Raw genomic sequence first — 53,982 nt, forward strand, 5'->3', positions numbered from 1 at the left:
GATTATTAGTTCAATACACATATATGTATCTTCAACATAAAAAAAATTGACGAAAATACCAATAACATTAACCGAAGCGCTGGTAAAAAAAATGTTTTAATATGATACCTCGTATCCCACAACAATGACGAAACAAAAATAGCAGTAACAAACGTTGAATTTAAAGCATCTATAAAATGCACATCATCTTTAACATTAATTTCCTTGTAGATGTAACAATCTTGAACAAAGAGGTAGCTATGGTACATAGTTTTATCCACTTGAAAATAAGCGACTGTATGCTTATAATATGAAATTATAATTATAGTTGTTAAATAAATAAAAGGAGATACATGGAAAGGTTGCATTTAAAACATCTATAAGATGCACGTCACTCTCACATCGTGTCTATCGGGAGTTTTATTGTATTTATACCAGTACTGAACAATATACAGAAGGAGTTTTGGTATGGATATCCACATAATGACTTAACGAACAATTTCCGATTTTTGATACTATTGTTGCATAAACATGGATAATTACAATAGCTTCTAATGGTGAAAGAAGTCATTATAAGATGTGAACTGAAGTGCAAATGCTACAATCTTTTGTTTTATGATGCAAATCCTTACGCAATGAAGTTTCATATTTGCCTTTACTGAGCTATACTCAGCTGTATGTGTAATGCATTCTGGAATCCTATGGTAAAAATAAAGCTACCGACGTATTTTTCAACATAGCTATGTCAGAAATTTGAATATACCCAAGTTTTTTGTATAGATATTGACATTTTTTATCAATACTTTTCACAAACGAATGATTGGCCGACAAACGCCATGCATTGACCATTTCTGTCGAGTTTCCTTTCACAGTGTTCAGTGGACCCTTTCCTGATATTCCAGACGACGTCTTTTTCCAAATTACATATTTAATTCTTTTTGTGAATGTAAGGTTCAAAAACTGGTATATATTTTTTGAGGTATCAACGGGTTTTGTTGTTAAAATTTCATACCGTATTCGAACAATACTTGAAGGATATAAGACTGTGAGAAGGTTTGACATCGAAATGTCATTTGAAATTCGAAAACACAGATTGGCTGCATAATCTGAAACAGAATCAAAATCGTTGATATAAATTTTCTGGGAAATTATCGTCGGTCGTGGATCGCGCACGAGATGTAATGTCTTTAAACGTTCTAATTGTGAGAATAGTCCTTGTACAAGAAATAAAGACGCACGGATTGTTTTTATTACAACAACTTTTGATTTGATGCATTCAAGTTGTAAGATCTGAATAGCAATTTTAAATTCCATTTGTTTCGAATATCTTGCTGATCGCTCAGATTTGAATTTTGTTAGAAATGTCTGCAGTTGGTACCCGTGCATATCAACAAACTTTCCATGCCAGAATTCTAAAGGTAGATTGATGAGCTGACAGGTAAAAATGCTACTGATGATGTTGTTGACAAGTACTGAATATTGGTAACTAGTTCTACAACATAAGAATAAAAAAAAATAGTACAAGATAATAGAATTAAGAATATAATACTGATTTCCTTTCGGAGCACCTGCGATCACCCCTAGTTTTTGTTGGGTTTCGTGTTGTTTATTGTTAAGGTTTCTATGTTGTGTCATGTGTACTATTGTTTTTCTGTTTGTCTTTTTCATTTTTAGCCATGGCGTTGTCAGTTTGTTTTAGATTTATGAGTTTGACTGTCCCTTTGGTATCTTTCGTCCCTCTTGTATACGTATAGTATGGTTAAATAAAGTAAGGGAAAATAATTTATTCTGAATTAAATGGGAAATCATATACTAAATAATAACTTACACATATACACAATAAAATAATATAAAACTCTCAATTTGCGATATTTCTTACAGTGAGCTTTGAGACGTTATTACTTAGTCTTATTTATGTATAAATGTGTTCCACTAATTTCTGTATTTGTGGAGCTATGCTTAATTGATTTTATATTCACCGGAATATAAGTGCAAAATGGGAGCTCTACACATCACTTGTCATCACTAAATTTTTATCATCGGTATAAGGACATCATTCGTAAATATAGCTCAACATTCAGACTTCTTATACGTTCAGGTATTTCACATCCAATATTTCATGGAAATATTCTTTATAAAGCACAAAAACGTCAGTAATCACCTCAGAAGCTAAAAAAACCTTTCAATCGACTTATTAAGAAGGGATAAAGTTACGATACTGTTGTCAGGTCATTAAAGATTGCCAATTTTGGCGTTAATATTGATTCACTTATAGGGTCTTTGCATCGGAACTAAACTCATTTATTTAAAAACCAATTGTTTGCATGACAGGGATTATTTTCTTCTCATGGATGTTATGATGGTATGATACTAAAACCCTCACGGGAAGGATTGTGCCTGATATTCATATGATAAAGACATAATCTTTCAATCAGTTTTATAATTGAAGTGGCATGTCAGTTAACTGCTAGTAGTCTGATGTTATTTATGTATTATTGGGCATTTTATTTATTTTCTTTGGTTACATCTTCTGATATCAGACTCGGACTTCTCTTGAAATGAATTTAAATGTGCCTATGGCTATGCGTTTACTTTTCTGCATTGGCTAGAGGTAAAGGGTGAGGGTTAATATCTCATAAACATGTTGAACCCCTCTGCATTTTTGCGCCTGTCCCAAGTCAGGAGCCTCTGGCCTTTGTAAGTCTTGTGTTATTTTTAATTTAAGTTTTTTGTGTACAATTGGGAGTTTAGTATGGCGTTCATAATCACTGAACTAGTGTATATATTTGTTTAGGGGCCAGCTGAATGACCCCTCCGGGTGCGGGAATTTCTCGCTGCATTGAAGATCTGTTCGTAACCTTCAGCTGTTGTCTGCTCTATGTTCGGGTTGTTATCTCTTTGACACATTCCCCATTTCCATTCTCAATTTTACAACATAAAAAACTTAACATCAATTCTCTGTAAGGATGACCCAAATTCAAAAAATAATGGCCAAACTAATTTTTTTAGAGTTATGTTTTTTTTGGTTTAAATTAAAGGAATGAACCATGAGTCCACTTTATTTGATTTAACCGACATTATGCAGTATTTTTTTTAATAAACGTACTCTATTTTTGACCATTTTGAGCATGTTATTTACTCCAAAAGCAGAATTTCCCAATTATATCATTATGAAAAATGAAATAAATGATGTTTTTTCATCAAATGTATCCAAAAATATGTTTGGGGCAATAACTCTGAAAGCCACATATACATAGATTTTATAGACCCTTACCCATATATTCAATGATTGCATTAGTTACACCATTTTCAAAATGATATTAAATATTCAAAATTTAAAGAAAATGAATCAGTTTAATTTTTTTTAAACAATTTAAAACCAATTAGAATTGCATATCTCCTTTGATATGTGTCTGCAGTAATAAAGTACAGACTAAAGCTCCTGGACTGCCTAGTGAGTTATGTCCCCTTTTTGGAACTCTTCGGTAATAAGAGAGAGAAGCTGTACACAAATGGCAGACACATTTTGTCAACAACTATTCCATATTTGATTTAACCATTGATTATGAGTGAATGTACTTTCTTTAAAAAATTTGTATCAACTAATTGTAATCCGGGAATACCATTTAATTTAAACAGTTTCAATCTACAGACTAAAACACAACTTTTTGCAGAGCTTAAAAGACTAAGCAACACAAACAATACCAAAAGAATCACAATGAAAAGGAGCTTCAAACTTCAATTTACGTTTCATTTGCAAATTAATTTTAAAATCAAACATACACAATTAATTTACACCATAAATTTCCTCTGTGTGAAAAAACTTCAACATAGATGTCAAGGTAAAGGCAATTGTAGTATACCGCTACTAAATATTCATAAATTGATTACGCAAAAACAAATCCGGATCACAAACTAAAACCGAGGGAAACATATCAATAATAAGAGGAAAACAACGGAACAACAAAAATACTGAATTAAAAAGCCGAACACCTACATACATAGATAAAGGCAACAGCAGTATGTTGCTGTTCGAAATTCGTAAATCGATCGATTGATAAAAAACAAAGCCGGGTTACAAACTAAAACTGTGGGAAACAAATGAAATATTAGAGGAGAATTACGACACAAAACCAAAATATAACACACACAGAAACGAACTATAATACACCAATGACCATTTTACTGACCTGGTGCAGCACATTTTAAGAAAAAAAATGGTGGATTGACCTGGTTTTGTGGCTAGACAAACCTCACTCTTTTTTACAAGATCCTCATGTCCTTTCTGTGCCTGCTCAACCGTGATGTAATACGTGGGAGCGACATGCAGGACTTTAAATTGAAACTCATTAAAGAATGTGAAGGAATAGTAAACTGAATACATCATTTTTTATTGTATTCTTACCGTGTAGTTCCATTAAAAAATGTCAACCTGTCTAAATGTATGTGATGATCTAAGAAATGTAATGGTTCAAACACATAAAATACTTCTTCTGCTTGTCGTATTATATCTCCTAGAAAGGAGGAGCCACTCCTAGCATACGTTAAAATAATAACAGGAGTAGGTCTTGCATCTTCAACTGAAATAAACCAAAACTATCTTCAACATGTTAAACAAATATAAACATTGATTTTAGTGATTTATGAATTAAGACTTCTAAATTCCTTTGTTAATTTGTTTTGGTCATGTGTTTGTCTGGTCTTTTCTATTGTTTCATTTTGTATATACCATGCATTTGCAATTTAGATGGGGTCTACAATTGTGGAGTAGCACCCTTTTATCTCTGAAGTTATAAAATCTTATTGTTTTACGTGCCACATATTTTTATTTTTCAATGATATAATAAGGCGAATAATCATCAGCTCGAAATCGAAAACATGGGCTTCTTTTGAAAAACAAATGAAATTTGACTCGATTTTGTTTATAGATTACATGCATGTAACCATTGTCTTGAATACTTGAAATGTTTTCATTAAACTTCAAACAAAATGAATTATATCACAATAAATTATCCACGAATTCATAACACAATTATGCAGAAAAAGATATTCTAAATATTTGTTTACAAAAAACCGCTATGTATACCTGATCCATCTGAAACCAAAAAGATAGGGTATGTCTGTCCGAATTAAACATTCGTCAAAGTTGTCAATCTACTACAGTCTGATGTTGTTTGATCAAAAACGTTTATTTAATCAATAACACTATGTACACATGCACAGTTATTAGGTAATTTCTTGATTATTTGAAAATTGGGCTGATTTTAAACGAATGTTATAAAATTATTACTAAATACAGGCAACAGAAATATACCGCTGTTCGAAATTCATTAATCGATAGAGAAAAAAACAAATCCTAGTTACAAACTAAAACAAAGGGAAATGCATCAAATATACGACACAACAGAAACACAACATTAAAAATTAAATGTTACACACACAGAAACAAACTATAATATAACAATGGCCATTTCCCTGATTTGGTACATGGCATTTTAAGAAAAAAATGGTGGGTTGGAACCTGATCATGTGGCATGCCAAACCTCCCGCTTCCATGGCAATAGTAATTTTAACACTAAAATGACAACATTACATGTCGGGACTACAATGCAAATAAAAAAAACCTTAAAACTATAAACAATTTCTGCACAGCAAGTACAAAAAGTTTTCATATAAAAAAGTATATAAACTTCTATATAGAATAAAAGTTAAATGATACGGTAACTCATCATATCTTACGGTCTTGAAGTTTAGTAGTAATGGTTGGATTCCTTGACGTTCGTTTTATATCTACAGAAAAAAGGACGATTTAGTTAGATAAAGTATTTTACCCATGTTTTTTTTTATACATTTAATATTTTTTCTTTGATAATTTCAGTAAAATTCAAACATATGATTTTACTTACATGTACAAATATAGATTCACACACGTTATTACGGGATGAATTGAAATCGCCTACCTTATACTTTTTTCAAACTTAAGTAAAAATCAAAAGATAAAACACAAATAATTAAATTCCTTAAAGAACATCAATTTACTTTTCAATGAAAGAAAGAAATTATTAATATTACTTTCGGTTACTAGGATTACTTATAATAATTGCTGGTTTCGTTTCCTGACTTGATACTGAGACAATTTCCTAAGCAGAAAAATAGTGGATTAAACCTAGTTTTAAGGCTAGCTACACCTGTCACTTGAACGACAGTGGCAAATTTCATTCTCTTGACAACGTTGTGTGAATAAAACAAACAGAAATAAAAGGTAAAAATGTCGAAAATAGGGGTACAGCAGTCAACATTGTATTATAATCTTAATCATACAAAACAAAATGTAACACACATACAAGAAACATATTCCAGCGCCAAATACCATGCCAAAATTAGTTGTCGAATTTCAACGTTTGAATTTTTATTTTTATATCGCTCTGTTATATGTTTAGTAATAAGTTCGCTTTTAGTTTAGAAGTATCGTATTACACTTCATAAAGTGGTATAATTTATACATCTTATTTTTTTCTCTATTAGAAAATATAAATTCAAAATCAAATGAATTTTTTGTATAACAGTAAACGCGGTTGATTCAAAAAAAATAATTCTCACCTATTTCATGCGACTTTAGGAAAAGTATTCCAGTCATAAATATCGACATAAGAATGAATAGTAATATTGCAAAATGTAGTTCCATCTTCATCTGCATCTTCTTTAGATATGTGGATGCCAGACATTTCTTGTCAGTTACACATGTTTAATTCATTTGGTAGGTACATTACTATTTCATTTGGCTCTTCAATAGACCATCTTCCAATTAATCCTTTTTCCTGAAAAATTCACACGTCTCGAAGCACATATTTTAAAGTCATCTAGTCCGATGACGTGTTTTCCCCGAAATGTACCCGAGTCAACCGAGTCAACTTTTTTAGACAAAGCCGTGTTTTGGTTAAAATATTAATCTTTGTATCCTTGATGAATTTATTGAATGCTTATTTATATTTCTAGTATAAGATAATTGAACTATAGACATTTCAATCAGTGTCAACGAAACATACTTTTCTATCAAATTAAATTTCTGTTTATTAGATACAAGCTGTTTCATCTGACATTGAAGAATATTGATACAGAGAAGATTTGATAATTTATTTATACACCCGCACGGCCGGTAGTTATAAACTTAAGATTAATGAAGCATGTTAAAAAATATATTTTCTTTCACTGCACGAATGAACAACACAGGCATTGTAAGTCCATTTTAACTTAGATATTGTACGACCTCTAGTATATAAATTGTAAATGATTACAACCTACTGTGTTAACTTATTTGTACTTTTAAAAATGATGGCAGCTAAGTACAGTATACATTTTAAGAATGTGTCGAATTCGTTTACTTGAATATATTGATATAAATACTAGTTATCTAAGTTGCATCAAAGTCTAAACCCTTAGTGATTTAAGGTGGTACCCAACACCTTGACTAAAATATTTTTGCTCTTTTAATTTTCATAAAATTTGGACAAAGTATTTACTTTGGCCCTCTGACTAAAATATAAAAGTTTCAAAAAATTTGAACAAACTGTTTTATCAGAAAGTAGTATATTAGACTGGTTACAATTACTATATATGCTACACAAGACATTTTTCAGCAATGTTTTAAATTTAACCCAAGTAGAGAAAATGTGAAATATTCTTATAAGTCGGACAGGCAAATCACACCGTGTTAATAAGGTCAGTTATACACGACTCGCTTCAATAACAATGCTTGTCATGTTTTGATTTTTTTTGTCAGATTTTCAGATTCCTCTAGTTTTATCTATATGAATGCCAACTAACTCCCATATTTCTTTTTATAAATCTTTAACATTTATAATTATAAGCCATCTGTAAAAGTCTTATAAAATCTTGTCAATGAATATGCTATGCAAAATCAAGAGAGAATATTTTCCCGCAAACATTTCAATGGTTAAAATCTCGAAAACAAGCACATTAACCTATACTTTATCATCGCTCTTTTGGTTCCCTTAATAATTCCCTATCAATATGCATGTGTTATGAAAAACTAATAACTTTCAAATTGAGTAGCACATTTCCTCAATGCAAATTATTATTCGTGATGTTACTGCCTCGCATTATTCAATTTATTTGTGTCCATGTATTTTTCTATTGTGTCTGCAGGAATAGCAAAATATTTGTATTTGTGGTAGACCCAAGTACACAAAATCAGGACATTTTATAGTTATCATATCATAATGCATTTTTGTATGAAACAGTTAGCAATGCATCAAAAGCTATAGATATGACTAGCATACTGGATGAGTCTGGGAGCTTTGCAACTCAAAAAGCTACTGTTAATAAGATCGTGTGTTTATCACACTGTTCACCATGTCTTTACACTAAGTTCGTTTGATGTGTACTGATTGATACTTTAGTCTAGCATTACTACATGATTAAATCAAGATGTAATTAGCTTTTTGTCTGTTGTCTGTTGTTTTTATGTTTTGTTTTGGACTATCAGAGGTCATCACTGCTTTTCGTTGGTTTGCATGCCGCTGAGTCTTTTTTTTTCCTGTGGCGTTGTGTAAATTGTCATTTATTTCCATTTTTTCCCCGAATTTATGGCATTGTAATTTATAATCGGAATTACTTTTGGTAACTTCCGCCTCTTTTTTACTAAGTCCTTAATAATTGTGGTTTCTCTAATGATTCATATCGGTACCGAAGAAGTAAGTAGTACTCTCATGATACTTTAGGGAACTAACAGTTTAACAGCGAAGGTATTGAATCAGTGTTAAATAACAAAATGAAACTTTACGAATATCGTTCCTCCAATGCAATAAATGACATACAGCTAAAAAACAAAACATTCACAGAGCAGTTGATTTTGCACCTACTTAATTCTTACAGAAAATATGTTTCATGTGAGATTTTTTTTATTGTTGATAAAGACGTGTTATATAAATGTGTCTAAAGATTAGTTTCGTACAACATTTGTACGTTAGAAAATGATCGATTAGTACATTTTTCAATATCTAAAGCTAAGAACACTTTTTGACATGTTCTGAAAGGATCCATATGTGTGTTGATATCGTAATGAGGTTTTTTTTAAAGTATGATTGATACATTAATCCATATATATCACAATGTTCTCATTTACTACGGTAGTCTTTGTGAGATGTCTGTATCAAATACCCGTCAGTTAACGCTAAAACTATTGCAAACAATAATCTAAGAAACGTAATACTAGAAACTATAGAATAGGCAACATGAACCAATCAGAAACTTGTAAAGTGGGACCTTTACTGTGATGTCTGATATTAAAGTTATAGTTTAATTTGTTGTCATATGGTACCTTATACATTTCACAACAAAATACAAAAAATAAGCAGGAACAATAACAGTTGTATTTATTGCATCTATAAGATGTGCGTCATTTTAAAAACATGTATAACATGATATTTTTTAATTCATATTACTGAACGATATTCAGTGGCAATTTTCATACGGAGATACATTAATATTTCGAAAGATGTACAAATGTTTTACTACCAATACACAATACTTGGTTATTCTTAGCATTGCATTATAACTTCATGACCATGATGAACCATGTTTATCTTTTAAATTTTATAGCTTAAATGCTAAAATCCACTCAGTATAGTCAGTATAATCGTGGTAATATCTACTCATTGTAATCAGTATAATCATGGTAATAGCTACTCATTGTAATCAGTATAACTATGATAATATCTACTCATTGTAAATAGCATGTGAAATAAAGTTTTCATTTAAATATCACACTGTTAGTTCTGATGTTTTATGATGAAAATCCTGAAACATTGGTGCTCCCACAATTGTTCGTAGGGGCCCGTATCCTGATATTCGTCCATTTCCTCCTGGATTTATGCGATGAAATAAAGGTATAGATGTATTATGTAACATAGCCGTGTTATTAATTTGAATATAACCAATTTTCTTGTATAAATATTGACATTGCTTATCAATACTTTCAACAAACGAATAATTGGCGGAATAACGCCATTTGGTGACCATTTCCGTTGAGTTACCTTTTACAGTAGTCAGAGGACCCTTTCCTGATTTTCCAGATGATGTCTTCATCAAAATCACATTTTGAATCTCGTCTGTAAAAGTTAAGTTCAAAAACTTATATATTCCTTTAGACATATCAATTGGATTTGTTGTTAAAATTTCATACCGTATTCGAACTATACTTAATGGATAGAAAACTGTGAGTAGATTAGACATCAAAATGTCATTTGAAATACGAAAACAAAGATTAGCAGCATAATCCGAAACAGAATCAATTTCTCTGATATGTTTTTTCTGGGAAATAATTGTCGGTCGTGGATCACGCACGAGATGTAATATCTTTAATTTTTTTAATTGTGAAAACAAGCCTTGAACAATGAACAATGGTACACGGATTGTTTTTATCACAACGACTTTTGATTTCTGACATTCCAGTTGTAGTTTTTCAACTGCGAATTGAAATTCCATTCGTTTCAAATATCTTACTAACCGCTCTGATTTAAATTTTGTATAAAATGTCTGTAATTGATACCCATGCATATCTTCAAAGCCGGCATTCCAAAATTCTAACGGTAGATTTATTAGCTGACACGTAATAAAGCTATTGATGACGTTGTTTGCCTCTGTAAGATACTGATAACTGTTTCTACAACATAATAATCCAAATATTTAATGCAAGGTACAAATACAATTCGCCTTTTCAGAATCTAATGCATCCTGGGTAATATTTTCAAAAGTGTACACCAAAACGTCCTGATTGGTTAAAAATGTCATAAACAATAGAAATGTAACCAATGACGTGACGTTATTTTCATTTTGGGGGTACGAACAATGAAATTACCCATGATGCTTTAGATTCTGAAACGGCCAATTAGAGTTTGGTATGTTTTTAATTTTATGAGTGTACTTAAATTTACTAAATTTGCGACCACATACATCACATGTATGTGGGTTTTTTTCACCTATATGTGTTTTCATGTGGTGCCTCAAAATAGTGTCCATACTGAATTGATTCCCACATTATTCCACACTTGTATGGTTTTTCATTGGTATGTACTAACATGTGTGTTTTAAATCACTACTTTGTCTAAACAACTACATAACCAGGTAATATCAGCACACCTGTCTTAATGATTCTGATTTATAAATGACTATGTTTTACCTGTTTCTGTATTGGTGCAGTCATTCTTGTTTTACATATAATTTTGAATAAAATCCGACAATCACCATCCACACATGATAGTATATCTTGGTGAACATTGCATTTAACTTACGCGTATCAATGATGAACTTATTTGCAACCAATGGGTCGATGCCACTCCTAGTGGAGATCTATTTCCCCGATGGTATCACCAGCCCATTAGTCTGGACTTATGTGTTGACTTGAGTTATCATTGATATATTCAATTATTAATTCATTGTTAACAAAACTTTGAATTTTGACAAACTAAGGTTTTTCTACCTCAGGAATAGATTACATTAACTGTATTTATCCAACTTGAAGGATTTTTTTTATCCTTTATGCTCTTCAACTTCGAACTTTATTTGGCCCGATAAACATTTTTTAATTCGAGCGTCACGGATGAGTCTTTTTAAGACGAAACGCGCGTCTGGAGTAAATATAAATTTTTAAATCTGGTTTCTATGATGAACTTATATACTAGATACAATAATAGTTCTGACTAGATATAGCAATACTACATAGTTGTTTTCATAAGTGAATATAGGTATATAAATACAATAAATAATGATCGGTGTAGATGCAATTTATACTAGCTTAATATGCAGCATGGGTGTTGCTCAATATTGAAGGCTGTACGGTGACCCCTAGTTCTTAACGTCTGCGCCATTTTGTATATGGTAAAGGGTTGTATAATTTGCAATCATTTCACATTTTCATATTACTATATAATGACTTAGATACTAGTCAAAGAAATTCGCTTTAAAGAGATGGCTTTTCATATCCATACACATGTCTTGTTGTTGTTTTTTTAAGTTGCTTATTTCGATATCTAAACTTATATGTACAATTCAATTAGTTATTTCATCCTAAATGAAAAGTCAGGGCTGAAAATCTTTCTTTGTCAAACCACCAGAAATAGGCTTCCCGCGGATTTTTTTCTGCAGCGACTGGCCATTGACATAAAAATATGTTCCCTTAAAGGGTACTAGCTACGAGATACCTACATTTGAATTATTTATGGTTGTTTAATTATTGCTGAAAGTGAAATAGTGAATTAATTCACTTTTAGCAAGCAGTATGGTTCAATTTTGTTAAAATAAACAAAGAAACATCGATGATGAATTATTCATTTGCAAGTGAATGACATCATTGAATCCGTATTCATATTAACCTCAATATAACCCCTAATCTAAAGATGGATTACATTTGATTGATGCGTGTTCGACCGGTTATTAAAAGAAAAGAATGTCGTCATAGAAAGTGAAAAAAAAGTAAATCATTTCATTGACTGATTCGATCCACAAAACAATCATTCTTATACTGGTAAAATCGAAAAATAACGTTTTTTTTTTTTTTACCTAAAACGTGAAATCAAATAGACATAGAAAAATCCATTTGCACGAGGACCATGTATATCTTTATTTATGTTTATGTTTGTTCGAACAGCGGTATATGACTGTAACCTTAATGCACTGCGTTATGTGACCGTCGGTGGTTTTCCGTGTCATCTCGATAGTTATTTAGATGACGTCTGGACTAAAAAGTAAAATCACAAAAATACTGAACTCAGAGGAAAATCAATTTGGAAAGTCCATAATCACATGGCAAAATCAAAAAACAAAACGCATCAAAAACGAATGGACAAGAACTGTCATATTCCTGACTTGGTACAGGCATTTTCAAATGTAGAAAATGGTGGATTAAACCTGGTTCTAAACTACTCAATAAATGCTGATATATATTTTCTATTATATGCACTGTCAACTGGTATTTAAAACCTGGTATGTTATAAATTAAAATATGAGAATGGGTTTGAAAGTCACTTTTGGTATATTTGCCTTTCTTTATTTCATGTTACTTAGTCTTTCCTGATTTTATTTTGTAGGACCATATTGTGAAACATGATTGTTTAACGTTGTGCAATACTTTAATTTATCCAGATCGGCAATGTTTTAAAAAAAGGGACAGTCAAACTCATAGATAAAAAATAAACTGACAACGCCATGGCCACAAAAGAAAAAGACAAACAGACAAATAATAGAAAACAAGACACAACGTTCACATAGAAAACTAAAGACTAAGAAACAAAAACTGAAGTGTATACCAAATATACAATGAATATTTTTCGATATAACTAAGTTTGATATGACCATTTCAACTTAACTTAATATGTGTTTGCAATTTGTGCTTAAAACCATAAATCATTTACTGTATATTTTAAATTGATAATTAGATTTTCTATAATTTCTTTTTCAATTAACAAATTGTAAAGTCAAATGCATTCCGTACATGTTTCAAAAAGTCCAAAAAAAATATGAAGTGAAGCATTATATACTTAGTATTTTATAGGCCGGATCGTGACTCAGAATAAATGGATACATACAAATCGTGAAATGTGTAATATTTCAGTACTATATGTAATAACTCATTATAATGATCTATTGGTTGATAGCTAGCTATATCACGGTGGGTATGGTTGTCCTGCGAGAGAACGTACTGTGCTGGTGATTTGGTCCTGACGGGTGCTGGTGGGTCCTGATTCTGTGCTGGTGGGTTTGTTTACATTGTATCAGAACGACAATAAAACGATTGTTTTGTTGCTTAATTTTTCTCTGATGTGTCATGCAAGTACCATGCAAAGTATATTACAACAATATTATATTGCAAAAGTCGTGCAAGTTCGTTAAACGGAATTGTCCTGACGCTGTGCTGGTGATAAGAAAAACGGTCCTGGTTCTGTGCTCCTATGTCCTGGTCCTGTGCTTTTATATTTTAGTTAAAAGTGGCATATATTCAAGATCATTGATGCTGTACTGTTATTGACTTATTAGCTGTTGTCTGCTTTCTTGAAATTGACATTGTTGTGAATCTGTTTACTGTTACGTTATTATGAGAGAAAAAAATACCCCTATTTTTTATTTTTTTTTAAACTAACTGTAATCTTGTTTATTGGCCTGTTAATGAAACCCTTCTTGCCCCCTTTTAAGATAAGAAAATATGTTTACGATTTTCGGAATTACGATCATTTTGCAAGATCACCAAAATACGTTGTAATTTATACAATACTTATATAAAGTAGATGATGTGGTATGTTTGTTGTCAATGGACAAATTTCCATAAGAAACCAAAGGAAGTATGTGTTAACAACCATACGTCATCGTACGACCTTCAACAATAACCCATAAAATAAAAAGGTAAAAGGTTTTGCATAAAAATGGAGAGCAAAAATATAGAACAAAGGACTTTCTGAGCGATTCAATCATGACTGTCTTTAGCAGCTTAAAACACATGTGTTTGTGAACAATTGAGTGCTGACTATAAGAATGACAATAGTATTGCGGGTTTGTTTGTTTTGTGGTGTTTTTTTTTGGGGGGGGGGGAGGGATGGGGATAAGTTAGAGCAAGGTTACAGTGAAAGCTTGGAATAGTTTCCCGTAAGATTTAAAAGTTGTATTGTAAAAGAAAAATGTATCTTATAGCTATTAAGAATCACTTGCTGTAAGATTTTTCCAACACATTTTTTTTTTGTCTAAACAGTTATCAGGTTTTTTTTTTCGAAAGTTCGATAGAGCACTAAAACAAAATCACTATTTTATGAAAGGGCAGGCTAGAATATGTCAGAGAATGAAGACGAGATAACCTAGAGAACACTAATAAAATTAAGATTTCTTAGCTTTTTTCATTTCAAAATAAATATTTTTGATAAAGAATTACGGGGGAGGAAGTGAACAATGTGTCCTTCTTTTCTATATATAAATATTTTTCATGAATAAAAAAAAAATGTGCCTTGATTATAATTCAAAATGAGTAAATGGAAAAAATACCCAACTAAAATACACTTTTATTTTAATATTGGTAATATCACTAAGCTTTTACGTTTTTTGTGTCAAACACACCATCTCTGTAGTAATGACTCCTTACTAAGATATTTCACTTCATTCATTTTTTTTTCTGCGTTTTTTTATATTGTGAATTCATAGAATTATTATATTAAAATGTAGCCTTAATTTATATTTAAAAAAAAATGAATCTAAAGCCAGATATATCAAACATTTTTGTTTCCCTCTATCCGTTTTCAGGACTTTAACAATCATCAATAACACGCCTGGAAAGTAAAATGTGAACTCGGCTGTCTGTAATCGACCATTTTTAGACACCCCAGGCTCCTAAAAAAACAAGCCGGGGTTGGGGTTCAAAGATGCAAATTAAGTTCTTATATCAATATTTTATCTTTTCGTGTACGGTTTATGACCCCTCCTGTGGCCTGTCAATTCCGAAATGTGCAAACTGCAATATTATCAAAACAGCACAGACAATGAATAATAGAGATATAATTTTGTACATATAACAAGGGGAAACTTCTAGCAAAGCATTATTATTTATAGTTCATTATTGTATTTAGTAGAAAAAGAGAATTTAGTGCTATAAAATCACTATTTTTGTAGAAAATTCACATACCTTTGTACAGAGATTTTTGTTATGTTTAGCATGGGATCAACACAATGGTTCATTACCGACGGTAAAAAAAATCAAAATGTCTATCTACCTTGCACATTTCAGAAAATTCAGATCAGATATTAACGAAACTGGTTCCAGCAACATTTATAAGCAATTTAAGACTGTGGCACTCACAGTTTCCATTCACCACAAATATTCTCGTTACAACGAATCATTTTAAATACAAAAATACGCGTTGCATGCAGCCTTTTGTTTATCTATTAATATATGTATACGGATAAAGTTATGAAAGGCAGCAGGGTCATCAGGGTGAGGAGTCCATGACATCTGAAATAAATGCTAAGCATAGATCTAGAAAGCGACATATAAATTAATCATGACATTAAAAAAAGTCTCTTCATTTCGAACAAATTGACACATAAAATGAATTATATAGTATTGTGGAATTTTTAACTTATTTTAGATACTATATATTGTTATCTGATATTGGACGAAAGATGTTGCCCTTTTATGTTGTTTTGTAATACAAGTTCAGATCATTTGAAAACACATATTAAACAGCCAAATGGATGCACAAGAGCTAAAATATGAGTCATAGATCCTGTTGGCAACAATTATCTGGCTAATTTTATTGATTTTGTAACATTTGTTTCAAATATGACCAACTTCTTATCCAAAATCACCAGCACCGTATCAGGACCATCCAGCACAATGACAGGACCCACCAGCACAGTATCAGGACATGAATAAATTGAGAAAATGCTAAATTTTAATAAATTGCAATGTTTTTTCACAAAATTGTTTTGTCGTGTGGATTGCGGTATAGAAAGCGGACTCTATGAGCATTTTTGTTTAATTTTTCAGTTCGAGATTTTCTGAAAATGAGCATTTTTGTGTTACGCTCACTGAAACAGTTTAGAGGGTCATTTTTTTAATGGTTTATATATGAACCCCTAAGAAACGAAATTGAAAAATCTCAACTGTTTTCTTCCATTTTTTATGAGTGAAAACGTCAAAAATCATCATTTTCGTTTTTGTTTACATTTTTTCATTGATCACCAGCACCCGTCAGGACCGAATCACCAACACAGTACGTTCTCTCGCAGGACAACCATACCCACCGTGTATATACTGTAAACCAACTTATTTTCGCGGATACTTTATTTCGCGTTTTATCCTTTCTTGACCACTTCGCGGCTATTTAATTTTGCGATTTTCTGATTAACTTGATGAATTTTGATAAGGAAAGATCCAAGGTTTACATATTCGCGACGATTTGTAATCGCGTTATTTTTCTACTCGCGAAAGTCGCGAAAATAAATCGCTCGCGAAAATCAGTTGGTTTACAGTATAGTTCAGTTTTCAATTATTTGATGGGTATAGAAGACGAGAGAAACAATCAATACAATTGTAGTTGGTTATACAAAAGGGGAGAGCCTACCGGTTATTACATTGAAATTGAGTCAGAAACACGTAAGTATCAGCTGCATTCGCCGTTTTAGAATCTAAAGCATTCTTGGAAATATTTACAAAAGTGTATACCAAAACGTCGTGATTGGTTGAAGATGAAATAAACAATGGAAATTTAACCAATGACGTGACGTTATATTCATTTTTGGATGTATGAACAATGAAATTACACATAGTCCTTTATATTCTGAAAGGGCGAAATATTTAGTTAATTTCTTACCGTGTTGTTCCATTCAAAAATGTCATACTTCTATATGAAATGCGTAAGAAATGTAGCGGTTCAAACACATAAAACACTTCTTCTGTCTGTCGAATTATATCTCCAAGAAAAGATGAGCCACTTCTAGCATAAGTTAAAATAATGACAGGAGAAGGTCTGGTTTCATTTACTGAAATACAACATATATATATCGCAAACTTGTAAAACAAATACTTTTATTTGAATATATAGTAATACAAGTTGATAAAGAAAACACTGAAGTATTGATGCAACAAGAAAAAAAAACATTGATCTAAAACCTGTATACCACCGTGAAATAGGAAAATCGTTTAAAAGAAATAATCTACAATGCTACTCAACATAAAAATGATAGAATACACCATAAGTGTATTACTTTGGGATACCATGCGGTATATTTTATTTGGTTCCCTTACGAAGCACCTGATATATTCCCATGCTTTAAAAGTGGTGTTGGTGTTGCTCAGTCTTTAGTTTTCCTTGTTGTGTACTATTATTTATCTGCTTTTCTTTTTCCTTTTTAGCTATGGCGTTGTCATGGTAATCTCAGTATAAGAATCTAAGACAAACGAGACGATTTTAATTTTGAATTATCAATTTCCTCCACCTTAGTAGCAATATACCATCTTCACCTGCACATGACCTATACATTTACAAGCTTATTCGGTATTTAAGAGCATGCAGCAACTGCTCATATTTTGTAAAAAAAAAAAAAAAGCACCAGTGTCGGAGCAGAAATTTGATGAGACACGTCTCGTCCTTTTTCTTAAAAAATTCATTGAAAGGTACCAAGTCCTTGTTGATAAATATTCCTTATCAACTTCACAAACTATACACGATGGTCTTGAAGTATAGATTCTGGGTACTGACAATGTTTTTCATCATTACATGTATCACGTATTATAGTATTTTGCTATCTGTCTTTATTACTATAAATTTTATTTTTTATTCTGTGTTTGATGTTCTCCATGGTATTGTTCTATGATAATGTTCGTACTCTTGTTTTTCATTTTTGCTGATATGTTTTGTCAATATGCTTTCTGAGCTTCTTTGTTCTTACAAATATGACGTTGCGCTGTACTTATACATTCCGTCATCGCATTATTTTTCTATAATAATATTTGTATTCTCATCTTTCATTTCTGCTACTATGCTTCGTCTATAGATATGCCTTTTTTATGTTTATATGACTTGACTCTGTACTTTTGACATTAAAAAAACACACTCAATGCAATCGGCTGTTTTCCCGAGTGTATCACCAGCCTATTAGTCAGCACTTTTTGTGCTGACATGAATTATTTATAAATTAACTGTTTACAAAATTTAGAATTTTTGAGATACTAAGGCTTTTCTACGTCAGGCATAGGTTACCTTAGCTGGATTTGGCAAAACTTTTAGGAATGTTGATCCTCAATGCTCTTCAACTTCGTACTTTGTTTGGCCCTTTTAATTTTTTTGGAATCGAGCGTCACTGACGAGTCTTTTGTAGACGAAACGCGCGTCTGGCGTATATACAAAATTTAGTCCTGGTATCTATGATGAGTTTATTTACATAATTAGGGACTAGCACTCCACTCCCCTGAAAAAAAAATCTAATTTTGAGTACTCACTTGCTGGTACTGTTTTATTTATATTCTGTTGTCCACAGTCACATCTTACTGTTGTACTATCAAGATATCTTAATTTTCCTATAATCAAAAAGATTTAAAATATGGCTTACGTATTTCCCAACAGGAAGTGCATTAGATCATTCGTGACTTTCGAGTTTTTTCTCCATTCTAGAAGCCGAGGATATGGAGTTTTTGTCAGTAAACCTTTGTAGTGTTTCCTACCAAGAGCAGTGGCGAGGGTAGTCAATGTGCTTACAAATAATTTCATAATCATTTCTTTTTCAATAAGAATTTTATTATAATCGTTTAACTTCTGAGCCCCCAGACACCTTCTTACATGAAGTGAAAAACCGTTGGCCTTTTTCTCGCCAAAAGAGAAATATATGTTAATATCCGTTATCATATCAATTTTATATATAGACCCTCATCAGTTCGAGCTACATGAAGTCTAAGTCGTGGTAACAACCTTCTTTGTATGAAACAAAGGTGGCAATAGTTGAAGTTGATGTAAAAAAAACCGGATATATGGTAGGGAGCTACCATTTGATTTTTAGGGGGAGGGGGGGCTAGGATGGAAAATTTCGTCCTGCATTTTTTTTAGTTGTAATCTCTGTCCTGCCTTTTTATTTTTCACTCTATCCGGTCCTGCTTTTTTATTTTTTAGTTTATCCTGACTTTTTTTACATAAATTGTCATCCTGACTTTTTTTTTTCAAGTGTCTCATCCTGACTTTTTTTTACTCAAAACTCCTGTCCTGCCTATTTTTTTCTAATTTCATCCTAGCCCCCCCCCCCCCCCCCCCCCCCCTAAAAATCAAATGGTAGCTCCCTTAAAATATTATTATAATACTTACATTTCGATCGCCTTTAATGAACCTTTAAGATTTCAGATTTAAATTGAGTCCCAATCCCTAATATTTTATGATATAATGTATGCGAATAATTACAACTTGACGTAGCTGTATGTTCTGACAAACAATTATAAACTCGATGCAAAGGGCGCGGCCCCGGGAAGATTATTAAAATAGATCGGTATCGCAAGATATGTAAATTATATGCAAAAAGCGAGACAACCGAGATTTTAATTGATATTGTACCTGATGTTAAAGTGAATAAAAAATATGTTCATAGGGAGACTTCAACCAATTAAATTTTACTGAATGACTTAAGTAATGGTGATACGATGCCTGTTTGGAAATGCATAGTTGTTTAAATCAATCAACCATTCAGTGAAAATGGAAAAGTATAGAGTAAAAAATTAAAAATTAAAAAAAATTTAACTTGAGTACTATATCACTTCAAATCTAATTGAGCCAAAATATATATCTTCTAATTCAAAGTTTAACAGTAAACGTTTCTTTAGACAAATGGGTCAAAATTTTGATTGATTGATTGATTTTACGTCCAATAGGGAAAGTTCACTCTTATTTCACAAGAATCTATCAATCGGTTAAAATAAATTCTTCAATAACAAACAGTTGTTTTAACAATATTTTATGTTGTTTTAAATCATCTTTTTTTTATTTATTCATCAAATTAGTAAGAAGGACTAGCACCAAGAATAGTTTCTTATTACTTCGTATGTGTTTAAACTGTACGGTCTACTGCTTTTGTAATTGGGAGTAGGTCATTTCCTATCTATTACAAAGGGTAGTCTAGACTTGCTACACTTCCCTTTCTTTCTTTTATTTCTTTCTTACTACTGATAACTGCCAGTCTACTGATTGCCCTTGAAGATGTCAGTGTAATGGTATTAACCTAGTTATAGAAGTAAAAAAAAAAATTAGGAAGGGACATGTAGCAAGTCTAACGGAAGACCGATTGCTCATGAGTCGCCACGCATTGTCTACATGAAATTAAACCAATAAAATATACAATGCTGTTCATAGAAGACTTTGGAAAGAAAAACCTTGTTGATACAAATTGAAAAGTCAATTTGGTATATTTTCAGTTATTTTTGGTTTTAAAAACGATTTAAATAATTTTAATATTGTCGAAAGCCATAGGCTAGTTCTCCAGTGTCTCTATTTCATTGCTGTCTGCCACAATTATTGTGTTTTTTTTTTATATAATGTTGTTTGTTTTCACTTTAAATGTGAAGTGTTCTATTTTGTCTCACCATGGAACCTTGTAAAAACTTAATAAACGGTAAATATTTTGCTTACTGATGGAGGTCGTAGAGTTACCTGTAATAATTTACCTTTGTTTGCCAATGGTTTTGAAGTTGTATTGTAATACAAGTAATAGCTTTTCCAAAAAAGGCTAGCCGTCTCTTAGCTGATAAAAAGGAAAGTGTTCTCGCTTTGTAGATTAACTCATTCAGAATAGCCTCGCATATCAATCAACAAATTTTACCACACACGTGAGGTCACAACTTATGAAGTAGTATATGATCGTTTAACGTACGTTGTGCGTGTTTACAAAACTCCGAAAGATTCGGCTATTTATAGATAAAAGTTACCAATATCATGAATATGCATGATTAATGACCAGGCAAAATCTAATTGCTAAAACAGAGAGGACAAATCCGATACTCTAAATCCGATATTCTGCGGGATTGAAAGACATTTACTAGGTTTTCGTTGTCCGAACCAATCAATAAACTTTGATTATTCACGTCTCGTAATATCTTCCAGTCAGGTAGTAAGAAGCATCCAGCGCACTGACTGTCCATCGTTCAATTTTTTTAAATAATAAAAAAAAAATATGACTTTCCATATACAAACAAATAATAAAAAAAATATGTATAATTATGTGTGCGCGCGTGTGCGTGTGTCTATATTTTTGCTTAACCATATATCTTACTGTCTTGGAAAGGTTTTGCAGTGGTATTTTTAAGCTGTCTTGTTATATCTGCAAGAAGAAAATAAAGTAACTGTATATGTTCGTTTAATATCTGATGTTTCAGGTTAAATGTCTTATAAATATTTTCTAATCAAAGTTAATATTATGTGATGTATTTTGGACTACACTCGATACATGTAAATCAAATATTTGAGGGATTGGAAAGTGGGGTCTTTTAGGTTTTCCCCCATTTTGTCTGGTATTCACCATTCTTTATATCTTAGCACCCCAGTATTATATTCTTTTGGACTATATTTTGGTGTTAAGCATAACATTCATTTTCACTTAACAAGTACATTATTTTATTTCGGGTCCAGTTTCGATTGTTTTATTTTAGGTTTATTTAATAAAACGGAGATACCGTATTACTAGAAATAAATTGTATTTGCTATTCATTATTAATTACAAGTTTGCTACCCACAGCCGTTACTGATATATAATAATCAACAAAAGAAACGATACACAAGCTTGAAACACAATTAATCATAAAATATAATAAATAGGAAAAACTGTTAAAATATCAAAGGAGTGGGTCCGGTAAAGACAGATTTTGGCCTCAAATTTCAAGTTCATCTGACGAAAGATTTTGGACACTTTTTAAACACTTTAGAGTCTATATATATTATGTGAATTTAAATTGATTTACTCATTAAAAACGCTCCGAATCAAGCTTATACTAGTATATGAAATATCTATCAAATATGCCAAAAAATGTCACTTTTTAGATGGTTTTTCCTCAATCTTTATATGTGTGTTATGTAACATCATCATAAACAACTTACATTTCAATATTAAGAATGAACACAAATGCGGCCACTTTGATGTAAGACGGAAACCGTCTTAAATTTAACTAAAATTCTAAAATTGTGAAGATTTCAGTAATTTAGCATGACTTAGTGATGCTAGTACTCAATGTATGTACATTGTTTTGTCAAAAAAGCGCATATCTATATATGTAGCAGAAACATATTCTACTTTCCAATAAATAACATTAACTGAAAGTTTACATTTTTTACAATTTTGTAAAACTGCTATATTTTGGGGCCAAAAGGGGGTCTTACTGAACCTACTCAACATTCATGTACAAAGCAAATGCTTTATTGAACACAGTGGTTTAATTTATTTTTTCGGAATGTCAAAAGCCGGCAAATAATTTCGAAGATGTGAATTAAGTATTCTAATTTTAAGCAGACCAGATTTAAGTTTATTTTTTAAGTGATAAGTTCTCATAACGATGTTTGAATTTTAGGGTGAAAATAAGACTTTAAAATAAAAAATATTTTGAGTTTTTGCGTCAAATTAATGGTTTTGACGGAAAATAACAAGGTGAAAGTTAGACAAAAAAGGACAATTATTTATCTCGGTACAGTCCAATTTTATTGTATCTAGAAAATACATTGCTTCCATGTTTAACCCCGCCACATTGTGTATGTATGTGCCTGTTCCAAGTCCAAGTCCAAGTAAGGCCGTTAGTTTTCTCGCTTGAATTGTTTTACATTATCCTATCGGGGCCTTTTATAGCTGACTATATGCGGTATGGGCTTTGCTCATTGTTGAAGGCCGTACGGTGACCTATAATTGTTAATGTTTTTGTCATTTTGGTCTTTTGTGGATAGTTGTCTCATTGGCAATCAAACCACATCTTCTTTTTTATATTGCTTTGTATCGTTTGTTTTGTTGACTAGTATAATTACAATGATTTAATTTTTGATGTAACACGTCTTCTTATTGGCTGACGTTATTTTGTTATGAGCCCATAGACATAATTTAGTCATGTGACCGTGTGACGTCATCAACGTTTTTTCATGGTTTTCAACGGTTTAAAATGGAATTTAGAAGTAAATTATAAGAAATGACTGTAATAATTTTTTTGTCTATTCGGAATAACATAAAAAGTTTGGTGCACACGGTTAAATAACCCGCTTCGTGCGTTATTCAGTGTGGACCAAATTTTTTATGTTATTTCTGCATAGACAGATATAATATTAGTCATTCCTTAAATGTATATAAAATACCAGCAACGGCTGTATAGATAGTAAGCTTCTCAATCATTGGTAGTAAATAGCAAAAACAAGTTATTTCTAGTATATCTATTTTGAACTTTATATCATAAAGTAGAGCTAAAGTACCTATGGGTATATTAACCTCTTTTGGTATTTTTTTTTTTTTACGTTACAGAAAAAGAATATAATTGCAAAATCAAGTTATTTTTAGTATATCTATATATATTCCTATTATACAGTAGAGCGCTCGTACATATGGGTTTATTAGCCTCTTTTTGTATATTTTTCCTTACGTTTCAGAAAAAAAAGTTATTTATCATTATGAAAAAAAAAAAATTCTTGCAATCTTAACTTTCATCTATAGATGTATTATATAAAAAAAACAATAAAAAGTATATTAAACTATATGTGTTCGTGTGTTGTTGTAAATAACAAACAAAAAATTCTCACCTATTTCCTGAGACTTCATGTATAATATTCCAGTCAAAACTACCGACATAAGAACAAGAAGCAAGATCGCAAAACGTAAGCCCATTTCCATGTATGACTCCTTCAAAAATATCTGTTCTCTCATTGATAAACTTTATGTCATTCAAATTAGAATCAATTTTTACTTTGAATCTTTAAAAATACAATCTGTTTCCACCTTGAAAGATAAACACTTCTAATTTACGTATAGCAACATTAATATTAAATACGTCACTACATGATAGCCGGCATCATTCCATGTAAGGATTTAACTTTTCATTCGTTAAACTTCGGGTGTTTCCGCTCTGGTATTTCGTTTAATTGCGTTACAGATTCGACAGAATATGCGACAAGTGAACTTTTTACATTGTTTTCTCCCCTCATTAAATTGTTGTATGGGACTGCTTAAACTATGTTTTAAAGACAAATTAAAATCGAAGTATTTTCCTATCTTGATGATACTTTTCCTCAATTCAAATGTTGATAAGAATACATAAACCCATAACATAAATGTTATCTTTTGTTTAATGAGAGCCAGGGTGTAGTAATGAGAGCCGGGGTGTAGTGGTTAGTGCATCGGACTACTAACACAAAGGTTCCTGGTTCGATTCCCGTCTGGGATGAAAATTTCAGAGACTTAATTTTCGGCTCTCCCTTGACACCATTTGCGAGTATGGTCTTGAGGAAACGATGATAGTCCGTCGGACGGGGACGATAAAGGGCTGACCCGTGTTAAGAGAGAGCCATATCTCTTGCACGTTAAAGACACCCTTGTAGATTTCGAAAAAGAGCAGGCTAATGCCGCTACAAGGCAGCACTCGCACCCGCAAAGTGGAAAGGGATTAAGATAAGTTGCAAAACTTGTTTCCCAATCCACTATAAATAAATATGTTTAAACTAAATGTTATCTTTCAACACATAAGCGAATTTTGAGTTGCAACGGAGGCATAAAATAAACAGAGATATCGGCCTTTTATTGTTACTCATGCAGTCTCCTTTTTGTATACCCCACACAATTGTAAATCGTATTTTAGATTTATGAAATATCCAATACTTATATAATTTCTTCATGTATTAGAAACTTAATTGCTGATTTATCAACAAGATACTATTTCCGTTATTGAACAATTTAGTCTCACTCAGTACTTTCGCCTTGGCCTAAATCGAAAATTTCGATTTTTCATTTATTATAATGTCTATATAAATACTTTAACAAAAGTCAACAAATACAATTTGTTTTAGGTTTCGAACTTTTAATCCGATGCGTGAAACCTTTTGTTATATTTCAAGATGTTGCGGTTATTAATTTTATGAAAAGATTTATTCATATATGATTGGAATTATATTATGTGTCAACAATCAACTTCAAACCTTATGCGCCATCTTTAAAAAAAATGAAATTTTATCTAAACTTTACGATTGATGAAGGTAAATAATTATGGATTGACCGAGAACAAGAAATACATAAATGTCCGGTGCATTTAGGGTTACATTTACTACAAATCCCTTAAGAAATGACTTTATATTACCCCCCCCCCCCCCCCCCCCCCCCCACACACACACCGAGCACACGCCTAAATGCATGTGTACTATGGAAATATGTATACATGTCGTAAGGTTACGAATGTTTAAACTAAGTTCAAAGGTAAACTTTGTTAAACCTTCTTAATCCTAGATATATGTAAGCCGTGTGTTATATGGGGGATTAAACTCAACGTTTAGACAATGTTTCGGTCTTTTTTCAGCATAACACATGAAGAGGTATGAAAAAATCATATTGAACAACAGTTTTTACTATTAAAAGTGCAAAAAGTGAGATCCGGCTTCAATCTTGGATCTTTTTGTCCGTAAAAGGTGCGTTAAATACCAACGATCAATCAATCAATCAGAAAGGACATATTGAATACGACCAACGCCATACACATAATATTGATTGATTGATTGTTGGTTGCTAAACGTCCAGTGGCAAATATTTGATGCATGTTCAGGACGAGAACAAGTCAACAATAAATACAATAGGTAGGTCCTGTCATAATAAAGGCGGGCCAGGACATTCGGGATGATAGTCAGTGAAATTTGGACTGTCACTGGAAAAGGAAGGTACATGTATATTGGATAGAGACAGAAATTTTCCCATGCAACAGGTCACCTACGGACCCCGCAAAGAGTTGTTGTAAGGGTTCATAAAGTGCAAAGAGCGTGGAACTCTTTAATACAAGAAACATCGGATTCATGTCCCCATTTTGAATTGATCACGTGACTGCGAACTTGATACATCCCGCCCAGACAAACACATAATATCAATAGGCATATCTTTTAAAATACTTAAAGTTGCTCTTTAACACAAAAATTGGCAAAATGACGTATGAACCTATGCCTTACCCAAAAAGATAACTTGTTCCCGTATGAGAATTTAATATACCCAATTTTGTAACATACTGTCATTGAGAGAAAGGCCTTGTCATTCGTATCTTACTGCTCGAAAGATCTTAATATGAGACAATTTGATAGATTATACAGCACACCAGTATACCGATCATTCCATCTCCTAGTCCGTGCCAGAACTACTTTGGTACTAGGATCTTATCCAGTTTAGAAATATGCATACATTTTATTAATTCAACATATTAAAATTCGTAAATCCATGTTGAATATAACCACTTCTGTGAGATGCATGTTTGTATTTATGTAATATAGATTTTCATCAATAAAAACGACATCAAAGATGTTATTTTATATATCATATTTCTTAAAACAAACACATAAACCGATCACTAAATATAAACATCAAGAAATCACAGGCACTTGTCTCTGTATGCAGTGTTATATTAATGAATATAGAATTTTTTTCTCAAACAAGTGTCTGTATTAGAAAAATATATATATAAACATTTATGGAAAGCCCCTAAAAAGAAATGTGTAGTGAAAACCTACAGGAGACCACTTAAATGACGATGAGACCCCTTGGTCTCCTGCAGGTGTCTATAAAATTCGATCAATGCATTTGAATGGGACAATATAGTTGGGACCCCCCCCCCCCCCCCCCATTTTAAAATGGCTGAATCCGCCCCTGAAACCCCTTATGCTGTGAGTTTGGAGGAAGTCCAGTGACAAGTACCAGTTTTTTTATGTGTTCTAAGTAAGGTTTTGATACATGCAGAAAATAAAGGATTCAGTTTCATTTCGAATCGGAGATATGGTAAAAACAAACATGCAATGAATATATAGCAGCCACAAAAATGAAAAACTTTGCCGCCTGGCCATGGGTGTAACATAAAATAGCCTGAAATATCATATAATCCCGGAATGTTCACATCTGGCGGTGTTACATTTATCTGATTTGGGCATTTGTTTTTCTTTTTTCATTACAGGGTAATTTTAAAATAAATACATGCATGGTCATTTAAAAGTACGGTCACGGCGGGTGTGTTGTGTTGCTACCGCATTTGTAGAGGTGGGCGAACTCTGTGTCCAATATCACTTGGCATAGCCACTGAATTCGACCATGTGGCGAAAATAGCGACACAACATCTACAAATATATTATGCTTCTTATAATGGAATTATGTATCAGCTAGGCTTCTGTCTCCCAGGGCCAGCATCCGATATATTTTGGAATCAATAATGTTATTATAAGGATATTATATTGATATATACGGAAATGACATTATAAGGAAAACAATAAGATGGAAATAAGGAATAAGAATAATGTGGAAATAAGGAATAAGGAATGGACAATAGTGTGGAGATAAGGAATAAGGAATGGACTATAAGATTTAATTATATATAAAAGGGACTTGCCAATTATGTTTCTCGGCAGTCCATTTCTTTGTCAAGCCGTGGCCGTACAATTTTGTACTTTTGCCAAATAAACTAGTTCTTACTTTATATTTGTATGTCTTTTGGCTCCACGTTTTCTCAGATAATGTCATCTTCGATATCTACGGAGGGCTAAGGTTGTCACTATTCAGCTAAATATGGTATATATTTCAGGACACAGGGCAATGGTGACATCTATTTGATCTCTCAATCTTCCTAATATTATGCGGATCGTTAGTTTGTAGATACTAACGTAACTGAAAGGAATTTGGGTACATTTCCTGTCTTCTGTATATAAAATTCAACTGGAACTTAATACAGGAGCTCTCCGTAAACATAGAAGAAAAGAAGTTAACCTAAATTCCTTTTGATAATTATTTAAAGAAGTACTAGTGTGGTCAATTTCCTCAGGTTTGGTTCCAGAAACCTGGCCAAATAAGGCAGTTGATGTAACCAAGCTCAATTTGAATATAAAAATAATATGATCGGAGGATCTAAATAAATTAAAGAAAACTAACCTCCTTTCGAAGTAGCCTAGTCCTACAGACAGATATATTGGTTATCTGTCGGACTAGTCAACTCTTAAAGCCTAACAAACTAACTATGACTTTAAACTTTATTTTGTGATAAAAGCAATGATGTTTATATATGTTTTGTATATGTACCCCATGAAAATAACATTTTTATGACAAATATGATGTTGATATTTATGACTGTCTTACTGAAGACATAGCAAGTTACAGTAGTTTAGGCCCTGTTGCTGCTATTGGTGATTGGAACAGTCGAATAGGTGTTAAACCAGATTTTATAAAAGACGATGAACTTAACATCACGGTTAAAAATACCATTGATAATTTTATCAGCTATGACAGTGATGACGAAGAACAGGTTCGATTTTCTGAGGATAAAACAGTAAACAATTGCGGAAGGAAATTATTACGTCTTTGCCAATCTACTGGACTCCGGGTATGTAATGGTCGATCAATTAGTGACAAAATAGGAAAATTAACATTCTATAACCATTTGGGATCTAGTGTTATTGATTATGCATTGATGCATAAAAACTATTTAAATCTTGTAAATGAATTAGTTGTTATGGACTTTAATATGTGGTCTGATCATGCACCGGTTCGTTTGACGCTTGAAATAGCCGATTCTGGTATAAAAACATTCAATTCAAGTGATGATAATATTTTTCACAGCACATACAGATGGGATCCGGACAAAATTACGGAAATGCAAACTAGTTTGATTAGTCATATGGACACAATGAACAGTGATGTTGAACAAATGGTGTATACAGAACAAAGTATTGAGAATACTGTTATAAAACTTACTGAAACATTGAATACTGTCTTCAAACCATTTTGTGAAAAACGTTATTGTATTAAAAGGAACAATACGAACAGTAAAAGCAATAAAAACTCACTACCAGATAAACCATGGTTCAATGATAGATGCAAAGAACTGTATTATATATATCAACGTAATATTAGGCGTTTCAATAGGAACAGAAATAATTTCAATCGCCAAATTCTGATCGAGTCAAAAAAGAACCACAAATCGTATGAAAATCGCGTTAAACGAAATTACTTGAGATATGAAGGAAACCAAATTGACTATTGGCGAAAACATAATCCGAAACAGTTTTTTGATGTATTTAAAAAAGGAAAAAAGAACACTAATTGTAATTTAAAGTCGTCAGATTTTTATAATCATTTCAAAAACCTAACTACTGAAACCAGTCCTAATATAACTGATGATGTTGAAGCAGATAACCAAGAATGTGTGTATAATGAACTTGATGCGTCTATTACTCAAGAAGAAGTATGTAAAGTTTTGTTGAAGTTATAATGTAACAAATCGCCTGGTACTGACAATTTGTTAAATGAGTATTTTATACATTTTAAAGACATTCTCGTACCTTTAATTGTGCAATTGTTCAATGTGATTTTTGAAACTGGATATATGCCGAAACAGTGGTGTATAGGAATACTTATTCCTGTGCATAAAAAAAATAATGTAAATGTTACTGATAATTATAGAGGTATAACACTAAGCAGTTGTTTCTGCAAACTTTTTACTACTATTATTAATGAAAGGCTTACATTGTGGGCTAATGAAAATGACATTTTAACTGATGCTTAGTTTGGGTTTCGACCCGGTCATGGCACAACTGATGCTATTTTTGCCTTACAATCAATTATTACTAAATATTTGGGACTGAAGAAAAAACTTTATTGCTGTTTTATAGATTATAAAAGTGCTTTTGATAACTTGAATAGATTTTTTTTATATTATAAGCTTGCCAAATGTGGTATTAGTGGTAAGCTTTTTTCAATTATTAAATCTTTATATGACAATTCTATGAGCTGTGTAAAATTTAAAGGTGAATTTTCTGACATTTTTTCTGTAAAAAAAGGAGTTTTGCAAGGGGAACCATTATCACCTATACTATTCTCAATGTTTTTAAATGATTTTGAAAATGAGTTTATCAATAGCTTATGTTTACCAGTAGACATAAAAGAACTTTCATTGTTTTTATTGATGTATGCAGATGACACTGTTATATTTTCTGAAACTATTGATGGGTTGCAAAATATGTTGAATTCATTACATAATTATTGTAAAAAGTGGAAACTTATTGTAAACACAAGCAAAACTAAGGTGGTTGTTTTCAGAAACGGGGGTAAATTAAGCAGCGATGAAAAATGGTTTTATAATGGTGAAATTATTGAAGTTGCTGATCATTATTTGTATCTGGGTGTTATGTTATATAACAATGCAAAGTTTAATCAAACTCAGTTAAATGTTGCTGCCAAAGGCAGAAAATGTTTATCAATGTTGTATGGTAAAATAAAACATATGTGTTTAAATGTACAAACAAAATTGTATTTATTTAATGTCTATGTATCACCTGTTTTATTATATGAAAGTGAAATATGGGGTTTTCATAATGCATCTGATATAGAAAAACTTCATATAGAATTTTGTAAAAGCATTTTGACTGTTAAAAAATCCACTGCTACCGCAATGGTTTATTCTGAGTTGGGAAGATTTCCTTTATTGATATCTCGGAAAGTGAAAATATTAAAATATTGGGTTCGTCTATTACGGACGAGAAATTGTATTCTTAGTGCTATATATAATGATATGTATGACGAGTGTGAATCAGCCAATACGTCATCATGGGTTAATAATGTTAAATGTATGTTACTTAGCCTAGGTTTTGGACATGTGTGGTATGCACAGAATGTTGTATGCGAAGAAGCATTCATTGTTTTATTCAAACAAAGGCTTATTGACCATTATTCAAGAAAGAAATATGTTTTGCGATTCATCATCAAAATGTTCTATCTATAAACACCTTGTGGATAATGTTCAATTGCAGTTTTACTTGACAAAAAATTTAAGTCCACAATGTATTAGATTTTTAACTAAGTATAGAATGTGTTCACACAAATTAAATATTGAATATGGTAGATTCATTAAAAAAGCAAGAAATGAAAGATTATGTATCTTATGTAACCAGGGTGACATCGAGGATGAGTTTCATTTTATTTTAAAATGTCCAAAATATGACATTATAAGAAAAATGTATATAAAAAGGTATTATTATACAAATGCATCTGTTTTTAAATTAGTTCAATTATTGTCAACAAAGAATGTATCAAGGTTATCTAATTTAGGAAAATATCTGAAATACGCCACAGATATAAAATTTTCATAACATTCTTCTGAACGAATAATACTATGTAGTCTTGCCTCCGATTGTATTTAAAATTTTCTGTTATGATATACATGTACATATTTATTATATACCTATAAGCTGTATTGCTTTTGGTTTGAAATAAACTATTAAATGGGGTATGTGGTAACATGATATTCCAAAGAGACAGGAACCCACCAAAGAGCAAAAAAAAATTATTGCATCTGGTCTTGCATGCATACTACAGTTTCTTGGTCACAGGTTGTATATTCCTTTATTTCTTTTTTTAACATCAAAGACTAATAGCTAGGGTTATTTCTTGAAGAAATCATTATTTTATTTAATTGCTTATCGCATTTTTATACTTTGCGAATAAAAGTTATTTGTGTGTTCATCAAAGGAAAACATTTGTTTTATGGTGTATAAAAAGAGTGATTTATATTGTACAGTGTGCAAATAATTACTTTTATACTGAAACTAGTTGTGTTTATTTCCTAAATAAAGTAACATAGATATATTTTGAATAAAGTCAATTTCATCATGGCACACTTTAATCACAATCAGAGGTCCATAAAGGGATGAAAATAAGTTTGACATTTGTGTTACGATTTAAAAAGCTATCAATGTATTAATCTAAGTTGCAGTATAAAAACAATATTAGGTCAATAATATAAAAATATAAACTTTTTTTTTGTATTCGGCGCAAAACTGTAGAAGGGCTCAATAGAACCTTGCCCTTCCCCAGTTTTTTAGCTTCATATTAAAAGTTTATATTTTTTAATTTCCTGACATTGACCTAATATATACTCTCTCTTGGTTGTGTTGGGTGTCCACATAGGCCTATAAAATGTACAAACTAAGTTAAAATTATGCGTTCATTTATTATGAGGAATTTAGTTATTCTGCATAAAAAGCTTTTAATTTAGCAAAAAAAAAAAAAAAGTTAAAAAAAAAGAAAAAAAAAAGAGTGTCAAAGTTTATACAGATCGGTTGATTTTTGTAGGTCCTTTTGGTCATATATTTCCTCCAAATTTCAAGTATTTATATGTATGTTATCTTCCGCCGGAGAATTCACCTTGGGGGCGCGACGCCCAAACGTTCCATTCACATGTTCTTTCCCAAATTTACTTGAATTATGATGTTGATGCTATATTTGTATTAGGAGACTTTAACTCGAGATTAGGAAATCTAAAAGATGTCTCTTCCGAATTCGATAATGTCACTACGAGAGAAACTATTGACAAGACTCATAATCAACACGGACAGTCTTTTTCTGAATTTCTAAATGATAGTAAATTTTGGGTTCTAAATGGCCGATCCGGAAAACAGTCGAACAAATTCACATCAATCAGTAAAAGGAAAAGCAGTTGTTGACTACGTATGTGTTCCGCATGATATAGTTGAAAATTGTAAAAATTTCGAAATCTTCACATGCAATGAAATAATCGAATCCGAAAGAATCCAGCATCTTATTGGAACAAGAAGTAGAATTCCAGACCATGCGTTTTTAATATTTGATTATGTTGAAAACTTTATAATTAAATCTGAAAATGTGAAACATTATAACGTTTTGTCGACAAGGAAAAGATTCACATTTAAAGAAATACCGTCAAACTTTATGTACTCCGACATCACGAAAGAGGCTATACATATGGTTATTCGTCAAATTGAACTATGCAGAGAACAGCAAGAAGACATTGATACGGTCTACGAAGAATTATGCAAACTTGTTACAAAAGAAATGGAAGAAACAATACCATATTATGAGGCGTCTAGAAAAACAAGAAAACATTTTAAACACGAAAAACCATTCTGGAATCAAGAATTAAGTGATTTATGGGTTACTATGCACAGTTGTGAAAAACAATTTAGGAAATCTAAAACCAGTAAAGCGAAACGTGAGACACGGAACAAATTTATTATGGCGCAAAAGAAATTCGATAAGCGTTTACGATTTCATGAACGGAAATACAAACAGGACTTTTACAAATAGAAACTCTGAATACAAAGGATCCGAAAAAATTTTGGGCAGAATTACAAAAACTTGGTCCTAAGAAGAAGAATGCTATCCCGGTGGAATGTGTTAATGACGATGGTTCTACGTCATTCGATGAGAAAACAGTGATTAACAAATGGGAATCCGATTTTAAGAATTTGTACATGAACAACAATGACGATTACGATGATGAATTTTATGAAAACGCATTACGACATAAAAGACTTTTAGAAGATAATATGCTTGACCCGTTGTATATATCAAATGATATACTGAATCAGAACATTCATATAGACGAAATACAAAAAGTTGTTCTACATTTGAAAGAGAAAAAAGCTCCTGGAATAGATGGGATTTATAACGAAGTGCTTAAAAATGAACCAATTATTAAACTATTGCAGGTGTTATTTCAGTTCTGTTTCGACACAGGAAAAGTTCCGTCGCTATGGAGGAAAGCACTAATTCGACCAATTCCGAAAGGTTCTGCTATTGACACGAGAATTCCACTGAGTTACAGAGGCATTAGATAATTTAGTTTACTCTCGGTAATTGCGAAATGTTACAGTTCTACTTTAAATAACCGAGTGCAACAATTTTTAGAAGACAATGGATTAATTGTTGATGAACAAAACGGTTTCAGAAGAGATAGGTCATGTGAGGATCATGTGTTTTCTTTGAATTGTCTTATTCAGGATAGGAAATCAACATTTGCTACCTTTGTGGACCTGCAAAAAGCATTTGATTATGTAGATAGGGATTTATTACAATACAAACTGCAATTAAACGGTATTGACGGAAACATGTATAATGCTATTTCTAGCTTATACATTGACACAGAATCATGTGTGTGCGTAAATGATCATCGTACAAATTGGTTCCAGTGTTCAAACGGGGCAATGGTGACATCCATTTGATCTCTCAATCTTCCCAATATTATGCAGATCGTTAGTTTGTAGATACTAACGTAACTGAAAGGAATTTGGGTACATTTCCTGTCTTCTGTATATAAAATTCAACTGGAACTTAATACAGGAGCTCTCCGTAAACATAGAAGAAAAGAAGTTAACCTAAATTCCTTTTGATAATTATTTAAAGAAGTACTAGTGTGGTCAATTTCCTCAGGTTTGGTTCCAGAAACCTGGCCAAATAAGGCAGTTGATGTAACCAAGCTCAATTTGAATATAAAAATAATATGATCGGAGGATCTAAATAAATTAAAGGAAAACTACCCTCCTTTCGAAGCAGCCTAGTCCTACAGACAGATAGATTGGTTATCTGTCGGACTAGTCAACTCTTAAAGCCTAACAAACTAACTATGACTTTAAACTTTATTTTGTGATAAAAGCAATGATGTTTATATATGTTTTGTATATGTACCCCATGAAAATAACATTTTTATGACAAATATGATGTTGATATTTATGAATGTCTTACTGAAGACAGAGCAAGTTACAGTAGTTTAGGCCCTGTTGCTGCTATTGGTGATTGGAACAGTCGAATAGGTGTTAAACCAGATTTTATAAAAGACGATGAACTTAACATCACGGTTAAAAATACCATTGATAATTTTATCAGCTATGACAGTGATGACGAAGAACAGGTTCGATTTTCTGAGGATAAAACTAAACAATTTCGGAAGGAAATTATTACGTCTTTGCCAATCTACTGGACTCCGGGTATGTAATGGTCGATCAATTAGTGACAAAATAGGAAAATTAACATGTTATAACCATTTGGGATCTAGTGTTATTGATTATGCATTGATACATAAAAACTATTTAAATCTTGTAAATGAATTAGTTGTTATGGACTTTAATATGTGGTCTGATCATGCACCGGTTCGTTTGACGCTTGAAATAGCCGATTCTGGTATAAAAACATTCAATTCAAGTGATGATAATATTTTTCACAGCACATACAGATGGGATCCGGACAAAATTACGGAAATGCAAACTAGTTTGATTAGTCATATGGACACAATGAACAGTGATGTTGAGCAAATGGTGTGTACAGAACAAAGTATTGAGAATACTGTTATAAAACTTACTGAAACATTGAATACTGTCTTCAAACCATTTTGTGAAAAACGTTATTGTATTAAAAGGAACAATACGAACAGTAAAAGCAATAAAAACTCACTACCAGATAAACCATGGTTCGATAATAGATGCAAAGAACTGTATTATATATATCAACGTAATATTAGGCGTTTCAATAGGAACAGAAATAATTTCAATCGCCAAATTCTGATCGAGTCAAAGAAGAACTACAAATCGTATGAAAATCGCGTTAAACGAAATTACTTGAGATATGAAGGAAACCAAATTGACTATTGGCGAAAACATAATCCGACACAGTTTTTTGATGTATCTAAAAAAGGAAAAAAGAACACTAATTGTAATTTGAAGTCGTCAGATTTTTATAATCATTTCAAAAACCTAACTACTGAAACCAGTCCTAATATAACTGATGATGTTGAAGCAGATAACCAAGAATGTGTGTATAATGAACTTGATGCGTCTATTACTCAAGAAGAAGTATGTAAAGTTTTGTTGAAGTTATAATGTAACAAATCGCCTGGTACTGACAATTTGTTTAATGAGTATTTTATACATTTTAAAGACATTCTCGTACCTTTAATTGTGCAATTGTTTAATGTGATTTTTGAAACTGGATATATGCCGAAACAGTGGTGTAAAGGAATACTTATTCCTGTGCATAAAAAAAATAATGTAAATGTTACTGATAATTATAGAGGTATAACACTAAGCAGTTGTTTCTGCAAACTTTTTACTACTATTATTAATGAAAGGCTTACATTGTGGGCTAATGAAAATGACATTTTAACTGATGCTTAGTTTGGGTTTCGACCCGGTCATGGCACAACTGATGCTATTTTTGCCTTACAATCTATTATTACTAAATATTTGGGACTGAAGAAAAAACTTTATTGCTGTTTTATAGATTATAAAAGTGCTTTTGATAACTTGAATAGAATTTTTTTATATTATAAGCTTGCCAAATGTGGTATTAGTGGTAAGCTTTTTTCAATTATTAAATCTTTATATGACAATTCTATGAGCTGTGTAAAATTTAAAGGTGAATTTTCTGACATTTTTCTGTAAAAAAAGGAGTATTGCAAGGGGAACCATTATCACCTATACTATTCTCAATGTTTTTAAATGATTTTGAAAATGAGTTTATCAATAGCTTATGTTTACCAGTAGACATAAAAGAACTTTCATTGTTTTTATTGATGTATGCAGATGACACTGTTATATTTTCTGAAACTATTGATGGGTTGTAAAATATGTTGAATTCATTACATAATTATTGTAAAAAGTGGAAACTTATTGTAAACACAAGCAAAACTAAGGTGGTTGTTTTCAGAAACGGGGGTAAATTCAGAAACGATGAAAAATGGTTTTATAATGGTGAAATTATTGAAGTTGCTGATCATTATTTGTATCTGGGTGTTATGTTATATTACAATGCAAAGTTTAAACAAACTCAGTTAAATATTGCTGCCAAAGGCAGAAAATGTTTATCAATGTTGTATGGTAAAATAAAACATATGTGTTTAAATGTACAAACAAAATTGTATTTATTTAATGTCTATGTATCACCTGTTTTATTATATAAAAGTGAAATATGGGGTTTTCATAATGCATCTGATATAGAAAAACTTCATATAGAATTTTGTAAAAGCATTTTGACTGTTAAAAAATCCACTGCTACCGCAATGGTTTATTCTGAGTTGGGAAGATTTCCTTTATTGATATCTCGGAAAGTGAAAATATTAAAATATTGGGTTCGTCTATTACGGACGAGAAATTGTATTCTTAGTGCTATATATAATGATATGTATGACGAGTGTGAATCAGGCAATAAGTCATCATGGGTTAATAATGTTAAATGTATGTTACTTAGCCTAGGTTTTGGACATGTGTGGTATGCACAGAATGTTGTATGCGAAGAAGCATTCATTATTTTATTCAAACAAAGGCTTATTGACCATTATTCAAGAAAGAAATATGTTTTTCGATTCATCATCAAAATGTTCTATCTATAAACACCTTGTGGATAATGTTCAATTGCAGTTTTACTTGACAAAAAATTTAAGTCCACAATGTATTAGATTTTTAACTAAGTATAGAATGTGTTCACACAAATTAAATATTGAATATGGTAGATTCATTAAAAAAGCAAGAAATGAAAGATTATGTATCTTATGTAACCAGGGTGACATCGAGGATGAGTTTCATTTTATTTTAAAATGTCCAAAATATGACATTATAAGAAAAATGTATATAAAAAGGTATTATTATACAAATGCATCTGTTTTTAAATTAGTTCAATTATTGTCAACAAAGAATGTATCAGAGTTATCTAATTTAGGAAAATATCTGAAATACGCCACAGATATAAAATTTTTATAACATTCTTCTGAACGAATAATACTATGTAGTCTTGCCTCCGATTGTATTTAAAATTTTCTGTTATGATATACATGTACATATTTATGATATACCTATCTAATGATCCTGTATGGGGGTGCGAGAGGCAAAACATTAACAGCTAATAAAATTACGTCCTTTAATGGCACTTCCAAAATGAAAAAGAGACAGTACATGTGATTACAATTACATACATGTATATAACAAAATCATATACGGACTGAACAGTATTTCCGGAAACGCGGATTCAACCCCCTATATATATTACATCCCCCCGACAAAAGAAAAATGTAAATTTTGCTCATGGTTGAATTCGCTTTACAATATATATGCACCAACTCATATACCATCTCAAAACACAGCATGAAAAATTACAATTATCTGACGTTGCGAAATCTCAACTTTTGAAAGTTAGTAGTTAAATATATTTTTACAGATCCGAAATTGTTTCGTGATACATGTATCATTGAGTAATAAATTCAACAGGGCCCCTAACTCTAACAATATTGTGAAAATGTCCTATAATGATCACATTTCATAAGTTGCAAGTTTCAAAAAAATATATCAACTATCTCTCACAGAATTGAACCCATTTACGCACACACACTTTCATAAAAAATATAAAATTGCTAACAGATAAAACATATCAGAAAGATACAATTCACGGGGTTTATTTATGAAATTATTTCGATATCACTAACATAGATCCTAGATAATACACTCCTCATAAAAGTTCCAAAAGGACGTTAACTACAGATTTCCGTCTTTATACAATGCAAAAAAAAAAACAAAAAAAAAACATTCTCTCTACATTTTCCTCAATTTGTTTGCTAATGAAACTGTATATCACTATCGTGTTTCCTTAAAAATCCACTAAATACAAAATGAACCATATTCATACGATCTCATCAACATATTTCAAAAATAGTAAAGATCGATGTTCAATATAAACATACAAAAATCGGCATTTCTCGTAGAAAATAATTATTGAATTACATATCAGAAAACGCAGTACCAACTTTCTGCTATTATGTTACAAAATTAAATAAATCAAATATTAATGACTAGATAATTCAAACTTGATACTCATGTGAATGAAATTGAAATAAAAATTTACATGTATAAAAATGTGTTTAGCATAATGTCATGTATACGCAATATCAACAATCGTTCATTATTTTCCTCAGAATAATAGAAAAATCAAGCAAATTAAACATACATAATACGAATTGTTCAAGTATTTCAAAAAGATAAGTAATATCAACATATGCAAAAAAAAATCTTAAGCAGTTAATAATCAGTTTCCATGTACATGTATATTATATATGCAAACAAACGAATGTCCGTATATTTAAAAAAAAAAAGTTCTTATTGAATAACATTGAAATAGGGCTCTGCTCTGTACTGAATTTCATCTGACATCATAGTAACGATTTGTCATGAGATAAATCCCACGGACAAAAACATGAAAAGTTCGCCAGAAAAAGTCGTTGTACCATCATCAAAGGGCATTGTCATGAGATAAATCTCACGGACAATAAGTTCAAGAAAAACATCGCTGTACACAGATTAATAAATTGTCATGAGATAAATCTCACGGACAAAAAGGTTCAAAATAAACATCCTCGTCAAGCATTGGCAATTGTCTTGAATTTTACAACAAATATGTACAATATGAGCATTCTATAAAATAAAATGCTCACGTCTGAATAAAACATTAAAAAACGGTGTATCATGAGGTAAACCTCACGGACACAAAACGACTTAAAGAATTTGTGGAGGTGGTCGGTTGTTTATTAAATCACGGGTTTTCTTGTCACAATCGGACTCCTTTAGCCAACGGGCATTTTGAGCCGGTTCTCCAATAAAATGAACTAAATAACTCATTGTTCCGTCCACAATTTTCCTAGCAAGTATTCGTTTAACTTTGTAAAAACGATTTTCATCACTCGAAACAGTTTTGTCTCCTGGATCGGTAAAACTTTCATCTTCAAAACGAGCTGGTTTCTTTTTTAATCGGGTTGATTTCCGGATTGGGGACTGAATACTTTTCCCTTTGCACTTTTTTATTTGTTCGTCTGTCGTATTGTTTGAATTGTTATTCATCAAAATTTTTCCCGTGTCGTTCTCTGTATCATTTGAATCATTGTCATTTATTTCAGAATGTGACACTGTCGTATTCGATAGTTCACTTGTTTCAGAGAAGTCCGATGCAGTATTTTTGTCCGTGGTTGTATTTACATGTATTTTTGTTTTAACTTGATCCATGAAGTATTGTGCAGCATTTGGTTGACGCACGTACGCCGGTTTTATCCGATTAATGTGAATAGGATTCGGAAGGCATTTTTGTGAATCTGGGTCCTTCAAAACTACCATATGAGGACTGTGAATTTTATGAATTATATATGGACCAGCATAACGGTATTTCAGTTTTTGTCCCTGTCCTGTAGGATTTTTGCTGAGATAAACATAATCATGTTCGGCGTACTGTAGAGGGTTCAAACTGTCATTTACACGTTCTACCATTTTTATTTGAGAAGTTAATGCATGTTCTTTCACTTCTGATCGAATTATTTCTAATCTTGCGCATAAGTTTTGAACATATTCATGACAATCGTTTGGAAGCGTGTTTATATCCTGTCTAAAATGTCCGGTTAATGGAAAATTAGGCCTCCTGCCGTAAACTATCTCAAATGGAGAATATCCTAGACTGGCGTTAACGGTATTGTTCATTGAGAAAAGAATACAAGGTAATACATCTTGCCAGTTCTTACCATCTGCAATGTATGGAGTCATGCGTTCGGCTAAAGTTCTATGCGAACGTTCGCACGCACCCAGACAGTGATGCGCAAAACTCGGGGTGTACTCATGATTTATGTCTAGTAACCCGCAAACTTCTTTAAAACATTTACTGATGAATTCGGAGCCTTGATCGCTGATTATAGTATCAAATACACCAAACTGCGAAACCATCCTGAATAAAACTTCAGACACTGTAATAGTATCGGCGGTAGGAATAGCCTCGGCAAATACAAACTTACTAAAAAGGTCAATCGCCGTGCAAACATATTGATTTCCTGTTGGAGATATTGGGTTTATTGGTCCAAAAATGTCAATTTGCCACACTTGAAACGGCGAATCTGGCGTTCGGTATGCGACAATTCCGGCCTTAGTGTTGATTTTTGTCAATTTCATTCTTTGACATGCCGGACAACTTTTTATATAGTCAGAAATTTTCTGCGCCAATTTTAAAAAGAAATATTTTTCCTTTATTAAGTCAATTGTATGTTGTATTCCGCCGTGTCCGCCAAGAGATGAGTCATGATACATAGAAATAACGGTTTTCACTACAACTGCTGGTAAAACTAGTTGGTAATTTTTTAGATTTTTAGCGCGCTTTGATTTTGCAATTCGAGAATGAAAAAGTAATCCGTTTATCATCATAAAATCAGGCGATTGCAAAAGTAGTTTTCGGGCCTCTTTTTGTGATTTCGGCAGTTCTCCCTTATCAAAGTACGAAACAAATGTTCCGTAGTCTGAATCTTTCCGTTGTAGATTGCTTAAACTTTCTACACTAAAGTCAGATTTCTCGAACAGATCTATCATTTCAACTTGACGTCTCATTTAGTTATCCTGATCCGTATTCACATCCGTTGTAAGATTGAAAAAATATCCGAATCATGTTCATTTAAAACAGTTGATTGATCATCACTACTACGATCTGTTGATGGTACGTTTATATCGGTATCTACGGTAGTTGTCGGATTTTGTATTTCAATATTTTGTTTCATATCATTGTCGGAAACACTCTCTATATCCGTGTTGTTTACTGAAACTGTGTTATTTTCGGACGGATTTATTCTCAAAGTCGGAATGGAAAGTAATTTTCTCTTTGAAATAATTTTGCGTTTTAGTTTGTTTTGTTTGCAAGGAACATCATCTTCCGTATCGGCATCATATTCTGCTGTTGTTTGTAAGTCGGGTTTGTGTTAATGATCCGGATTTAATGAATTGAAATTTGATGTTAAATTTAGATCAACTCGAATATTGTTTATCTGGTCGTTTTCACTAGAATCCGAATGTCTAAATGATGGAAATTTGTATCCACCTTCAATATTTATATCACCTACTATTTCCTCCTTATACGGGAAGTATGGGTCTTCAATATCAGGACTAATAGATCCATCGGAAATCTCCTGCCGCGGAATACGCGATAGGGCATCGGCAACCTGAATATCCCTTGCTGGTTTATAGCGAAGATCAAAATTATATTGTTGGAGTATGGCGATCCAGCGCTCATAAATTGCTCCCTTCAGCTGTTTTTGAAACAAAGGCTTTAAAGCCTGGTGATCGCATTCAACGATAAATCTACGCCCACGCAAGTATACAGAACAATCAAGAATTGCAGTCACCATTCCAAGTAATTCAAGTTTGGTGGGGCCATAAGATCTTTGCCAACGACTTAATGATTTTGAACCAAAACGGACCACTCTGATCATGTCCTCCTCATGTTCATCAGTATGAATCTGGTAAAGGACGTATCCTATGCCCTTACTGGATGTATCAACCGCCAAATGAAAATTTGCTGGAAATTAAATGCCCCAGAAAAACGCATGACTGCTGTGCAAAGCTACATTTCTTGGGTCCTAGTTTAAGACCGGCTTCTTTCAAGCGGCCGAAAACAGTGTTCAAGTCATCGATATGTTGTTCAAAAGTTTCTGATGCTATAAGAATATCATCCAAGTAACATAAGCACACTTTAAATGTCAATCCCTGAAGAATTTTATCCATCAATAACTGAAATGATGAAGGCGCAGAACTTAACCCCATTGGAAGTCTACGAAATTTGAAAGTTCCAAAACATGTATTGAACGCAGTGTACTTTTGGCTGTCTTTATCTACAGGCATTTGGAAAAATCCTGAGCTTAAGTCGATTGAAGCCAGATAATTTGGACTTTTCCCAGAAAATGATTCAGTTAATTCGGTCAGATCAGGAATAAAATACGAAAAATCTTGAACTTGGGAGTTTAAATAGCGAAAGTCGCAACAAAATCTGTACTTAGCACTGCTCTTTTGTGAATTTTCTTGTTGTTTCTTGTTTCGATCTTGTTTTGAAACCAAAACAATAGGACTGATTATTGGAACATCCTCATTTTCACTGACTGGCGCTATTATATTTTGACGAAGGAGTTCATCAAGGTGTTCACGTAAGGCCTCTTTTTTATCAGGCGGAAGTCTATAAGGTCTTTGGTTTTTAGGTTTAAAGTCGGATTTCATGCATATTTTATGATGAACAATGTCTGTGTATCCTAAATCTGGATTTTCATCCGTTACAAACAAACATTTATTTGACTGCAAACACTGACTAAGTTTTGATTTTTCAGTATCGGACAAGTGACTAGGTATATCAAAGTAAGATAAAAATTTGCTATCATGACTTTCATTCTCCGTTTTATGACATAGCTGTACATTTTGCACACTTTGCATTTTACCATTGTCCTGTTCTAATGACGTGATTGGATAATCAGTATCTAATACCTTAAAAATTGCTAAAACTTTCCCTCTTTGAATTGTGATAGGTTCATTAGTAACGTTCATTAGTTTTACCGGCACTGAGTTTTTCTGATCAACCGACACTACAGCCTTAGCTGTTAATAAACCTATTTTGTTCATATAGTCACTACTAGTACATATGCCCTGCGTACCGTATAATACATTCTTTCCGAGTTTACTCCACATAAAAAATTCTGAATTTGCAGGGACAGAATTTCGTTTTTGACACTTAACCTTCACAGTCTTAGTATTTATATACAATTTACCAAAATCAAGCACTATCTTGTTAGTAAATAAATAATTGGTACCTAATATCAACGGATTCGAGGTTTGAGATAGTATGTACACATGTAACCAATGTTTGCCAGTCGGAACTTTGATCTTTATACGTGCTGTACCAACAATGTTTATTGACGCATTATTTGCCAAAAGTATCTTTTCGTTTGCACTTTCAAAAGAATTACGGTAATGTGCAGTGTCCCCCGGGTTCGGACAGTTTCCCTGTTGTCTTGAAAAACGTAAACAGTGTGATGCTAAATGCCCATACTGACTACAGAGCTGACATTGTGAGCTTGGGTTAGCCTGACCTTCACCATCCCACATACAATCGCGCTTAAAATGTTGTGGCCCTTTACAAGCGTGACAATAAAAGGGTGGACGATCTTCGGACCGCCTGTTCAAATTGTAATCCCGCTGTTCTTTAGGGTAATCAGACTGACGGAAATTTTGATAATTTTGCCTGCGATTTTGAGATTGCTGTCTGGGCTGTTCTGATTGAGCTGAAAGTTTTTGTATTGCACTTGTCAAATCTTGAATTTGAGATTTCAGTTCATGTACGACTGACGGGTTTTGTTCGGCAACAGCTTTAGGTGTAATTTGTTGTTTGATGGCAGAAACAGATATCTCATCATGTAACCTATACCCGTATGCTTGCCCATTTTGGCAGATGATAGTGCACCATTACTGTCTTTGTGGTTACCTGCCCTTACAAAGAAAGCTAACTTTTCGGGAAGACCCTTGATGAATTTGGTGAGAATTTCATGATCAGCTTTGTGTAATAATTGAGCTTTTTCTACAAGCTGGCAGTAAAAATCTTCGAGTGCTTGACCCGGTGACAACTTTATGTGTTCAAAAACCTCATTTTCTAGCATGATTGTTGGACTTTGCCAATCGAGATTAACATATTTTCTCTTAAACAGTTCAATAAGTTTTTCCCAGGAGCTTTTGTCATTGAATGTTAACGAGTTAAACCACGTGAGGGCCGGGCCCGTTAACTGGAGGTGAAAAGCTGCTATTCGCCTTTGGTATTCATAAGGCATGATATTATGTAGTGTAGCGAAGGAGTCAAATTCGCGCAAGAAAACAAGTCCATTTTCATGGGGATATCCCCCGAATTTCCTACACGGAGCTAATTTTTCCATGACAGCTGTATGTACTATTCTAGGTATACTTGTATGTTCTAATCTAGGCGTACTTGTAGTGTAACATGCACTTGTGTTATAAGTCAAATTATTTTGATGCAATCTGTTAACCAAACTTATTTGTGGTGTTAAAATTGGCATAGAAAGATCTAATTTGTTGGTTTGAGAGGGCCTAGTCGGGTCTAATAAATGTAAACTTTGATCTAATTCTTGGTTTTGAGAAGGCCTAGTCGGTGCCAATAAATATGAACTTAAAAGTGAATCGTCGGTAAATTCTTCGTCCGTTACAACTAATGAGTGTAAACTTAAAGTAGACTCACCATCGCTCATATCATTTAAATTGCTATATTTCGGCGCCGACATCAACGCAGAAAAAAAAACCAACACTGTAATGAGATAAATCTCACGTACAGATAAAAAATTAAATGTGCATGTTCAATAATACGCCTGTAATGAGATGAATCTCACGTACAGAAAACTGGGATTCATGAGGCAACTTGAAGAAAATTTTAATCTGCATGGACACACATACAAAAATTTGACCACCCACGTGGTTTTCCCACTTCAGTGAAAATTATGGGGAAAACAATTTTCAATTCATTTCAGATCATTTCAGTTCAGGTTTACACAAATAAAGTCCTTTGAATGAAGTTATATTTCGGGTCCTCCGCCATGTAATGATCCTGTATGGGGGTGCGAGAGGCAAAACATTAACAGCTAATAAAATTACGTCCTTTAATGGCACTTCCAAAATGAAAAAGAGACAGTACATGTGATTACAATTACATACATGTATATAACAAAATCATATACGGACTGAACAGTATTTCCGGAAACGCGGATTCAACCCCCTATATATATTACACCTATAAGCTGTATTGCTTTTGGTTTGAAATAAACTATTAAATGGGGTATGTGGTAACATGATATTCCAAAGAGACAGGAACCCACCAAAGAGCAAAAAAAATTTATTGCATCTGGTCTTGCATGCATACTACAGTTTCATGGTCACAGGTTGTATATTCCTTTATTTCTTTTTTTTACATCAAAGACTAATAGCTAGGGTTATTTCTTGAAGAAATCATTATTTTATTTAATTGCTTATCGCATTTTTATACTTTGCGAATAAAAGTTATTTGTGTGTTCATCAAAGAAAAACATTTGTTTTATGGTGTATAACAAGAGTGATTTATATTGTACAGTATGCAAATAATTACTTTTATACTGAAACTAGTTGTGTTTATTTCCTAAATAAAGTAACATAGATATATTTTGAATAAAGTCAATTTCATCATGGCGCACTTTAACCACAATCAGAGGTCCATTAAGGGATGAAAATAAGTTTGACATTTGTGTTACGATTTAAAAAGCTATCAATGTATTAATCTAAGTTGCAGTATAAAAACAATATTAGGTCAATAATATAAAAATATAAACTTTTTTTTTGTATTCGGCGCAAAACTGTAGAAGGGCTCAATAGAACCTTGCCCTTCCCCAGTTTTTTAGCTTCATATTAAAAGTTTATATTTTTAAATTTCCTGACATTGACCTAATATATACTCTCTCTTGGTTGTGTTGGGTGTCCACATAGGCCTATAAAATGTACAAACTAAGTTAAAATTATGCGTGCATTTATTATGAGGAATTTAGTTATTCTGCATAAAAAGCTTTTAATTTAGCAAAAAAAAAATAAAAAAGTGAAAAAAAAGAAAAAAAAAAGAGTGTCAAAGTTTATACAGATCGGTTGATTTTTGTAGGTCCTTTTGGTCATATATTTCCTCCAAATTTCAAGTATTTATATGTATGTTATCTTCCGCCGGAGAATTCACCTTGGGGGCGCGACGCCCAAACGTTCCATTCACATGTTCTTTCCCAAATTTACTTGAATTATGATGTTGATGCTATATTTGTATTAGGAGACTTTAACTCGAGATTAGGAAATCTAAAAGATGTCTCTTCCGAATTCGATAATGTCACTACGAGAGAAACTATTGAAAAGACTCATAATCAACACGGACAGTCTTTTTCTGAATTTCTAAATGATAGTAAATTTTGTGTTCTAAATGGCCGATCCGGAAAACAGTCGAACAAATTCACATCAATCAGTAAAAGGAAAAGCAGTTGTTGACTACGTATGTGTTCCGCATGATATAGTTGAAAATTGTAAAAATTTCGAAATCTTCACATGCAATGAAATAATCGAATCCGAAAGAATCCAGCATCTTATTGGAACAAGAAGTAGAATTCCAGACCATGCGTTTATAATATTAGATTATGTTGAAAAATTTATAATTAAATCTGAAAATGTGAAACATTATAACGTTTTGTCGACAAGGAAAAGATTCACATTTAAAGAAATACCATCAAACTTTATGTACTCCGACATCACGAAAGAGGCTATACATATGGTTATTCGTCAAATTGAACTATGCAGAGAACAGCAAGAAGACATTGATACGGTCTACGAAGAATTATGCAGACTTGTTACAAAAGAAATGGAAGAAACAATACCATATTATGAGGCGTCTAGAAAAACAAGAAAACATTTTAAACACGAAAAACCATTCTGGAATCAAGAATTAAGTGATTTATGGGTTGCTATGCACAGTTGTGAAAAACAATTTAGGAAATCTAAAACCAGTAAAGCGAAACGTGAGACACGGAAAAAATTTATTATGGCGCAAAAGAAATTCGATAAGCGTTTACGATTTCATGAACGGAAATACAAACAGGACTTTTACAAATAGAAACTCTGAATACAAAAGATCCGAAAAAATTTTGGGCAGAATTACAAAAACTTGGTCCTAAGAATAAGAATGCTATCCCGGTGGAATGTGTTAATGACGATGGTTCTACGTCATTCGATGAGAAAACAGTGATTAACAAATGTGAATCCGATTTTAAGAATTTGTACATGAACAACAATGACGATTACGATGATGAATTTTATGAAAACGCATTACGACATAAAAGACTTTTAGAAGATAATATGCTTGACCCGTTGTATATACCAAATGATATACTGAATCAGAACATTCATATAGACGAAATACAAAAAGTTGTTCTACATTTGAAAGAGAAAAAAGCTCCTGGAATAGATGGGATTTATAACGAAGTGCTTAAAAATGAACCAATTATTAAACTATTGCAGGTGTTATTTCAGTTCTGTTTCGACACAGGAAAAGTTCCGTCGCTATGGAGGAAAGCACTAATTCGACCAATTCCGAAAGGTTCTGCTATTGACACGAGAATTCCACTGAATTACAGAGGCATTAGTTTACTCTCGGTAATTGCGAAATGTTACAGTTCTACTTTAAATAACCGAGTGCAACAATTTTTAGAAGACAACGGATTAATTGTTGATGAACAAAACGGTTTCAGAAGAGATAGGTCATGTGAGGATCATGTGTTTTCTTTGAATTGTCTTATTCAGGATAGGAAATCAACATTTGCTACCTTTGTGGACCTGCAAAAAGCATTTGATTATGTAGATAGGGATTTATTACAATACAAACTGCAATTAAACGGTATTGACGGAAACATGTATAATGCTATTTCTAGCTTATACATTGACACAGAATCATGTGTGTGCGTAAATGATCATCGTACAAATTGGTTCCAGTGTTCAAACGGGGTCCGCCATCGGCAAATTTATCGCCTACATTGTTCGCTTTATTTGTCAACGATTTAGCTACTGAAATTAAAGATCGTGAAACTGGAATACCGTGTGATAATGATAAACCCAGTCTTCTATTATATGCTGACGACATTGTTATTCTAACAGAGACCGAAAATGATATGCAACGTTGCTTAGATGTTTTATACAGTTGGTGCCAACGATGGAGACTTAGTGTGAATTGTTCAAAATCAAATGTCATGCATTTTAGAAAACAGCGTGTTCCACGAAGCAACTTTAATTTCAATATTGGACCAAACAGTTTACAATATGTAAGTCAATACAAATATCTTGGCATTATTCTCAATGATAAAATGGATTTTAATATTGCCACCGAAACATTAGGTAAAGCTGGAGGACGGGCACTAGGAGGGATGATATCAAAGATTCACAATTTTAAGGACGTTGCATTTAAAACATTTGAAACCCTTTTGGAGGCGTGTGTTGTACCAGTAATTGATTATTGTGCAGGTGTTTGGGGATATAAAACATACCACTCCATTGAAGCTGTACAAAACCGTGCTATTCGATATTTTTTGGGATTGCACAGATTTGCACCAGTGGTTTCTCTAAACAGTGAATTAGGATGGTTATACAGCCAAGTGTAAGACGGTGGATTTCCATGGTAAGAAGATGGAATCGGCTTGTTAAAATGGACAATGATAGACTAACGAAAAAGATTTTTCTTTGGAACTATCATAAATCGGGCCAGTGGAACTCTCAGATGAAGGAAATTTTTCACAAAGTGGATATGGACAGTTGCTATGAATATGTAAATCTATGCAACATTGAACTTTTTAAAACAAAGATTATGGAATACTGTGAAAACGATTGGACTGGTAAAATCATTTCTCTCCCCAAATTAAGGACTTACATTACTATTAAACAGAAGTACGAGACTGAACTTTACGTCAAAATGAACATTAAGAAACAAGAACGATCAGTTATGGCACAATTTCGCTGTGGTATTCTACCCTTACGCATTGAAACTGGACGATTTAGAAATGAGGCTCCGGATGAACGACTTTGCACTCTCTGTGATGACGGATCTGTTGAAGATGAAAATCATTTCGTGTTGTACTGTAAAGCTTACCATAATTTAAGACAATTATTATTTGAATCAGTGAACCTTGATAGACATTTTATTGATAATAGAACATTTGCTAATTTAATGACACTTCATCAAAGACAAACTGCTAAATATTTAAATTTATTTTTCTGTAAAAGAAAGGAACTTCTTTATAAGCAACAATCACATTGCGTATTAAAAATTTGAACATTAGGTTTAAAGTGACTTATAGGTCCAACGGGCCGGGTGTAAATTGATTTAACTACTGTATTCTTATTATGTAATATTATATATACTACACATGTCACTATAATAAATGATATACTTACTTACTTACTTACTTTATACATCACTGTATATGATTTTTGCCTCTTTTGTTGAACGTAAATTAAAAAAAAAGCACTCCGAACACACACAATTCATCAAGTGATATTTTCTATTTAAAGGGGCATTAGATTTCAAGTTCATGTTTACCGATTTGTATCAAATTCTCATATTTTATTTATAACATACGCAAACGTATATCTGAATAATAAAAACATCTAAAATAAGCATTGGTCAATGCATTAGGTTGATAGTATGTATTAGCATTTTAGTCTAAACGCAATTTAGGTGACCTCCGAAGACTGTCGACGGTCACATAACCCGATATAAATCACACATATTGATATAAATAAATAGTTAACTCGTGCAATAGGATTTCATTAGGTCTTTCAGAACTCATGTCATAGGTTCAACATAAATGTTGATCATGGTTTTACCTGTAGTTTTTGAGGATCGAATCAGTCAATCAAATTGTTTACCGTGGTTTCACTTTCAATGTTGCCATTATTTTCCTTTAAATAACTGAACACACTGAATTCATGCGTAACCCATCTCTATCAAGGGATTTAAATTGAAGGTCACATAAATGCGAATTTTATGAGGTCGATTTATTAATTTGCAAGTGAATAATTTATCAGCTATGTTTCTTAGCTTTTTGTTCGCAAAATAAAACAAAGCTGTCTTCTTAAAGAGAATTATTTCACTATTTCAATTTCATTAATGATTGATAAAAAACTGCACATTAGCTGCATCCCAGTTCATTTTCCCTTTTTTTTTAAAGCCGTTCTAGATCAATACAAATTAGTCTTAAAGGAAGCGTTTTACATTAGCCAGGAGCCTAGGTTTCCGAGTGGCCTACGTAGTTACTACTATGATCTCTAGCCAGTCTAAATCTAAAAGTATGGAAATTCACATTGTTCATATGAAACCAGTTGTTGAATATTCAGTTAGATACGTTTACACTGGAAAGCTGAAATGTGTCGAGAAATGCTTGCCTGCTGTTCGTAATTATGTTACATGTAGGTGTAATTAGACTTTGGTTAGTGATATTGTACAGTTTGCCTCAAGAAAATACCCGAATATTTTTTCTAGGTATTCAGCTCAATCTTGGTTTTCTGGCCAATTACTTGTCTGCTCGTATTTATGGTTGACATGGCGTTGTCTTTCCTTGACCGAAAGATTTTGATTGTTTCCATAATATTTCTTTAATATTCATATTTATCCTCCTTAATTTAGGACTACGTCACTGATCGTTTGACTAAAAGTAGATCTAGGGTATACGTCGACAATGATCGTTTGACTAAAAGTAGATCTAGGGTATACGTCACTGATAGTGACTAAAAAGGAATCTAGGGTATACGTCACTGATAGTGACTAAAAAGGAATCTAGGGTATACGTCACTGATCGTTTGACTGAAAAGTAGATCAGGGGTAAACGTCACTGATCGTTTGATTAAAATGAGATCTAGGGTATACGTCGACACTGATCATTTGACTAAAAGTATATCTAGGGTATACGTCACTGATCGTTTGACTAAAAGTAGATCTAGGGTATACGTCACTGATCGTTTGATTAAAATGAGATCTAGGGTATACGTCACTGATCGTGTGACCAAAGTAGATCTAGGGTATACGTCACTGATCGTTTGATTGATTTGTGTTTGCTTAATGTCCAGTGGCAAATAGTTCATCCAGGATGAAGGGCAAGACACACGATTAGTGACGTATACCCTAGATCTCTTTTTAATCAATGTTAGATTTAATAAGACTTTGGTTAGTGATAGAAAAATAATGATTGTACAGTCTGCTTCAAGAAAATACCCGAATATATTTTCTAGGTATTTAGCAAAACATTGTTGTAGACTGTACGGTGAACTATGGTTGTTAATTTCTGTGTTAGTTGGTCACTTGTGGAGAGTTGTCTCAATGTCAATCATGATACCTTATCTTCCTTTTCATAAGAACACCAATGCGTTGCGAATGCCAGTTGATAAACCCCTTACCAATATATTTCAGACACACTTGCAAACCAGGGTGTAGTATTATTACAAAGAAAAATATCCAGTCCAAAGAGGCTGCTGTATAATTTGTGTTAACTGGAATTCCTGACAATAATGAATATGCACATTTTGACTTTTTGATGCAACACTTTTCAAAGTTTCATTATTAGAGAATCCAATTCGTTCAAGAACAGATAAGGGGGGAAAAATCAACAACGTGGCCAACATGAATTAGATTTTCCCTATCTGTTTAATTAGTATGATTGTTTTAGTGCGGTGACTGAAGGTAGATTTTTTTGAATTTAATCTCCCCACCGAACACACACCTATATTATATATCATTGGAAAGAGGAAATCGTGTACTATAATAATATGCCTGTCGTCAGGACTTGGTATGGTCACAATTTTATTAAATTGAGGTCAAAGGTCATATGTGAAAATCTGTGAAAATTTGGGAGGGTTTCAATTTTGACATTTTTTTCTATTTCTAAACTCTACATAAATACAAACGATACTGTTTTGGTTTTATTAATGTTTGTTATTATACATAAACATAAATCATTAAGATTTATTTTATCCAAAAAATCCTTAAACGACGTTTTATAAACAAAACTTCAAAAAATGTGTTTTCAACCTATAAAATGTTTAGAGCACCTTAACCTTTTAAAAAAATTCAATTTCAGGTAAACATCAAGTGTCATGCAGGACAATACTTTAAAATTATTTTTTAAACTATCATATTGGGTGAGGTATCAAATCAAAGCAATAGAACACTACAGTCAAATATGACCTCACATTGATTAGCGGATACTTCAGGTTTTATTATAGACTATTCGTTGCTTTTGGTTTTTTTTCACAATTATTACTGCTTCCATATAGTACTATTATCTGTTGTTGCGTATTTTACTCTGGTTTATATTTATTACATTATAAGTTTTGTACCTATATCCCCCTTTTTTTCCCCTTGCAACGTACCACAAACTTCAAAAGTATTCCATATAAAAAAAAGAAGATGTGATATGATTGCAAATGAGGCAACCCTCCAAATGAGACATAAATCACCAATACGTCCCGTACGGGCTTCAACAATGAGTAAAATTTATACTGCATAGTCTTCAATTCACGAAATGAATATTGTAAAGCAAACGAAAAATCTCTCGACCTGATTAATGTACTAAATGAATAGGAAACAAAAGAATATAGTATATAAAAACATACGACAAACACTGAATTACCGACTCGTGACTTGAAACAGACACAAACAGAATGTGGCGGGGTTTGACTTTTTTAAGGGCATGCCAACAGCCCCCAAACCCGGGGGCTGGGACCGTGTGTATCAGTTCAACAAGCTCTGTACCTAATCAACCGTTATCTCCATCGTCTTCATTTTCACCAACCGTCACAAGACATGTTTTTAATATTTCTATACATTTCACTCATGGCCACAGGTATGCACATGCAAGGTTCTGCTCAAAGCAAACACGTTATTTTGAGTTTTTCTTTACAAGTACAGACAAGGTATTGTAGGAAGTCCGAAGACATTTGTTCCCAAAGTAATACCAGCTTCAAACCATCCCTTTCAATTCATCCAACTTTGAAGATTTCACAGAGATCTAAAATGGGGTTAAGATGACATCGATATGCTTGTCTGCAAAGATGATGGGGAAAC

At 32.4% G+C, this 53,982-nt stretch overlaps 2 protein-coding genes across 2 annotated transcripts; both read right to left on the reverse strand.

Moving 5' to 3' along the window:
- Positions 1 to 678: 678 nt before the first annotated feature.
- Positions 679 to 5,814, reverse strand: LOC134690121 (carbohydrate sulfotransferase 4-like). The gene is made up of 3 exons (XM_063550094.1): positions 5,811 to 5,814; positions 4,385 to 4,559; positions 679 to 1,471 (listed from the first exon to the last, which is right to left on the reverse strand). The coding sequence occupies exons 1-3, from the start codon at positions 5,812 to 5,814 to the stop codon at positions 679 to 681; spliced, it is 972 nt and encodes a 323-aa protein (XP_063406164.1).
- A 3,736-nt stretch (positions 5,815 to 9,550) lies between these two features.
- On the reverse strand, positions 9,551 to 21,649 carry LOC134690122 (carbohydrate sulfotransferase 5-like). The gene is made up of 5 exons (XM_063550095.1): positions 21,548 to 21,649; positions 20,637 to 20,733; positions 18,977 to 19,054; positions 17,349 to 17,517; positions 9,551 to 10,663 (listed from the first exon to the last, which is right to left on the reverse strand). The coding sequence occupies exons 1-5, from the start codon at positions 21,647 to 21,649 to the stop codon at positions 9,763 to 9,765; spliced, it is 1,347 nt and encodes a 448-aa protein (XP_063406165.1). The 3' UTR covers positions 9,551 to 9,762.
- Between the last annotated feature and the right edge of the window lie 32,333 nt (positions 21,650 to 53,982).

This window comes from Mytilus trossulus, chromosome 11 (assembly GCF_036588685.1).
Source record: "Mytilus trossulus isolate FHL-02 chromosome 11, PNRI_Mtr1.1.1.hap1, whole genome shotgun sequence".
NCBI classification, from domain to species: domain Eukaryota; kingdom Metazoa; phylum Mollusca; class Bivalvia; order Mytilida; family Mytilidae; genus Mytilus; species Mytilus trossulus.

What these genes read in the sequence shown, in the direction of transcription:
- LOC134690121 (XM_063550094.1), bottom strand. An exon ending in TTTTTTAATGGAACTACACG is followed by an intron (nt 1,472 to 4,384) that starts GTAAGAATACAA and finishes CTTATGTTGTAG; the next exon opens with AACTAGTTACCAATATTCAG.
- LOC134690122 (XM_063550095.1), bottom strand. Translation starts at nt 21,649, where the DNA reads ATGGACAGTCAGTGCGCTGGATGCTTCTTACTACCTGACTGGAAGATA. An exon ending in AAGAAAGGGAAGTGTAGCAA is followed by an intron (nt 19,055 to 20,636) that starts GTCTAGACTACC and finishes TTTTGATTATAG; the next exon opens with GAAAATTAAGATATCTTGAT. An exon ending in TTTTTGAATGGAACAACACG is followed by an intron (nt 10,664 to 17,348) that starts GTAAGAAATTAA and finishes ATTATGTTGTAG; the next exon opens with AAACAGTTATCAGTATCTTA.